The 72,089-nt window shown below is 34.3% G+C and overlaps 2 protein-coding genes across 2 annotated transcripts; one reads left to right on the top strand and one right to left on the bottom strand.

Moving 5' to 3' along the window:
* Positions 1-24,881: 24,881 nt before the first annotated feature.
* LOC127869171 (acetylcholine receptor subunit gamma-like) lies at positions 24,882-29,223 on the top strand. Its single transcript, XM_052411506.1, has 4 exons — positions 24,882-25,072; positions 25,275-25,399; positions 27,267-27,395; positions 28,910-29,223. Exons 1-4 carry the CDS (start codon positions 24,895-24,897, stop codon positions 29,096-29,098), a joined length of 621 nt encoding a protein of 206 aa, XP_052267466.1. The 5' UTR covers positions 24,882-24,894; the 3' UTR covers positions 29,099-29,223.
* A 3,923-nt stretch (positions 29,224-33,146) lies between these two features.
* On the bottom strand, positions 33,147-39,049 carry LOC127869168 (uncharacterized). Its single transcript, XM_052411481.1, has 4 exons — positions 38,910-39,049; positions 36,057-37,884; positions 34,784-34,951; positions 33,147-34,497 (listed from the first exon to the last, which is right to left on the bottom strand). The coding sequence occupies exons 2-4, from the start codon at positions 37,882-37,884 to the stop codon at positions 34,400-34,402; spliced, it is 2,094 nt and encodes a 697-aa protein (XP_052267441.1). The 5' UTR covers positions 38,910-39,049; the 3' UTR covers positions 33,147-34,399.
* Positions 39,050-72,089: the final 33,040 nt, after the last annotated feature.

The following is a 72,089-nucleotide window of genomic DNA, read 5'->3' as shown; positions in this document are numbered from 1 at the left end:
AAATCTACCAAAATATTACCAAATGTACACAAAAACTACACAAATCTACACAAAACATATACAAATAATTATTTTACATCATGTTTGTGTGATGGTCAGAATTGTTTTTTTAATTCTTCATCATGATAATATGTTATTTACCAGTAAAATATTTTTCATTGTTATAATAAAATACATTTTTTTTACACACAATTCATTGTTACATTAGTTGATATTAATTATGTTGTTGTTTATAGTCCAAATCACAGTGCCAGATGATGTTATTAAGTCCAGATATTGTTTAACTGTGATGAATGTACAGCGTTTTAATTATTTTAACTTTTTCCAGTTTTCTTTTTACCATTACCATTCACCTTAAGGCATCTTTCCACTTTTCATAAGTTTCAGAGGACACAAATTTCCTTAATATTGTTTATGACAACCCGTATTCCTGTCCTCGAAACATTAATTACAGCTGTGGTATGGCAGCTTTTTGTTGTACTGTCTCCAGAACTCCCCTGCCTGCCCATCCTTTAGCTTCCTCGTCCTGTAGTGCTTTGTAGAGTACGGTAGGTTAGGTTCCGCTGGGACTGAATTCGACGAAGTCAGTGCCAGGTCAGGGGCGGGAGCAATCACAAATCGCACCAATGGTGCTGGTGCAATGGGCACAGGCACTTCTGGCTTTAACTCGCCTGGTGGAAGAATTCGTCTACGCACATTTATGCGGTCGCCTTTTGTGCTGATCTTGATGGGGAACTCGTCCGTTCGTCCGTCTGTTCGTTCGTTCCTTCGTCCGTTCGCGCATCCGTTCTTTCGTCCGTCTGTTTGTCCATTCGTCTGTGCGCCCGTCCGATTCTTTGTTCGTCCGTCTTTCCGTGCGACCGTTCGTTAGTATGTCCGTTCCTTCTTCCGTCCGTCCCTTTTTTCGTGTGTCCGTCTATCTGTTCGTTCGTCCACCCTTTCGTCACTCCGTTCCTCGTTCGTTCGTTTGTTCGTCCGTTCGTTCGTCCGTTCGTTCATCCGTTCGTTCGGTCATAACATAAACAGTACAAAGCTTTATACGTACACATAGCATAACACACTTTTTACAGTCTGTCCGTCAATGTCAACGTCCACCCTTATCGTTACTCATAACATTTACGCGTTACTATAATTTAGGCAATACGGGACATGAATATTTAGAATTACTAAGCTGCCAAATGCAATTATATAAATGATAACATTAATTACCATCATATCACAATTATTATTAATACAATTTACACAATACAAGATGCGAGCATAGCCTTAAAACGTTCACGAACATTACATAACATAACATGAACTTTGTTCAGTCTGTGCGTCAATGTCAACTACCACCCTTATCGTTACTGTCTCTCATAACGCGTCACTGTAATGTGTTCTTATGTAAGATTTGTCTGTCAATGTCAACTGGAACAGTCAAATCTGTCGCGCTGTCCTTATATTTACGCGCCTTTTTTTACCTGTTTTTTGCCATTTTTAGCGGGAGCTAGGACTTGAGTCAGTCCGTCACTGGTCTTCACAAGTCGGTCATCATCCTGCGCAACAAACACACTCATTCGTCGGTAGTATCCATTCCTTTGATTGTCTGTCATCATCATCCATTCTGTCTTCTGAAAACGCGCATGGCTGTCAGCGAGTCTCAAGTCCCCTATTCCTACTATCGCACTCCGCAATTGTCGGTATTGTCCATTAACCAGCTCGTGGGTTAATTTCACGGATTCTGGAAGCGGTTTAGCTGTCAAGTTGACTGTTTGTTGAGGACTGGATTGATAATTTCACTGTTGTTGTTCGTCCATTCTTTTTAGTGACTTTCTCGCGAACTGGATCGCACACCTTCTTCTTTTAAATTGGCCTCAGTCTGGTTGTGAAGTAGTCCCTTAAAGTCGTAGATATTGCCCTTAATTTAATTTCGATCGTTGAACATTTGTCGTTGTAACATATGATGTCATCTGCGGAGATCAGACCATCTTGTCCAAAGATGTCGTTAATTATTTCGTCACGTTCCTGTTTTATCACTGCGTCGTTTTGAAGAATATGTCTGGCATTATCCTTTAAATGTTTTGCACATAGTACGTGCGAACATTCAGGCATGACACTTGGAATAGCATTGACCATCGCTTCCTATTACGAGACTTGTCATCGGAATACCCGACAACGCTATTTTCACATGATGGAAGAAGTGACTGAATGTGCTGAAATCACTACTATCGTGCACGAACATTGGGCCAAGAAATACGGGATCCTGACCAGTTCTGGGTCTGCCGACAATTGCATGAAGCAGGTTACAGTGACGTGCATTTTACATAAATTGGCTGTTTTATCTACCCCAAGCAAGGTCTATCCTGAACAACACATTGTTTTATGTCGCTTATTTGTTCATCGGTGTATAGTACGACGCACGGTGATCTCCCGTTTGTGTGAATGACTGCTCGGACACATGGGTCATTTTGTGCTACTAATGTTTCTACGTGACGTATTTGGACGGCATAATTGTCTCTGTGTCCATCAACAGAATGTTCTTTTTGCTCTGTCGATATGTCGTGGATCTGTTGAACTCCTCGCGGCAGCGATAATTCATCGTTAAGAGTTTGTTTAAAATTATATGTGGCGCTTATGTTTTCCAATCATCATTTTGATGTCCCCTAGCACTTGGTCTGATGTTCGGATGTATTCTGTCGCCGAATTTTAATTGCCATGGTTTGTCAATCCAGGAAACTTTCCGACGTATTCCACCAATGCAAGATGACACCGGAAGCCATCATCTCCAAGTCATGTTATGCGCTTCTTGAATGCCTTGTCTGCTTTCAAAGACGTGTAGTATCTGTGTACTACCAATAATTGGTTTGGCTCTGGCTGATTTACGACGGATATAAGATTAACACGTGCATGATGCACGTTTATTCATTTTGTTTTATTTAACTGCATGCAATTATATAAAATTGCCTAGTTTGAACAATAATTTTTACTATTAACGCCAAATATCTGTTAGAAAAATATTTATTGTTAAATCTATTATGAACTTACGTTTGTACTAAAGAAAATTTATTCACATCGGCTATAGCTAAGATGGATCAACATCGGAAACTCATCTCATAGATGTGTACATACCTCTTCTTGAGTGCAGCCTCGACTAAGTATGTTCCATTACGAAATCGACACATTTGACACACAAACTTGAGGTACGATGGAGACCTTGATTTTAGGTCTGTAGCCGACATGTCACACCACTGACGATGCGACCATTTTTTACAGAAATGACACTGAATAAATCCATCTGAACACTTTTCTGAACACACAGTACAAGGATATTCAAACATGTTTAATAAACAATATGAACCGTTGAAAGTCAAATTGTTTCGAAATATTATAGATTGTCTAACATACGCAGTACCGTACATAACGATACAGTAACTGTATTTTCCGGGTCTTATATAGATGGATCGACGTGTCACGTTTAACTCTCTAATATACGGGAATTTTCAGCTTAAGGCCGGTGTTTTCTTTACGGGAATAACACTGGTTACACGGCTGGTGCCATACCCGGTAAAATCTGACACGAGTTGAGTCAGGATGACGGACCCCAATATCTGTGATTCGAATAGCATGTATGAATATCACAATTGTAGTCTTTCGAATAAACAGAGAATATGCAAGTTGCTCTAATTTAGCGAAATTGTCCGTGTCAACATATGGCGTTTGCGTGTGTGTGTTAAAAATTGAACTGTTTACATTATCATTCGTGTCCATGAGACACGTTTGAAATATTTTACCTAAACAATATTAGTTGGATTAGCTATATAATGTCTATAAGAATGTCTACAGTCACGTTTTTACATGTTTGAATTATATGTGTTTGTGATGAATATACTATTGTGGTTCAGCTTATTGAAATTCAAACTCGTTATCTTGATTTATAAGTTTTCTTTAATATCATTTCTGGCCACATTGAACCATATCGTCGATGTAAAGGGGTAAATTTCAAATACAATAAATATAATGTTTCTACAATGTTTTTGCCGTCCTCCGCTTATTGTTTTATTAGTCCATGGACATTCTGTCAGTTCATCGGTGGCAAAACAATTCATTAAGTGAACGCATATTTTCGTCGTATCGAGTATGAGTTTTAAACATATATCTTTAAGAAAACTAAATGAAGTTGTAAATGCGATTGCAAATAACCCACAGTCGGTATATTGCTTTTTGTATAGTCTCAGGTACTTCGATACAAATGTGTTTCTTATGCCGTCGATAATACATGATAACTGATTTTTTAACCGTCCGCAATAAAAATAGCGCCTTCAAGCGTTCCATACATAAACTGTGAATGAAACACATTTTATGTTGAATAAAATGGTCGAAAACCAATCATCACTGAGTTTTTATGGATTTGTCACGTAGATTCTCAATAGGGACAGTGGTAACGCAGTAGTAAAGAACTGTCTCCAAGTGATGCTTATTAAGAATTTTATTATTTTCTAAATCGTATTATCTTGTTCGTTAAACTCGAGATGTATTTTTTTCCTGAAAATCACCTCAGTGCCGTATTCAGTTAAATCGTGAACGGCGCTATTTTCAGACCGTATACTTTATTTATATTTGAAAATTGTAATCCATATTATACAAAGTTTATTCGCAACATGCTTATACATATGTCTCATATTGAGTTTCCATTGAGATTTAATATCACATCAAACCTTATCACATTTCCGATTCAAACTTTGAAAATTCTGTCGGCCTTTTCTTTTATTTCAGATTTCAATGTTATAAACATGGCAAGTGTCTCATTCAATGCATGTGAATGGTTGACTTATTGTTCATAAAAGAGTGACAGCAAATAAAATAACACACGTATAATAAATTTATTCATTTCATAACAGCAATACTCTTTTCATAACTAAACAATCACTACTTTTAGGGTTGCAACATGTTTTAAAACAATTAATTGATTAAATAATTGTGTCACCCGTTGATAAATATTTAACTGAAAGACTGCAACAAAGCTAGCTATTCGATGTACTGCTATGAAGTCGGATGGTTGTAGTGCATCGGTAACAGGCAGAACTTTTCTTTTCACCTGAAACACAAAGACATGCAAATAAAAAAAGTTTTTAAAGAAAAAATAAATTAAATACAAATAATGTTCCATCATATTAATCCATTACGGAGGATAACAAGTATTGCAATCTCAAACACTTCTAAGTGTACTTTTTTGAACGTACAGTAGTGCGCAACTGTAAAATAATTTGATCAATAATGATGAGTAATGACTATAATGACTTAACGACTGTTGGTTTCTAATCAAATTTGTTTAAACATTCGCTCTTAATTAAAACTCGCTTAAACAGTTGTGTTGGAATTGTTGATGACTTTAATTACTTAGACTATAAGACTTATAATATTAAATTCCGATTGAGCAATACGACGTAAACTGATAACAATTTCAACAAAAGTGATAATCTTGATACAATTTATATTTCTATACACTCGTTTACACGGGCAATCAGCTGTAGGTTGGTTAACAAAGCATCAAATAATCAGACCAAAGACTAAATCGATTGCCTTTACATGGTTTTAATAAACGTGCAATTTACGTCTACGCTAAAGGCCCCGCCCCGACCCCATGTTAATTTGTTTGCGAGTAAACCATAAGAATGGAACCGATTATCGAAACTTAACACTCTTAGTAATAACAAACGTACTCGTTCCTTGATTTATTAATGTGTTTATTGTCTCGCAATTGATTCCCGTCAGCATTGTGGCATGCTGTTTTAGTGAGCGTTAATTGACATAATGTAGCGCGCTTAAGATCGAATTTGTACGATAAAGTCCATGAAAAATGCATCAATAAACACGTTTTCGGTTATTCCTTAATTTAAAATTTAACTGGTCAACTGATTATTTTGATAATTTACATTTTACAGTGCGCTTTCGGTACTGACAGTGCGCTTTCGGTACTTAAATTGTGCTTGGTGACGTTTGCGCAGGTTGGTATTGGAGCCGATCGGAACGGGTGAAAAAGCGGAAATAAACACATAACAATAAACCAAACAGGTATCTCTTCCCGAAATGTCAAATACAACATTCAACATTCGACTTGTCCAAGAAACATAAGATGTAAACCTTAATAAAACCATACCAAGTTCGTTGAAATATAAATCAAAATTTAAAACCAGTACACACGGTATTCTAACATTATTCAATACATCAAATAATTAAACTCCAGCGAGTCTATCAAGTGAGAAATTATTATACTCATCAACAACTTTTATAACATAACACTAACAATAAGCATACAATAATTAAAGCTGGGCTCAACGCTTTGGAAAAGTCAAAGCGATGTGATCGCTCGAAAAATCGTACATTTACCCAAGAATTCTTCACACCCAAACGTGCTTTTAAAACAATAAAAATCAAATGTACCTATTCAGACAGAAAATGAAAACATGAATGCCAAAACGTGACGCGTGGGTATTACAAACATGATTCAATTGTGCTAGTGTCGTAAGTATCACACATCTGTTTAAACTACCGGGGGTATTAGGGGTTACGTTTTAATGTGATTATTATATGGCCCATCTATAGATTAATATTTAACTATCAAGTAAGCTATGTACCTATATCGAATTGTCAAACGAACTATTTGTAAGAAAGATCTCAAATAGATGTATGGTAATTGCACATAAGAAAAATGGTCTATATAGCTTACAGCCACTGAAGAATGAAATATGACAGCATTTATAGCTTGGGGATTTAGGCTCATTTATCAGCAAAATCGTGCAAACTTGTAAGCAAGCACCACATTTTCCATGAATGTACCTTAACAAGTGCTCTTTAAAAAAAAAACAACGTTAGCCACAAAAAAATAACATGGCGGCCTTTTTTTTCCAAAATGGCGGCCGCATAATTGTGTATACATTTGTTATTGAAAAACCAAGGTATTTGCACTCGGAGACTAATGCAAACAAAATTATTCAGGTTGCTTTGTTGTTAAGAATGTTTAAATAAACAATTTATTCTTCTTTGACATTTAGATGTGAAATATTGTACATTTGTATTGAAATTGTCGCAACTTGCACAGTAAATGTGAACCACATATGTACGTATATATCACAATAAAGTTATAATTTAAAGACAATACACACACAAGTATGGCACACATAAACATCTGTGTTAAAACATGTTGAATAAAAAAGTATATATAGCATTTAAAAAGAAAACTATTTTATACCCAGGGGTGCGCTTATTATGGATTTATTTGTATCAACTGTTGGACAGTACCTTCCAAAAAATAAAAATAACACAATATAAACCACAATCATCACCTTTGTCATAAAGACTAGTTTGAACTTGATTATTAATAACAGTTGATTGTAAATCTAGAGGTACAACATCATTACTTGAATACTTATATTTATTGACTTTAAGTAATGTGTGATCAAGCTTGTTTACTGACTTAATTGAGTTTGAAATACTAGCAGAGTTATTCAGAACTTCTCTCCTTATAATGTATATGAACTTTCTTTATTCAAATATATTGTTTAAGGATCGTTGGGTGTTTTACTATGGTATGATTAAACGTATGATCTTTTTAAGACATTTACTGGCACTTTATTGTAATTGGTACTGTTTACATACGCCCTACAATCAATGCATAGTATGAAAACTCAAAGTCCGAAGATTGCTTTATATTGAATATGTAACATGGCTGATAAAATGGCAATCTATATTGCAACTATCTTAGTTTGAGATAAATAAATGATTTAAACACACGTCAATAGACTGTATCAAGATAAATACGGATAAAACCCCAAACAGGTTTTGTTGACGTCCAAGCATTTAACCTGTATATGCATATCAGGTGATTTACAAACATGCGATCATTCATGTGACAAGGTGACCTAAACATAAGATAATTCAAATAGTATCTGTTTTTGAGATATTCAATTTATAGAACGCGGGATGATAAAATCAATGTGTCATTTTCTATAACATGTTATATTGAGATAAAGGTTGCAAGCTATTAGCCAAGTCAGCATTTAATGTCGTGCATTGATATTCAATCTTTTCATTGATTTGCAGTATACAAATGACACGCTGACCCCAAAATATAAAACCTAGTGAAAAAGTTTAAAATAACGTTACGACTCAATTTTCATGAACTCGCAGTAGGGGTTGTTACGTTACTTTTCAGTCAAGGTCTAGTATCGTGCTATTTGCGAAAACAAAACCATATTTTTCAAAACTAAACATATTTTAATCAATCGATGCAAACAAGAGTTTATTTAAATTTATTGACCTATGATGAAGTGTCCTCAAATGTGTCAATCGCATCTTGTGAGTGATAGGTGACACGCGTGATTCAATCATCACTGGATACTTCTAGGTAGCAATTAGCTGCTGATTATATCAGCTTGATATACAGAAAACATACCTATGATAGTAGATTCGTGTATTTCAATACATTTAAATAAAAAAAGTTTTGTAACGTTTAGTTGTGTCTTAATAGACTGAAAAGATGTATGATTCTTGAACTTCCGTAAAAATACTCTACATCAGTATAATATGTTTGTGATTTTGTAATATCTTCAATACCGTTTACGTAGTTGTTCACAAACAAATGGAAACAATAACTACAAATGAAAACGTATACGTACTGAGGCACCAGTAAACCTATTGTAAATACTTGTAAAATAAAGCAATTGAAGAGGTGTGATCACAAAGAAGTCACAGGGGGCCAAAGTACGTTGATATACTCTGGAAAAACGACATGCATAACTTAGTGACAAATCTTTAAAAACAGACACACGCACTTAGTATTGCTAGTGGGACTTTTCAACACAAAATATGTATACAAACCGTATTTTAGTTCTTATACTTCTCATATTAAGGATACATATGTAACAGTATTCATTGGGTTGAATTCCTAGATGTGTACTATTTTGTTTTCGATCCCTGTGCGAATTGCTATCAATCTTTCACATATTCTCAATGACTTACTTTCACAATATTATTATACGGAACACTTGCAATAATCAAACTCTCACCTATATGACACACATGGTCGTTAAACGAATGTACTCATAAAAGCTCCAATCATTCAAGAAGAACAAGGCAGAGTTAACAGGTATTTCAGAAAGAACTCCGCGGAAATCATCATTATCAGCATCAATCCCTTGACCGGTTTGGAAATTTGGGGGGCGGGGAGTGAGAGAAGCCGATAAAGAAATTCTCATCGAGTCAGGTCTGCTGTGTGCTGCTGAAAGTTATTTATCCATCAGAAGGGATGTCCATCTGTTTCTTCTGACGGCCTCGACGTTGACCTCCCTCTAGCATGCCCTGGCGAACCGGCTTGCGCAGAGAGTCGTGTCTGGTGACGTGTCCAAACCAAGCCAGCTTTTGTCGTATGAAGGTCGCCAGTAATGCCTCCTGTGGACCAACAAGTGTTGCAGTCATGTTCATGAACGTACTAGTTGGTCTTGTGCTCCCTGAAGGAGATGCGGAGCAGTCTTTGGAGATATTTATGTTCACATGCCATTATACTGCGTTCTGTATCCGCGTGAAGGGTCCAGGTGTCGCAGCCGTAGAGTAGGATGAAGGCTACGAAGAAATTGTAGAGCCTATACTTGGTGTTGAAGCTGATCTGATTTTCAACAACCTGCTCATTCTTACAATCGCTGCGGTCGCCATGGCAATTCTTTTTCGGACTTCAGTGGTACTGGTACCATCCTTGGACAGGGTTGCGCCCAAGTACTTGAAGTTGGCCACTTCTTCTCGCTTCTGGCCGTTCGTGGTGATGTCTGCACTGGTGTTCGTCGTGCTCTTAACCATGATCTTCGACTTCTCCATGCTGACCTCTATCCCGTATGCTCCTGCTCTGCCATAGAGTATGTGGGTGAGATCTTGACGTTCACTGCTGGTGCCACTCATGGGGTCAATGTCATCAGCGAATCTCGAGTTGAAGATGGATCTTCCAACGGTGCAGATATAGGTATGGTGGTAATAGAGAGTCCCCAGCATTATCTTATCTTCTGAATGTAAAGGTTGAGCAGGACGGGAGAGAGCAGACAACCCTGACGAACGCCCACTGATGTCCTGAAGAAGTTCCTATTCTGTCCGTTGAGTAGCACTACGGTGCTGGCGTTTCCCTAGACTTCTTGAATGGCTTGCACCAGACCTTCGTTAATGTAGAATGCTCTCATAACATGCCATAGCTCATCACGTCACACGCGGTAGAAAGCTTTCTTTAAGTCAATGAAGTTGTGAAAATGGTCGCGTTAATGCTGCAGGTGTTTCTCAATGATTATGCTGAAAATAAAGATCTGTTCCAAAGTGCTCCACCCGCTCTTAATACGACCTGCTTTTGGCTAGCAGTTCCTCGGCCTTACGTTTCAATCGATTAAGGATAATGCAAAGCATGGGATGGCTGATGCGGCTGCTGGTGCGGTTATTCTTAGAACAACTTGAGGTTGCCCTTTTTCAGTAGGGGTTCGACCGGTGACGGGGTCCCCTCCTTGGCCCACTGCTTTCCTACCAGATATTTTGGCGTAGTACCGTCATTGCTGCTGTCGTTGCATCTCCTGCGTGCTTAATCAGCTCGAAAGGGACGTTGTCCACTACAGGGGATTTTCCTGGCTTAAGACTACTTCCTCCTCAGACTACGCACTGCCTGGAAATCAGCGGATCCGCAAAACATCGCAACCATGGCATGTTCTGATTAAAAATCTGTGTATGCAGCGTCGTAAGGCAGCTTAGGCACGACGATGCTACTGCCTCGACGGAAATGTGAAGATTATATAAATCATATGCCAAAATACCGCAAGTTGTCCCACAATTAATGAAACTAAGGCAATCGAAGGCGAATAACTGCATGTAACAATATATCATATTTGTCATTTGCAAACATGCACTCATCTTCTTCTGAATGCATATGACAGCAAAACAAGAAACCGTTTCATCTATCATAACCGCATACTTTGCAAGCTCATTGCTCAGTTTGAATTCGTATCAACACCGACATTCGCAAAGTTTTATTAGAATTTCTTAACAAATGAATTCGCGTTGGATATGCTATTGCTTTTATATAACGGGTTCAGCGTTGCAAATTGCAATTCAGTACAATCGGGCATCTGCGCTTTATCAATAGTGTAAAAAGCGTTACATTAAAAACTTCTTCAATCATGAATATCGTTTAAAGAAATTCTCTGCATCGCCCTATATTTTTTGCAAAACAAACATCCGTTGATAAATATGTTCACACATGCACGCATGCAATTAATAATGTGACCTGCACGCATGCAATTAATAATGTGAACTTCATTTAACTTCACTTCAAAGACGAACATGTCCTTCTGAGACTGAAACAATGAGTGTGTAATGGGAAAATGCCAATAATCATCAGTGTGTTTATTAACAAGTATGACCAACCTAGATAAATCTTGTCTGTGTTCTGTATCAGTGTTGATTCCTAAAATTGAATGTCATAAACGAAGTCAAAAAATAAAATCGTTCATAATCCGATTTTAAATCCAATCGGTTCATGCTAATCCTAACATGGTGAGCTCATTGTTTGGATTCAACTCTAGTTTTAGTTTGTTGTTAATGGAACTTTCGTTGATATTTGCATTTACAATCGCTAGAAATAATAAAATATACAAAAATGCATTAAAGTTGATACCAGTGTCAGTAAGGTTTTTAATTTCAAAATAATATACGAAATTGTATTGTTTCATGTAACTAAGCTTTAATTTCTTTAATTTTAGAAAATGTTTAGAGGAATCAAAGTTCATAGTTCTAAAGTCTGAAGTCATTTTTGTCACACAAACTGAGGCTGGCTGTTGCAATATATATATATATATATATATATATATATATATATATATATATATATATATATATATATATATATATATATATATATATATATATAAGCACTGGAAGCAGCGGTCTCAGTGCCTCTAGAAGACTGAAAAGTTTTATCGAAATTCCCCAGTATTTTATAACTGAAACGAAAAAGCGCACATCTAAGCTGTATAAGAGTTTTTTTTCTTGTTTTTTTAGTGCGAATACGCGTTTTCTCGCTCATGCAGATCAACGGTTCATTCGTCAACTTTCAACTTCGGTACACCATTATTGACCGTGGGATCTTAAAAACGACAATGGTCTTGATGGTAAACAATCCCTTCGCCATTGTTAGCGTAACAGTTCTGTATTCGCACCGAATGTTAATATGTCGGACAGCGTTGTCATCAGTGCGACGTCACAATAAAGCGAGACTGAACCGGAAGCAGCGGCCATGGTGCCTCTATTATAATGGAAAGTTTCATCGAAATGCCTCTGTATTTCGTTGTTGTTGTGATTTTTTCAATTAAAAACCAAAACTTACATAGCTATGATTGAGTTCTTTTATTTCAAGAGATTTTCTATCTCCGAAAGCGCGTTTTCTCGCTCTAGGATGCATACGTTAGGCGACCTTCAACATTTGCGCACGATTAAAAGTCGTGGGAACTGACACAATGGCGCTGTTCTCGGTTGTTATCAGTCATAATTTAGATAGTGAAACCGGTTACGTCGACCTTATTCAGCCGCGAGAAAGGCACTGTGTTATCATTACAAAAGAGAACTTATACTGCAATAAATATTTTTTTTATTCCCAACCTACATTTACAGGGATTTTCCTTGATTTATGCGTCTCTTTATTCATATTTATTTATTTTATAAGTAAGAAAATACCAGTTCCTTATTCGATTTGAACCAGTTCCGTTTTCCTGATTCAAACCGAATAAGGAACTATGCTATCATTAAATACAACAAAGTAGAAATGTACTGAAATTAATATTTTTTATACCCGTCACACTTAAACAATAATTTTCGTTGATTTTATTCGTCACGTTGGTTAATTTTGATTTATGATTTATAGAAAGAACATTCGAGATTCTTATTCAATTTGAATAAGGAATAAGGAACCAGTTCCTTATTCCTTATTCAAACTCAATAAGGAATCGGATTTTCATTACTTTAACCTAAGTAGAAATGTATTGCAAAAAGTATTTTCAATATACAACCTTTATATAATGATGTTCATTTATATGTGGTTAACTTTGGCTTATTTGCATTGATGTTTAAGTAAGAAAATGCCAGTTCCTTATACGGCTTGAATAAGGAATAAGGAACTGGTTCCTTGTACCTTATTCAGCCGCGGAAAAGGAACTGGATTGTAAATAAACGCAAACATGTTGAAAAGTACAAGACTGCATTTTTATATCACATACATGTTGTCCCGTAATCGTTCATAATTCATAGACGACACATAGTTACTAACAATGTTCATTACTCTAAAATTACCGGTATGTAGCCTATCATTCGATATCTCGTCATGCGCGAATTGCCAAGATGACGAGATTTGTATTAACTACCATTTTCTCGTGTCACGCATGAGACAAGTCGGTCCCTCTCTATTATATCGGTTTCTCTGCATAATATAGGATAAAATATTCAACAACACCATGTATCAGTTTCTAGTCCAATTTAATGTCTAACATACTTAATATTTTCGGTTATACAAATACAGTCTGATAGCTACATGATCGTATCTTTCTCGATCCGTACACCTCCAAGTCTAAACGCTAACTGTCTTGTTTCCCTCTAACATCTGCCCCGTGAAACTCAGTTATCTATCCCATTGGTCAGTGTTCTATGTGTATTTATTTCTAATTGGCTGAATTACAATCTGGAGAAGTCACTATTCAAGTATGCACAGGTTAATGAGCGTTGTGGTACAAATAATAAATAATGCAAATACAGCCTAAGGCTTGTGTCAACAGCATTGTAACCCCTTTGTTGTTAATGCATACTCGCTACTGATATACTTGTCAATATTTCGTACAAAAAGAAAACCCAGATATTTCACCCAATTTCTCATCATTATTTGACACAACTTATCCTCTCAATTTGATTTTTATGTATTTTAGGATACAGAAAAATCTTTAAGAATGTAAGTATGGAAGTAAACGAAAACATATTAATACATACGATGTAGAAAATCAAACACGCAAACATGAAAACATAAGTGACTAAAACATATATATGATGAAAATCTGCATATTATTAATGAAATTTTTATAGAATGTTTCTGCTGAAATAATAAAACGTCGGAATATTTAAATAGTCAATGTCAATCACAATGACGTGGAATGCGTCACTGATTTGGGAAATCCGATACGAATAGTGTCCATTTTTGACATCTTTGCTGGAGGCGATGTGGCGTCTAGGTGAAGAGATGAGACGTCCGGTATGTGACATCTGGTTGTAGATGGTAACATGCAGTCGATTGAAGACGTCGGCTTCCGAATGAAGACGAGTATGGTCGGTCGGAGAAGCTGTTGGTCCTCGGCTGTTGCACGATTTAGAATACTTCAAACGTTTATTATAAAGAGTTCTGCAGAATGACTGCGCTCATGACTGTAGTATTATACTAATTGTTTATGTACACGTAATTAAGGTAGCACACATATATATATATAAGTTCATAGACGATATAATTTTCACTTAATATATGTACAACGTACGCGCGATTTTCATCATCAAGTCCATTCATATCATCGTATCTTTAAAAATCATTTTCGACGACGCGTGAAATGTCCATTAACAGTCCACTCGTTGTATGGTACTGATGCTGGTTCACAATTTGGATCCATGTCGACAATGTTGGATCCTAATTGAAGTCGTCTGTTACGTCATCTGATTCTCGACGGATACATCGTCGTCGAAGATATCGGTATGTCGATGACATATTCTTCTTCTTTGTCGGGGCGTTAAGATCTGATCACGATCTCAAATGCGTTATGAACGCATGTTGCTGCAGGCAAACCACGCCAACGATGTCAGGAGCGCTGCTTTTCTCCTTAACTTGTATCGCATTGGCAAATCTTATAGGGTTAATTACATGAAATGATAAACGGGCCTTTTATTTACATATTAATGGAATTTGCTATATAAGCACTCAGATTACTATTCACACCTATGATAAGATATACCCAAATAAAATTAAGGTGCTAAAGGAACGCGATTCTCATGACGCAAATTTATGATGTGTTATTTAAACTATACGCGTTTGTCTATTCAATGAAATGCATTGTGCTTTATTATGTTTTATTTACTTGAGAACAAAAATTTACAAACAAAATCCCTTGTCTTAATGTAGGTATTCTTATAAAGAAACGAAAAGAATAAACTACATATTCGATCAGTATCAAATTTGTAATGAATCATAGCAATATAGTTGTATCTTTTACATTATACTAATAAAAGGTACACTGCTTTGCTTTTAAGGATATTTACAAACTGTATTAAAATGTTATGTATGCCTAAAATGTTGTTTACCTGAGCGCTGTAGGGCATAAGCTAGCGTTGGTTAATGTCGTTGTCAAGTGCGTTGTCATAAGTTGTCATGTAATCGAACGTACTTAGTGAGTCCGCCTATTTTGAGGGTTATTTATACCAATTTCGTTACGTACTCGTCTAATTCGTGACCCACGCCTGTCATCAAGTAATGGGCGTCAAACGTGTGTATCTTGTCGTTGATAGACAGATGACAGACCATCCCTACGGATTGTACGCCTTTTGTATTCGCGGGTCTCCATTTAATTTGACAAGCCAATTTGTATTCACGCCTGGAAAACGTATCGGAATGTCGCTCTTTCTCACTTAATGTACCTACTTATTGTTTATGTGCATTTTGCGAGTCACGATTCTTATATTTTCTGTTTGTTACATATTACTGAAATATATCTATTATATATCTATATATCACCCGTAGACTTAAATATGACATTTTCATTTCATTCTAAACCCGTAAATCAATGCTAATGACGATACATTATCAAAATCGGACGATACCGTCCTCTATAATCCTGTTTTTACATATTTACTATATATACATTCAAAACATATTTCTCTATATACAAAATTTTTGGGGTCTTTAAGTCTCGACATCTATCTCGCTTTATTTTGTAGTCCATTCATTTACATGTGTTCAGCCATTGTCTGAAGGCACGTGAAAATTGCCTTCTTCATTGCGTTATTTGAACGTGAAGTCTTTTTTGTCAATTTTCGTTTTTTGTGTTTTAACGCTACCGCGTCAATTTGCATCTGATCGTCTGAAGAATCATTTTCAAACCTACGTACAGGTGAGTTTTGTGAATTACCGTTATTGTAATGCATCGTATCTGATTCACTGGAGCTTGACTGTATATCCGCGAATTGTTTGTTTCTCAAATGTTTTTGCAGTTCCGCAAGTGGAATATTTTCCTCGTTGTCCGTATTATCTCTAATCTGTCGGGTCTGTTGCGTAATTACAGGTAACCCATGTACTGAGTTATTTGAATCGCTATCAGAAGATAATGTGTCGTCCGCAAAGGCTAAATTTGCTTTTCTAATCGGGCGCGTTAACGGTTGATTTATCACTGGCCATTCATCGATATTTGCGTGTCTTATTTGATCAGCGTGAACTTTAATAGTTGAGTTGTCTAACTGATTCTTTATTACGTATGTTAACGGCGACTTTTGTTCGATTATACGATAATATGGCCTCCATTTACTGTCTAATTTATTTGTACGTTGAAAGTTTTTGTAGTAAACGGGGTCATTGATTTCGAATTTAATATCTTTCGTATTTTTATTCGCATAATCAGCGTGTCTACGTTTCGATTTTTGAATTTGGGCACATACCTTTTTAAATGATTTGTGTTGTTCTTCTAATATTATTTTATGATAATCTTCACCGTGATATTTACGTCTAGGCTTTAACAAGTTGTCTATTGGAAGAATAGGGTCTCTATTAAAAAGTAAGAAGAACGGTGTGTGCTTCGAAGTCTCGGATGTACAAAATCTCATTGCCGCTAAAGACATGTTTAAATGTACGTCCCATTGTTGTACATTTTCTTGAACCCGTTTTGATAGTATATTGTTCATAGTCCCATGTGAACGCTCGTTCATGCCATTAGACGCGGGATGATATATTGTCGTCTTTACGTGGTCAATGTTCATTGATTTTAATGTTTCAGTGAAAGCTGTGCTTGTGAATTCTTTTCCGTTATCAGTTATAATTCTTATAGGACAACTATGACGGCAATAAATCTCGTTCATTAACAGGTGTATTACGCTATCAGAAGACTTATCAGGCGATGCGAAAGCTTCTATGTATCCTGTGAATTGATCTACGAAACATATTATATATCTATTTCCGGAAAGCGTTTTCGGATATGGACCGCATATATCTATGGAAACAACTGAAAACGGAAACGGCGGTATTGAGGTATCCGACGATATGGGAGCTTTGATTGCTTTTAAGTTTCTACTTTGACATATAATGCACTTAGATACATAATCATTCAATTCTTTGAACATTTTAGGCCAGTAATATTTCTCTTTTAGTGTCTGAAAAAGCCTTTGAGACCCAGGATGTCCGTTTTCATCATGGTATTGCTTGACAACTGAATCAGTCAGGTGTTTAGGTACAAACAGCCTGAGAGTAGGTTCCTCATCTACGTTTGATATGTAGTACAGTATGTCATCAACCGTTAAATATCTATCATCTTCACTCTTGTTCTGTTTCCCTAATCTTAATCTCGCTTTAATCTCAGATATATGAGGGTCTTTTCCTTGTTCTATTTGCATATTAAGCCCTGATATGTTATCATTCGACGCTGTGTCGTCGACTGGAAGTGGCCGCAGGGTAATAATATTATCAATTATTTGCCTGTGATCGATATGCGTAGAGTCAATTACATTAATTTCGCGCGTCTGGTTTTGTCTATTTATTTCCGAACTAATCGTCAAATGTTTATCGTTAATATCTAATTCTAGTTCTGTTTGATCGCATTGATTATTCTTTATTTTGGTTTTTGGAGGTCGGCTTAGAAAGTCAGCAATAATATTCTTTTTTCCCGGTATATATTCAATTTTGCAGTTGTAACCCGCTATACTTAAGGCCCATAATTGTATTTTCTTGTTTTGCATCGGACTTTCCAATAAATACTTAAGCGGCTTGTGATCACTCTTTATAACAAATTCAGCATTGTGTAAATAATGGTGCAATTTACTTAGACTGTAAAATATGCTGTAACATTCTTTTTCAATGGTATTATATTTGCATTGTGTGGGGCTTAATCTGTGCGATATGAAAAATATCGGCTTTTCGCCCACATAATCCCCGGTCTCGTTACTGTCGCATTTTTGAGTCAAACAGGCACCGACGCATTTATCAGATGCATCCGTATACAGAATATAACCTTTTTTCGGATCAGGGTATGAAAGATAAGGGATTTGCGTAAATGAGTCTTTTAATTGTAGGAAACTATCTTCGCATTGTTTTGACCATTTAAATGGGACATTCTTTCTCGTGAGATTAATGAGTGGCTCGACTACTTCTGAATACGACGGACAGAATCTCCTATAAAATCCTGCAGCACCTAAGATGGATCGTACATCGCGCACGCACTTTGGCCTAGGGAATTGTCGGATCGCTTCCACTTTTAACGGATCCGGCCTTATACCATTTTGATCTATGATGAAGCCTAGGTATCTAGTCTCTCTTTGTAAGAATTGACATTTTGATAGTTTTAGCTTTAGGTTATGTTTACTGAGACTCTGTAGTACTGTATCTACGTGTGATAAATGAGATTGCAAGTCAGGTGAAAATATTAGAATATCGTCTAGATACGCCACAGCGAAGCTCTCACAACCTTTGAGTACTTTATTAGCCAATTCTTGAAATATAGCACCGGCGGAGGAGGCACCGAAGGGCATAACATTAAATTGAAATAGACCTCTGAATCCCGAAGCGAAAGCCGTTTTTTTCTCTGTCCTCTTCCTTTATAGGTATTTGCCAATATCCCGATATCAAATCTAAACTGGTGAAATATTTACTTTTACCTAATAACGCCAATATATCATCTATTAATGGTAATGGATAGGCAATTGGTTTTGTAATTTTGTTTAATTGTCTAAAATCAACACAAAACCTTTTCTCGTCTTTATTATCTTTGTTTGAGTCATGGTTATTTTTCTTTTTATCTACTAAAACAATAGGGAAGCTCCACGGACTTCTTGATGGACTTATTATGTTTGCGTCTAGCATTTCGTCGATGGCTTTATCTATGAATACCTTATTGTTTAATGGTGTTCGATACGGCCTTAATTTAATGGGCGGATGATCCCCTGTATCTATGGTAAATTCTATCGCTGAAGTTTGTGTTAATTCTAAATTATTTCTTGCGAAGAGAGTTCTGTGTTTTAAGAGTATCGGTAGAATATTTTCTTTTTGATTTTCATCTACACGTAAATCTGATAAGATTTCATCTTTAGATAAACCTGATTTCGGCTGATTATTTTTAATAACTTCTTGTACTGAGCATATTTCATTATCATTTACCGATTTTATTCGCCCTATGGCACAGTGTCGTCTAAGCCTTATTGTTTTGTGCGTATTGTTTATAATTAAAATGGGAAATTGTCTATCACGCGTTGTCTTGACGACTGAATTAACAATTGTTAAACCGGGTTCATTATCAAAGAAAGAATTGCTTATTCCATTGAATTCATAATTCGTATTTGAACGTATGCAGTTTCTTTTAGCTTGAGCAAAGAGTCTATAGGCAGTTTGTGGTTTTAACACAGTATGCCTAGTTAATCTCGCTATCGTTGAAAGATGTACATCTTCTTCTAGAGGTACATAACAGTTATCAATCCTCAAACATCCTAAATCAAAGTATAAACGGACACCATTATCTTGTAAAAAGTCTCTTCCTAAAATAACATTTCTATTAACGTTACTTACTACAAAAAACATGTGCTCTTTATATATACTCCCTATTTTGAATCTCAATTTTACACATCCGTGGACATATAATGAATTTCCGTTTACCGACTTTAGATTTACTTTTTGAAATATCAGTGCGGGTTTTTGTTTTAACATATCATAAGTACGTTTACTCACGATGCTGACTTGAGCGCCCGAGTCTACCAAGCTCCTAAATTGATAACCACCTGTTGAAATAACACAAGAATTTGGACTACCACACAAAGCGATATTATATGTCTCGACTTTTTCATTCTTACCATAGACCCCTTTTTGGTAAGAATTTCCTAGTTTTTTCGATTAATGTACGTTTTTCTTTGAGTACATTCTCTACTAAAGTGTCCTAATTTACCACAATTCCAACAATCAATTTTATCTTTCCAATTTTTGTCATATTCGTTCTTGCGCCTGTTATCGTTTTGATTTATCGTATGACCGTTCCGCCCTACCGTATATGCACTTATCTCGCGTTGCCTGCGGCGACAGATTTCAATACAATGACCGTGTTTCTTGCAATATGTGCAAACAATAGATGACCTAATATAATCGATATCTGTCTGAATATTATCGGTCGTAATGTTATCAAGTCCATTTATTTGTAATCGTAACTCAAACCTAGCTCTGACACTTTGCTCAGGTATAGCGCTTTTTAAAGCATTTGATAACGTTGCATGATTTTCGCGCATTAATTTAAGTCTCAAATAATCGTGCGATAATCCGTCAATAAAAATTTCTACTTACTGTTTTTCTTTATAGTCTAAATTTCCTTCAATATTTTCGTATGCGTCAGTCGCAAGAGATAAAAGTCGCTCAGCGTATATTTGAACATTTTCGTCGGTCTTTTGTTTAGTCGTCTTTAATAATGAGAAAGCGTATTGTGGGTCTTGAATTTCTGCAAATCTTAATTCAAGCTGTTCCTTTAAATCAGTCCATGTCCCTGTCGGATCATCAGTCAAAAAACGATGTATGTAATCACTAACAAGCCCTTTACTAGATTGGTAAGCAACAAATTTTAATTTATTCTCATCTAAATTGGTAAGTGTTCCATATTTTTCTACATTTTTAATCCAATTTTTAAATTCTTTCGAATTTCCATCAAATGATTGTACAACCTGTGAAATAGTCTGAGTGCTTATGGCGGTTTTAACATCTTTAATTTGTTCATTTAAATTTTGAAATAATTCAGGGATTATTTGATTTGCCATTTTGATACAAGCGTTAGGAAATAAAACAGTCACTCACCGGAAGTTGCAGAATATGTGCGGTCTGATGTCGTTGTTCCCGGCTCACGGTTGTTGTTACTGGTTACAGAAGTTGCCGAAACGGAGTTTCTTCGCGTTGTTTTCCATGGCTTCGTAATTGTAAGTGGTAGTATTTCTTTGTTCGAATCCTTGGTTCACGAGCACCATTTAACGTCCTGTGTCCCGTAATCGTTCATAATTCATAGACGACACATAGTTACTAACAATGTTCATTACTCTAAAATTACCGGTATGTAGCCTATCATTCGATATCTCGTCATGCGCGAATTGCCAAGATGACGAGATTTGTATTAACTACCATTTTCTCGTGTCACGCATGAGACAAGTCGGTCCCTCTCTATTATATCGGTTTCTCTGCATAATATAGGATAAAATATTCAACAACACCATGTATCAGTTTCTAGTCCAATTTAATGTCTAACATACTTAATATTTTCGGTTATACAAATACAGTCTGATAGCTACATGATCGTATCTTTCTCGATCCGTACACCTCCAAGTCTAAACGCTAACTGTCTTGTTTCCCTCTAACATCTGCCCCGTGAAACTCAGTTATCTATCCCATTGGTCAGTGTTCTATGTGTATTTATTTCTAATTGGCTGAATTACAATCTGGAGAAGTCACTATTCAAGTATGCACAGGTTAATGAGCGTTGTGGTACAAATAATAAATAATGCAAATACAGCCTAAGGCTTGTGTCAACAGCATTGTAACCCCTTTGTTGTCAATGCATACTCGCTACTGATATACTTGTCAATATTTCGTACAAAAAGAAAACCCAGATATTTCACCCAATTTCTCATCATTATTTGACAATGTAAAATAATGTTATATGCTTTAGTTTTTTGTTGATGCGAAGTAAGTATTCGTATTAGAAAATATCGGTTTGGTTTAAACAAGAAATCCTATGCAAGCGCGAAGAAGAAACATTAATATGTAACGTAATACATAAAGTAAATGCATTCGAGGTATTTTGTTTTAATTTGCTTAAGAAATATATGCGTTATTTTCTTTAAAACCCTGTATCAAATATGTTAAGCTTGAATAACGAATAACGAACTTATCCTTATTCCTTATTCAAAAACGGAAAAAGGAACCAACTTATTCTCCATGAATTATTCGCTGATTTTAAAATTTAAAAATTTAAAAATGAAAGGTTCTAGAACACATGCTACGAAATACAATTTATATTTTAAAACATTTTATTCTCTCAAATTCACGGATAACTTTTGCCCCTTTACAAAAAGGAGACATCCAGCAGTGCAGATGTCTTTTTGTAAGTCCGTATGTACTGAACGTCATGATCATGCGTATTTCCTTCACGACGCCACACATGATCGCTGTGTGTAAAGACAGCGTGTCAAGATATAAGCATGCGCCCTTAGCTCAAATCTCAATGACATCGTACTTCATTTATGTTATCATTTTAATAGAGTTATCTTGAAATGTCATACCTAAGATTATTGAAGTTGCACATTTACCTCAAGCATTTATAGTAAAGATAAAGGTGTCTCCATAAGATGTCTGCACAGATCGAGCTGTGCATGCCACACGTACCATACCATTAAAAGACCAGTAAAAGATTTAATCTGGTTTTTTAAACGACATATTCAGTAGCCTCACTTTTATTTGTAAGATCAACAAATATAGCAACAAGGTCACATATATGTATAATTATTAACAGAAGCAAAACATCGTTGTACATTACTTCTGCAAAATTGATTAACAAAACTTGTTTGATGCTCTTAATTTATATTAATCTTGATAAATTGAGTTATTCGCAAATAATGTACAGTAAACCAAACCAAAAATATTAAAAATATGACATTAGAAATATTTTCATACGAATATTCATATCTTCTGGAAAAACAAGATTACAGCTTTTAAATGACTCTTAATACATAGTGTTGATTATGTCATGGCGTAAACAAGAATATTTAAGTTGTAGGAACTGCAGTGAAATCAACTGAAATACCTTTACTTTCTATCGAGTATACAGGTCAAGATCCTATACAAATTGTGGTACAAATAATAAATAATGCAAATACAGCCTAAGGCTTGTGTCAACAGCATTGTAACCCCTTTGTTGTCAATGCATACTCGCTACTGATATACTTGTCAATATTTCGTACAAAAAGAAAACCCAGATATTTCACCCAATTTCTCATCATTATTTGACAATGTAAAATAATGTTATATGCTTTAGTTTTTTGTTGATGCGAAGTAAGTATTCGTATTAGAAAATATCGGTTTGGTTTAAACAAGAAATCCTATGCAAGCGCGAAGAAGAAACATTAATATGTAACGTAATACATAAAGTAAATGCATTCGAGGTATTTTGTTTTAATTTGCTTAAGAAATATATGCGTTATTTTCTTTAAAACCCTGTATCAAATATGTTAAGCTTGAATAACGAATAACGAACTTATCCTTATTCCTTATTCAAAAACGGAAAAAGGAACCAACTTATTCTCCATGAATTATTCGCTGATTTTAAAATTTAAAAATTTAAAAATAAAAGGTTCTAGAACACATGCTACGAAATACAATTTATATTTTAAAACATTTTATTCTCTCAAATTCACGGATAACTTTTGCCCCTTTACAAAAAGGAGACATCCAGCAGTGCAGATGTCTTTTTGTAAGTCCGTATGTACTGAACGTCATGATCATGCGTATTTCCTTCACGACGCCACACATGATCGCTGTGTGTAAAGACAGCGTGTCAAGATATAAGCATGCGCCCTTAGCTCAAATCTCAATGACATCGTACTTCATTTATGTTATCATTTTAATAGAGTTATCTTGAAATGTCATACCTAAGATTATTGAAGTTGCACATTTACCTCAAGCATTTATAGTAAAGATAAAGGTGTCTCCATAAGATGTCTGCACAGATCGAGCTGTGCATGCCACACGTACCATACCATTAAAAGACCAGTAAAAGATTTAATCTGGTTTTTTAAACGACATATTCAGTAGCCTCACTTTTATTTGTAAGATCAACAAATATAGCAACAAGGTCACATATATGTATAATTATTAACAGAAGCAAAACATCGTTGTACATTACTTCTGCAAAATTGATTAACAAAACTTGTTTGATGCTCTTAATTTATATTAATCTTGATAAATTGAGTTATTCGCAAATAATGTACAGTAAACCAAACCAAAAATATTAAAAATATGACATTAGAAATATTTTCATACGAATATTCATATCTTCTGGAAAAACAAGATTACAGCTTTTAAATGACTCTTAATACATAGTGTTGATTATGTCATGGCGTAAACAAGAATATTTAAGTTGTAGGAACTGCAGTGAAATCAACTGAAATACCTTTACTTTCTATCGAGTATACAGGTCAAGATCCTATACATGTTGTTGGACATATAGAGGGAACATACGATTGAGCATTTCGCATGATTAATAATGTACATAAAAAGGTTTACTTAAACTATATACTGACTTTGGTAAGAATGATGCAATCATTGTAAATGTTAATCTTTAAAAGGAGTTTGGAAGTAAACGGTTGAAATACAGCTAGGATGCGCCGGTATTTTGTATTGTCAAGATCAGTAAATTACTATGAAGGCAATAGAATAGCCCAATTACTCTTCAAAATCACTAGGATAAAATAAGATATATCAACAAGATTCGCAATTTAACTATCAAGCACATTGCACCATAAGTATAATTTGCTTGGCCTCAATGATAATAAAACTGGCGTAGATATCATGTAGCGTTAGTGTTGATCTTTCTACTGCAAGAGATGAGACTTACTCTTTTGGTTTTGTGTGTATACTTTGTGGTCCCCATGGGCACCTCAACAGTAGACGATGTTAACAGACTGCTTGCCAGAGCAAATTCTACTAATTATAACAAAAGGATCCGACCATTGAAGAATCAAACAAACGCTATAGAAGTAAAACTTGGTTTAATTCTGTATAGTAAGTATGTTTTATATGTGTAATGTTCACTGTATACACATGTTACTATTACTCGTATAACTCATATTTGCGATTTATAATGGATGAGGTACTATGCATAATAAGCTATTGGTATTAGCTGAAGATTTCTGCAAAATATAACGAAAAGAGGTCATCCCATTTGGATGTTTATGTTAGCTGACAATTGTCGTCGATTATTCAGGTATACAAGATTTCGATCAACCGAAGGAGGCATTATCCACTTCCGTTCAACTACTGGTTCATTGGCAAGACGAGTTACTTGCTTGGGAAAAAGACGAATACGGCGGCATAGAGGAAATGCTTTTTGTAAGTACCACATCCTATTAAGGAAGGTGTTTGACATTGTACTAATTATATACGACTTACACTCGACCCATAAATCAACACAAAACCGCCAGACCAAATGCAAAATATAGTCTACCAAGCAAGACTTGGTTCTTTTCTCGTTAGACGTTTAATGTACCCAGACCGCTAGTAATTTGTGATGTATATAGAGATATGTTCATTTTGTATATAGCATTTTTATAAATCTTTAAACCAAAAATCATTACACAATAATTCAATTTGGTTTCGAACAGACATTTCTGAGGTTATTTTCAGAATATTAATTGTTTGTTTTGGCTACCCCGCAACGAAACATAAATCATTCCATGTGGAGCCTTCAATTGTCATACATGTGGTTATTATGTGTTATCAATAATGTAAAATACATCAATTATTTTATGTTAAGTTTTTAGTAAAAACTACAACTAGATAGTGAATTATTTGCATATTTGATTTGTATTGATATGTATTGTTTCAATTGTAATAAAAAATAAGGGTAGTTCTTCTTCACGAGTTGTAAAAATTAAACAAAGCTAGTCGTTTCTTTTAATTTAACTACAAACAAAACAGGTTTCATTTTCCCCTGTATAAATTCATGAGTTATCATTATGTAGATACATGCATCATTTGCCTAATTTCATTTGGAGAGCGTGTATACTTTGACATATTCACTGCATTCTATTGGTACGTATATCGGTCTAATATTGGCAACTATATCTGCCGAACATCCCCAAACGATATCGTTATGATACAGTTAAAGGGGCCGTCCAACAGTTTTTGGCATGTATTGAAGCTTGTCATTAAATGCTTTATATTGATAAATTTAAACATTTGAACTAAAAATCTCCAGTAAACAAAACAAGAATACAATTTAAAAAAGGGAAAAAAGGTAACCCTCAACAGGGCTGGAACCACTGACCCCTGGAGTCCTGGAGTAAAAAGTCTTCCGCCTAGACCACTCGACCATCGATGCTCATGCTTGGAGCGGATGTATTTTTACCTATATAAGCAATCCTCGTAGTATCCCAAAATAAAACGACAACAACAGAACTTTCCAAATTATTCAATCGTTTCGCGTCGCACGACGCCTTTAATTTTCATGTTTTCAAATCATCAAAAGATGCGTATAATAGATATTTAAGAGCATGGTAAACGGTCAGTATTACTATTTTCTCAAAAATATCATAACTAAAACAAAAATTTGCGAATCTGAAACAACTTTTTTTAATTTTGACAATTTACCAAAACGTTGGACGGCCCCTTTAATGCAAACAATACCGGACCTATGTCAAACTTAGAACTATGTCAGCACGATATAGTTTCACCTTGCAAAAACTTATTCGCTTTTTAAATACAATATCGTTTTGAGATATTCGGCCGATAAATTGACCGTTATTTGACCGCTTTTGGCCGTTTATAGCATACTTGGGTATGCCTTTATATATGTATGGCAAGGACATGTTGGGATTGATGCGCTAATGTGTTAAAGCCTTAGTTTTCCAAAAGTTGTTCTTAATTGTTGACACATTTAAATCATGTTATCCTGTTATGAAATACACACTGTATGCTTGTTTAACGGCGTTTTTTATAGTTCGGTAGTTTTGGAACACGGATGCACGGTCTATTATCATGACACAAGACATAAAGTACACTTCTTTAAGCAAATATTCTAAAATAATTGTCCATGTACACACAAGTAAGGTTAAAAAACTTCAAGTGAGCGTTAAATAAATTTGAAGTTAATCTTGCTATTACAGCGTTTCCTTAAACGTTTCTAAAGAGTCTAGTAAATATGACTAAATGTTTAATAATTATCTTTTGAATGGACGTAAACAGAGGTTTTTTTCAGCCACAAGATGATATTTGGAAGCCAGATCTACGTCTGAATAACTCGTACAAATCCTTCACGGGATTTGGATCTGCCGACCTATCTCTATGGGTGTCGAATGATGGCAACGTCAGCTGGTTCCCCATTCAAGTATATATATGCTTACTATTCGTAATTAACCATGCAGTGCAATGTGTGACGAAACGAAACAGATACTTTCTCACTGTTTGGTCTTTTTATATATTTTTATTTGCGTTATCGTTAATGGTATTTGAAAGTATGTCCCTTATTAAAATTCTTAACTTGCGGTCACTTATAAATATGGTCACCCCTCAAAAAGTCTTATATGACCATTTCTCCGCCAATCATCATTTAGGAAAAGTTTATTAACACATTACCATCATGGTCATTAATAGGCCTGCGCCTTTATGTGTAACATTTGTTTGTATTAAAACCTGAATTTGCGAAGTTCTCATTTTCTTGAAACTACATAAAGAAGACTTGGAAAACCACAATCCGCCAAATGCACTATTTCGTAAAGCACTTACATGAAACGCTGTATAGTTAATACAAAGATTAAAGTATTTTGAAAAGATTATCTGTTTTCCTGTCAATATTTCCAAACACGTACGAGCCGATATGCACTATTGATGTATAATTACAATAATGTGTCATTGTTGTTTTTTAGGTAAGTCTTTTTCATGTGACATATTTAGCAATTGTAACATCTAAACAAAGTACAAATCTTTCATTTTAGAGCGGAGGAAGAAGTTTGTAAATCAATGTGTTCTTTTTACTATAAAACTTGATTTGCTTCTAGAAATAAATGTGTTTATTAAATGTGTGTATTCATGTATGCTGACATGATTTCAATTTATAGATATGTTTAAACTTTAATGATCCATTAACACTCAAAATCATGAATACTTCGTAAAATCAAGTTAACCCAAACAAAATCCGTGTTCCTTAGAGCAATTGCCAAACTTTCAGCTAGATTTTGTCTGGCAACATTAATTAAACGAGATAAAAATGCTCGTTTTTATTTTTTTGTTGGACAATATATTCCATTTAAATTTACGAGCGGACGCGAGATTGACTTCGGACAGCTTCGGCGGTATGATGTAGTTCTCATGAATAATCTTTACGTTATAAATTAGCGGAGCTCAAGCAAGGACGTCCTGTTTTTAGCGATTCATCATGAAAGAAAAGGAAAGAGAGTGTGCACAAATGAAAGAGTATGTGGTGCAATACATAATTGAATGGAAATGCGTCAAGGAAAGAATGGGGTTTTCGCATGATTTTGAAATTGCCCGTTATCTATTATAAAAGTGCGCCGACCAAAAGCACAGGCAAGTGCGCTCCAAATTATGCAAATTAACGAATGAATAAACCGAATGAATCCGATCTTGACTCGAGATCATCCGTAAAACGACACAAGATGACATTGTGAATTAATTTTTATATGCTTAAAGTTGCAGAATGTTAGTATTTTACGTTTGTACACCAATTTTACTCGTTTTAGGGTCTTCTTATTGTAAGCAACCTTCGTATGGCACTGTCTGTTGTTAGAAGTTTTTCTATAGCATAATAGTATCGGGCAGTGTGTATGGATCTTTAAATACATGTTATTGTATACATAATCGCTTTCCATATTTTATTTGTAGGCACTGGACTCACAGTGTTCCGTAAACACCTACAAATTCCCACACGATACGCAGACCTGTAGTCTGTTCTTTGAGTCGGCGTGTTATCCCGAATCGCAATTGAAGTTATTGAGAAGTGAAGATGGCGTAGAGCTTACGTATTATCAACATAACAGCGCATGGCATTTAAAATCCAGTTCTACAGTGTAAGTATTTTTCGTTTAAGGTTCTTACTAAGCTCGAAAATGCAGAACGTATGTGACATCAATAATACACTTAGAAGTGTAGTATTTGCTTTAAGAATTGACCGTATAATCACTTCACAAACACTGCTGGTTCAGAGATAAAAAAATACGTTAAATATTGTTTTCTATTTTACGGTATTTAGTGAGCACGAACCTGGTGCGGTTGAATTCAAGCTTGTACTCGAACGTAGACTAAGCTACTACATGATCCACATTTTCGGTCCGATAATCGTCGTCTCGATCCTGGGTCCCTTTACCTTCCTGCTACCCGCGGACAAAGGCGACCGAATCAGCTTTGCCAGTACGTTATTTTTAACATTTGGCGTGTGCCTTACCAGGGTCGCATCCGAAATTCTCAAAAATTCAGAAGACACACCTCGCGCGTCTAAATGCCTTTTTGCTCTTTCGATTTACCACGGTATGATTGTCTTCATAAGCCTTGTGCAACACCGTGTGATGTTGGAAAACAAAAACGAGTCTGAGAACAAAAACGAGTCTGCGAACAAAAACGAGTCTGAGAACAAAATCAAGTCTGAGAACAAAAACGAGTCTGAGAACAAAAACAAGTCTGAGAACAAAAACGAGTCTGAGAACAAAAACGAGTTCGAGAACAAAAAAAAGTCTGAGAACAAAAGTCGTTTAATGTGTGATATCTTGCTGATTGTTTTGTCCGCAATTTTTGTTTTTGTGTGTATTATGATTGCCAACGTTTTTTAACCATAATTTTTTAGATAATTGCATTTGCAGTTCACTAATCCCATTTGAACCACAAGTTTGACGTCGACCACCACATGATGGAAAACGTACTACAATGTAGTTTATTTAATGGAGAACTCACTTATAATTTAACATATTTTGGACACGCAATTCGATCATTGTATACCGGTAGTCACTGTAAACAAATAACAATCAAAAGACATTAGCTGCGTAGATTTAATTTATTCATAAATTATGATCGAAATACATAAATTAGTTGTAGCGTGCTAGTGGAAAAAAACTACAACATATACCGCAAAAACAAAGAAACGAATACATTAACAAAATAATAAAATCATCTATTTTTTTAGCTCGTTTTATTACTAGTTTTAGAACACATATCTTACTTTATCATTTTTGATAAGCCGCTGTCACCATGGAAGGTTTGCCTTCAGACATTTTCAACCAAAGTAAGTACAGTTCAGGTTACATAATACAACTTGACCATTTTAAATACTGATTTATAGAAAATAACACCACATTTCAAGAACTTCCGACACTTTTTTCGTTATTAATTGGACAGCGAGCGTTTTATGTTCAAAGATGGTATCACAAAGGAATAACATTTGGCAATGGCATCATGGCATACAATGAACCATTTGTAAATTAAACGGAATTCAAACACAAATTTATCGCATGTGAACACTTTCGACGATTTAAAGGAGTTGTACATGCTATATAATAACACTTTATCCGCTTAAACTGAAGAACATAGCACAAATTAATGATGAATGGTGTGGTCATATCTTTTCGGTATATATTAAGCCTTTAAGTTTGCACATAACTATAAACTTTGCATGCATCGGATTAAAAACCACAAAATGTTCATACAGTCCATGAGTCCTAGTAGGACTTACTCAGAATATACTAGAAACAAATAATTTGGCAAACACAATGATATGCGACTCAGACAAATGCACGTTCTGTCAGACAGAAACATGACCACCTGTTTTGGAACTGTAATGCCATACAAGTTTCATTACATGATATCACTTCTGATATAAAACATTTATAGTGAATTTCGTCATTTTGTAATTGTCTTGAAATAAAAAACTTTATTCATCTGTGTAGACAAAAAAAACATTTACGTCGTAGTCTACTAAGCAACTGCATGCTAGCATTTGCGCAGTTATTAAATAAATCATTTTTCAAGCACGTGTTATGTGGGAATATAGTGGATTATTTTGTTCTATTGACTAACCTCCCTAACTATTTGTGCTTGTCTATTGTCATAATTGTTATAAACTTGTCTTGCATGATCGTTACATGATTGCTTGTACTGTATTTAAGGTTTATTTAATTGATGCTTTATTTTTAATGTTTTGCATATTGGCGAATAAATGTTATTTACCGCCCCCCCCCAAAAAAAAAAACTACGTATGAAGCGAATATATGACTCAAAGCAATCGAAATTCATGTACATGTAATATCTACGTTTCTTTTGTAAAGTATTTTCAATGTTATTTACCGGTAATGTTTTTTTTTTCATTTTGCTTATCTTCGTTTTCTTCACATGTTGGTATTGATTGCGTAGTTCTTTATTTTATATTTTATGTATCATGTTAAAAGTGATAATATTTTGATAAAATTGCACTTGTTGATGTAATAAACATGTGTTTAGCAGTTGTGGTTAATTTGTTTGAACTTTAAAAGTATCCTGTCGACGATCTTTTCATTCCAAATAAAAATTCTAAGTTAATTATAATCTTTGAGAAAAAGTGTTATTAATATATGCATGTATGTTTAATTTATATTGACCGTTGTATTCAGCTATAAAACAACATTAATAGCTTGATAGCGTATTCCGTATACTACTATTACTGTCTGAAACCCAATAATAAGGATGCATTCTATTTGAATAATAAATAAGGACTTTTTATTGACTGTATAATAATATATTGCATTGCAAAAAGTATGTTATTATAAATTTACACAATTTTGAACATATGTCATTTACATACATGCTAGCTGGATACTATAGTATGCTTTTGAAAAAAAATCAAAAGAAAAAAACGAATACACTTAAGTGTCCAATAACAAAAAATGAATAAGAAAAGAGTGAATCTCTTACTTTCATATTCAGGACAAAAATTTAGCGCTTCTCGCAGTTTTCACTTTTTTCCTTCCTTGGCAATGTGTAGATAGCCTCGGCAAATGCACTTAAAAAACGTTCATATTACTTTCTAATTGCATTTCTGATTATGCCCAAATTTCTCAAAAATGCTTAAATATGTTGATTTTGTAAAACAATACCAAATGTTATGCGAAATAACCCATACTTTAAACGAGATATACATTCAAATTACTATTGATGAAATATTTGAAGTTAAAATTTAAGAGCGTTTTATTAACTATTAATCTCACGCGTTAAATCGTCTGTTAATTTTAATTTCGCTGGTTATACGATTGCTGTCGATGAATGCGTAGAGAAGCTTATATGACGCGCATTGGTAAACATTATATGCCTACAGAAATATTTCCGGATATAATCATCGTTAAAACTGGGCGATTCAAATATAACTGAAAGATCTGTTTAAGGTATTAACATATACCAAATGTTAGTATGGTTTGCCTTCCGTAAGAATCATGATAAATGAATGCAAAAATATGTGCATGTATCCTCAATAAGGAAGCAATTTTATGTTCATTATATGATAATTACCATTACAAAAAACTACAGATCGAGTAATATCCGCTGTGAATTTAACATATACAAGAATGCCAGACATCCTATCAATAACAGAATTTCAGTTTTCATGGAATGTAATTGAAGAGATAATTAATGCAAGATTTTTTAACTACAAACTTTTGTAATCCTTTACGCAGATCCAATATTATATGAACTAAGGCATGTGGACCAGCGATGAATAAAACAAATTAACAAATTCATCATTCCTAAGCTCAACTTTTGCGTAAGTAATGCAATTTAAGAGTTAACATAAGGAAAAACACACAGGTTGCTCAATTTGTAGTATACTGGATTATCAATCAGGGGCTTTAGAGTTCGAACCCCATCCATCTTACATAAAATGACCATGCTATTATTTTTCTGGCCATCCTGCCCCTTTATCTGATTCATGTAGGGCAGATGTCATTTACGAGCATAATTATTCAGAAAATACTTTCAACCACTCAGCTGCTTGACTTGCTAATGAAAAGTATGCATCGGTTAACTGGCCACCATAACATGACTCACCATAACATGACATACTGTCCAAAACGGCAAAATTACAGACAGAACAAATCTGAAAAACACGTTTTATTGAGGCAAGATACATTTTATACATAGAGATAATATTATGATACTAAGATTACAATCATATCTGTTAAGGATTGTCTCTTATTGCGTATACACGTTATTGTATATAAATCATATGTATATAATTTTGTTAAGTAATCATGTTAAAATACTTAAATTCAAAGTGTAATACAAGTTTACATTTTAACTACCCGTACACGTTATCCGTATTAATTTATTTGATAAAGTTGTATTGGCCAAATGTCATGCTGCTCTTTACTGTTTGTGCGGTTTGAGTAGTGTCAAGACCTTAATCTTTGAAGTGAAAATAAAATGGAGTAATTGCAACTAAAAGCACAAGTGGTAATTTGTTTGTCAGTCCGACTCTTTCAACGGGTGCATTTTACCGACCATAAACGAGCAATAAAAAGTTTCCTTCAAATTCAGTATTCATTATGTTCTATTACCATTATGTATATTCACAACATGTCTATCAATAAAAAAACCTAACAATTAACAACTGAAAAATAACCCCTTAATCTCAATTTGCTGGTCCAAAAAAGAAATTAACAGTGCAATTTACAGCAAGTAGCAAATTGTAATTATAATTTATTGCTTGTTAAACTACCCTTATATTCAAATTTTACACTCTAAACACTTTATATTGATTCTGAGCTTTAATCCAGGGTTATCATTAAGACCACACATTTTACACCCATGTTAGATATTAAAAAGGCATTCACTATGGTTATAAAAACGAGTGTACACGCCTTAGTTTAATCGCTTATTATTTACCGTCCGTTTTACTTAAGTAAGTATAAGCTACGTTTGTCGAAGTTAAATCTGGTATAAGATTACGTAGAATTCATACTAAATGTTTAAATTACAAGTATTATAAACTAATCGAACTTTTGAAAATGATTGTACTGTTTACACACACGTGCGCATGTGTCATGTAACAAATTTAGCATTATGATTGATTAGCAAAGTGTCTGCAGGGCACGAGACAAACACAGTCACAAGATTTATATTTTCTACTAAAAACACAAATATATAAGGAGTTATAATTGAAAATAATCAGACCCTATATTACAAATCGCTTTAGTTCGTTCCTCCTTGTATGACCGAATACCGAATATAACACAAAGGCATAATAATTAACATAATCACACATAAATATTCGCGTGCATATAGACGTATCTCTGCAGTTACTTAATATGCTTTTATTAAATAGTGAAATATAAAATATTTGCACATGTTATGAATGTCATCTTAAAACTGCATAGTGAACCAAATAGAAACTAGGCCAAGTGCAATGATGTTTTCGGCCCCAAATCTGAACCTAGTTGCCATGCTAGTAGTTGGAAGTGCTGCAATACAGAAAAGAACCTTTTATCCTAACAAATACTTTCATAACAAGGGATTGTGAGATAGGTACAGCCTTTGACATTACAGAAACGAGTTAGAAATTTTGTTTAAAAATTCGTAATACTAGAGATTATCTTACCATAATACAGCCACCCATTACAACATGCAACTTATTATGATTATATAATCTTTCAAAATGTAATTTCACAGACTTGAACATTTGTCAAAATGGAATAGCATAACTGCAAAGGAGATCAACTGATGTTACTTTTTCTTTTAACAATCTACCTTTAAATTCGAAGTTGCGACAAACAGGAAACCCTATTGGTGTAGTTGGCTTTGTATAACCTTCGTCTATCACCATCCCCATGCCGTTGGTGTTGTGCAGGTCGATGTGACAATGTAGGAACCACATACCGGGGTTGTCGGAGATAAACCGCACCACCACGTAGCCTCCTGTATACAACAAAACTATTTAGCCTTACTCTGGGAAAACGGGTCTTAATGCATGTGTTTTAAGGGTCATCACAGATGACAATTAGGGACAATACTTTCTGCTTTCATGAATGTTTGTATTATATTGTAGTCTCTACTTGAAGAAAATCAAAGTGTCATTTCTGATTAGACTGCGCGCACTGCTTACAAGGACAAACGTTACGCACATGCATTTTCCCAGAGCGTGGCTCTATTTTTTGGCATACATGTCTGACTAGCATTAGCCTAACGACGATTTAATATAAACTCGTTCAAAAGAATGTTGAATTTTTTGTTTCGATATCATTAAACAAATAATTATATGACACTCATATGAATGCTTTCCTTTCTGATGTAGTTTTTTAGATAAACAGTTGCATAAGCATAGGTCCTGTCCTTAGTGTCTTCACAATCATTTAAGACGAAATGTACTTGGATGTAAAATATTGAATGTTGAAAAAAACAGCGACATTAAACTCGCCCTATAAAGATTGCATGAGTATAATGCATGTATAATCTCAAGTCGTTCCTTTTTAGATAATGCTTTGCCAATTAGTTATGCGGCAAAATGTGCGTTTTCAGCCTTGCCAAAATTGGATTTTTTACGTTTCAGCTTGTATGATATTGGATTCCTCACTGCCCAGACATAACTGATCCCTACACACTTTCAAATTACGTGTATTCGATTAAATGATTAGTCAAGGCAGAAAGAGAGTCACAGTCACCGTCATACATAAAAATCATGGTAGATTCAAGTGTGTTACTATCTGGGTATATTTTTGGCACTGCGTGGAACGATTTTATAATTTGTTTCAATACATGCTTGACTTAATACAAAAGTGAGTTGTAGGTCATTAGCTAAGTTTTTATTGTTTAGTTGTTTTAAGAGTAAGACAATCTCTTACAGACCTAAATCGATATCTTGTAATATTATGTAAACAACGTGAAATCAACATACTATACACTAGGCCCGCATGCGCTCTACTGTAACATTATTCTCGCTTTAATGATGTCCTTTTTAAATGATTGTTTTCGGTAAAACGCAAATATATCGGACAAACTACAAAAATAATGTAAATAAACCAACCAGTTGGAACCACGATTGTGTCTTTTTGTGGCGGATCCTCGTTCATTCCAGTGACATTTCCGTAATCCCAGGACGAATCTCTCCATCTCATTGTGCTGCAGAACTCCCTGCCGTCGGTGCAAATAATGTCTTGATTTTGGGCAATTAGGTCACCTTTATCAGGGTTGTACGTTCCTAGTCCCATCTTCATGACATAGAACGAGTGGCCGTGCAGATGAATAGGGTGTGACCATCCCGCTCCGTTTCCAATGTTAGTGAAAACCATCTGGATAAGTTTGTCCGAAGGAATCTTCTGTGTGTACGTACATGCGCACATCCATTCACGACGGCATTGTTCTTCATCGCAAAGTGTGCTTATTTCGTCTGACTGCGTGAGCATTGGGACGGAAGGAAATATAAATTCTCTAGCATTTACTGAGCCAGGAGTATTACCATTTTGACCAGGAAATCCGAAGTTAAAGAAGTACTCGTTATCGACTTTGTTTCCGATAATCTTATCCGTTTCCCGAATCGGGTCGTTATTCAAAAGGTCGTTGAATGTTAGACATGTGGTTTTGCTATTTATTGGATAGAACTGGTACGGACAGTTGAGTACAGTGCAGTTTATTATATTGCAATTTGGAGGAGCCGCCTTCGAAGGGTTCAAATTGACCGGGCCAGTAACGTCCACCATCTCAAGAATGGCCTCAGCCGCGTGATATTTATTGTTGTTGAGACTTTCTGGTGTCTCTATGGTCTCTGCAACCAACATATACTGCTTTTGGGAAGTATTGGAAGGTCCTTGCCAAATGAAATCATATCTCTCACCGGGGTGTATAACTAACGACTGCACCATTGTTCTTTCGATGTCGAACGCGTCCGATCCTCTTATCTTAAATGTTTGTCCTTCGATTGACACTCTCATCGGATAAAGGGTCATGGCGCCAATGATTCGGAAACGATAAGTTACCCCGGAGCTAATTTGAAATCGCGGAAGTGGGCTTCCATTGTTTGTAGATGCATCAACCCAGTGTCTCCCTTGTCCGTTGATTAATCCCGATTGAAATTCGAATCTCGAGAATTTAGCCCTGTCTACTGAATAAGTGGTGTTAATAACTTTTCCAGTATTAAAATCAAATTGTTGAGTCAGCATTCTGTTATACGCCGTTTCTGGGTCCATCAAGTGATTCCAGTCCTGTAATAGTATAACTATCTGGTTGAGGCCGATTACTTCAGGTGTTTTCCTAGGATAAACAATAAATGCTCCGTAGAGGCCCATACTTCTTTGGTCACCAATATGGGCGTGATACATGTTGGTACCTGGTGGAAAAGCTTCAAACACCTGATTGAAGGTCTGTCCGGGTAAAACGGGACATTGGGTGATGTATGCAACCCCGTCCATCCACGGAGTTCCCTTCTGATGTATACCATGCAAATGCACTGTGATGCTATCTGTATGAAGCTTGTTGACGATTGTCATGTTGATGGTTTGGTCTACGTATGCCTCAATCCTTGGGCCTGGGAACTGGCCATTTATTGCAATAACCAATATCGACCTGTAACCATCAGCCGTGATCACACGTTTCTCTTGCTCCAGGGTCAGATACGTCGATGTATTCGTGCTGGCGGTTAAGCGTCCGTTTTGGGGGTAAATTAAAGCCTGTTCCTTTTCAAGTATCATAGTCAATTTATGCTCAACAACAAGTCGGACGGAACATACAGTGTCAGATTCCTTGCAGACAGTATCGGCAGATGTGGCTGGAGGCTGAACCGACATTCGCGCCATCAGAGCAAAGACCGTGGGTACTGAGATAACCGACAACAAACATGTTGCAAACATTAGGGTCATCTGCAAGACCAATGTTCTTTTTATCAACAAAATCAAAGTTTAATATTTCACATTTTCTGCAAATTTGGCACAGATTACGCAAATTATAAAGCGTTGACATCAAGGTTAAAGGAGCTTATTTTCCCCTAAATGCAAGTATGTAATCAACATAAAACATTTCCTCTTTAAAAGCAGATAATTATTAGAAAAAATGTTGTATTGAAGAAAACGTAATTTGATCGATTTTACGCCTACTAAAACACCCTACTTCAACGAGAGTTTGTTTACACTGAAGTCCAGATATGGTGTGTTGTGTTGTTGTTTTTTTAACGAGTGCACCGGGATTTTCTCCCATATGGCCATCGCCCCCATAAAGACGTGTTAGTTGGTTACGGAGGATAGTGCAAGATACAGGAGACACCCCGTTCCAGAGGTGACCCTGGGTCTTTTAGTGCCCCGTGTATAGCACCTAGTACACTTCACCTCGGTTTAACGTCTCATGCGAAAGACGAGTTAGTAGGTTAGGTGCAGCGGGGGATCGAACCAGCGATCTCTGGATTGTGAAGCCAGTGTGTTACCACTTGACCACGGATCCGCTTCTCCAGATATGGGTTAAGCCAATTATTATAGATATGCTCTACATTTCACGCGACCGCTAAAAGTTTATCCGGTGTAGTCTCTTTTTATTCGGGAAACAATTATAAGCGTGTACTTAATACATGAGAAATTGTGGACATACTGATTCATATTACTGAATAAAAAAACTGATTTAGATTACTGATAAAACGTAAACATTTAAGATTTTTTTAAATAATTTTTTTAAAATAAATTATATATATATATATATATATATATATATATATATAAATGCGTAATTGGACACACAAAAAAAGGAAAATGAAGCATTATATTTTATACTTGAACACTTTGCATTGAAACTCTTGATTTGATTGCAAAGTTTTCAAAGAAAAAAAATGAAAATAGCGTACATTCTCGCCCCATTCATATTATGTAAAAAAAATAAAAAAAAGCAATACGTAGCTTACCTTTCACATTAACATAAGATCCCCCAATGAATATTTGAATTGCAACTGCGCCGATATCCTTAAATTCACGGTTTTATTAAATCATATCTGCATTTGATTTCCATGAAGATTTGTATCGCCTATTACAAAACAAGCCAGTCACGCGATGTGGTCTTTATCTCTTGTTATCAATGTGGACTAAAGTTTGTGGACATTATGCGTTTATTTATTGTACGTTAAAGTCTAATATGCACAAGTGTACGTGCGACATATGTGTTGCAATTTCGGATTGCGTTTACAAATTATGAACATCTTAACCTTGTTGCAAAGTTTCTCTATCTGACCAAACCTTCAGTTGTTTGATTTCTTTTGCGGGAGGATTGCGGAGAGAATAAGTCATGTTTTCAATTTTTGAAAATTGTTTTAATTTTTATTTTAAATACTTGGGTATTTTTCCAGTAAACATAGATCTATGTGTATTTAAAATACTTTCAAGTTTGTCTTTGAACACTTTGCAACCAAATCAAAAGTTTCAATGCAAAGTGTTCAAGAATACAATATAATGCAAAGTGTTCAAGTATACAATATAATGCAGATATACGGGTCATTTTTCTTTTTTGTGAGTCTAATTGCGCGTGTATATATATATATATATATATATATATATATATATATACATTGCCAACACTGTATGCAAGGAGTCTGACACTGTATGTTCCGCCCGACTTGTTGCTGAGTATAACTTGACTATGATACATGAAAAGAAAAAGGCTTTAATTAACCCCCAAAACGGACGCTCAACCACCAGCACGGATACATCGACGTATTTGACCCGGGAGAAAGAAGAACGTGTCATCACGGCTGATGGTAATAGGTTGATACTGGTTATTGCAATCAATGGCCAGTTTCCAAGCACAAGGATTGAGGCATACGTTGGCCAAACCATCAACATGACAATCGTTTACAAGCTGCACACAGATAGCATTAAAGTGCATTTGCATGGTATACACCAGAAGGGCATTCCGTTGATGGGCGGGGTTGCATTCATCACCCAATGTCACGTTGTACCCGGAAAGACCTTCAATCAGGCGTTTGAAACTTTTCCACCAGGTGCTAAAAAGGATCACGCCCAAATTGGTGACCAAAGAAGTATGGGCCTCTACGGAGCATTTATTGTTTATCCTGGAAAGACACCTGAAGTAATCGAACTTAACCAGATATTTATACTATTACAGGACTGGAATCACTTGATGGACCCAGAAACGGCTTATAATAAAACGTTGACTTAACAATTTGATTTTCATGCTGGAAAAGTAATCAACATCACTTATTCAAAAGACACGGCTAAGTTCTGCATATTCGAATTTCAATCGGGATTAATCAACAGAAAAGGGACACACTGGGTTGATGCATTTACAAACAGGCCCACTTCCGCGATTTCAAATTAGATGCAGGATAACTTAACGGTTCCAAACGATTGGCGCTATGACCCTTTACACGATGAGTGTCAATCGAAAGACAAACATTCACTGTTAGAGGATCGGACGCAATAGACATCGAACGAACAACGGTGCAGTCGTTAGTTATACACCACGGTGAGAGATTTCGTTTGGCAAGGACCTTCCAATACCTCCCAAAAGCAGTATGTGTTGGTTGCAGAGACCATAGAGACACCAGAAAGTCTCAACAACAATAAATATCACTCGGCTGAGGCCATTCTTGAGATGGTGGACGTTACTGGCCCGGTCAATTTGAACCCTTCGAAGGCGGCTCCTCCAAATTGCAATATAATATACTCCACTGTACTCAACTGCCCTTATCAGTTCTATCCAAGAGATAGCAAAACTTCATGCCTAACATTCAATGATCTTTTGAAAAACAACCCGATTTGAGAAACAGAAAAGATTATCGGAAACAAAGTCGATAACGAGTACTTCTTTAACTTCGGATTTCCAGGCCAAAACGGGGGTACAATTGGTTCGGTAAATGCTCGAGATTTGTATTTCCTACCGTTCCAATGCTCACACAGCTGGACGAAATAAACACACTTTGCGATGAAGCACAATGCCGTCGTGATGGGATGTGCGCATGTACGTTCACACAGAAGATTCCTTCGGACAAACTTATCCAGATGGTTTTCACTAACATTGGAAACGGATCGGGATGGTCACATCCTATTCATCTACACGGCCACACGTTTAACGTGATTAAAATGGGACTCGGAAGTTACACACCTGATACAGGCATATTGGTTGCCCCAAATCAAGACATTATTTGCACCGACGGCAGGAAATTCTGCAGCACAATGCGATGGAAAGATTCGTCCCGGAATAACGGAAATGTCACTGGAATGAATGAGGATCCGCCACAAAAGGACACAATCGTGTTGCCAACTGGTTTGTTTATTTACATCCTTCTTGCATTTTGTCCGATACATTTGCGTTTACCGAAAACAGTGAATTAAAAAGGACATCATAATAGAGAAAATAATATTACAGTTCAGCTTGTGCGTGCCCAGTGTATAGAATGTTCATTTCACGTTGTTTATACATAATATTCCAAGAGATAGTTTTAGGTCTGTAAGATATTCCAGTATTTATGTCTTAATCTTAAAAAAACTAAATAATAAAAACTTAAGAAATGACTAGCTACTCAATGTTGTATTAAGTCAAGCATGTATTGCAACAAATTATAAAATCGATCCACACAGTGAAAACAAATACACCCAGATAGTAACAAACCTGAATCGACCTTGTTTTTTAAGTATGGCTGTGGCTGTAACTCTCTTTCTGCATTGACGCCTCATTTAAGCGAATACACGTAATTTCAAACCAGTAATGTATAACTAAAGTCTGGGCATTGAAGAATTCAATATCCGTCAATCTGTAAAGTCAAGAATCCAATATTGGCCAGGCTTAACAGTCACATTTGGTTGCATAATTAATTGGCAAAGAATTATCTAGAATGGAACGACTTGACATTATACATTATTCTCACATGCATTATGCTCATGCAATCTTTAAAGGGAGAGTGTAATGTCGCTGTAATTTAAACCATTAAATGCAACTGTGTACCTTAAATATAAATATTAGATTCTCTGTCATATGAACTATATCTAGACGTATTGCCAAGTTGTTAAAGGTTCTTTGTCACTAGAATAAGATTATCTGCACAATCTTTAAGAGTTCAAACTGGTAGATTCGATAGAAATAGAATACCAAGAAATGAGCATACTGTCAATGTTGTAATTCCGTTGATATCGAAGACGAGTACCATTTCACTCTTTTTTGTCCTTGTTTTAGCAATATACGTAAGATATATATTAAGAAACATTATAATGTACGACCATCAATGTTCAAATTAATTGAGCTATTGAAAACTGAAAAACAAATATGTATTGATTAAATTTTCAAAATATATTAAAGAACGCTTGGAAATAAGAAACGAAATTACAAATGTTAACGAAAACTGATCATCCTCTTTACATGCTGTCTTATGTTATATTGAAATGTCGATTAATTCGTGTTTATATATATTATACTGATATGCGTGATGTTATAAATTGTCATATAATAATATGTGTATATGATGATATACAATGTACAAATCAAATAAAATATCTGTTATGTTCTATAAATATTAGCATCAGAAAGGAAGGCATTTATATGCGTGTCAGAGATTTTATAATTTGTTTAATGATATCGAAACAATACATTCAACATTCTTTTAAACGAGTTTATATTAAATCGTCGTTAGGCTAACGCCAGTCAGACATGTATGCCAAATAATAGAGCCACGCTCTGGGAAAATGCATTAGCGTAAAGTTTGTCCTTGATAAACGTATGCAGTGCGCTCAGGCTAATCAGAAATGACTCTTTTCGCCTTGAACTAATTTTCTTTAAGTAGAGATTACCATATAACACAAACATTCATGGAAACGGAAAGTATTGTCCTTGATTGTTATCGGTGACGGCACTTAAAGCATATGTATTTAGACCCTTTTACCAGACTCAGATAGACTCAAATAGTTATATTGTATACAGGCGGCTACGTGGTGGTGCGGTTCATCTCCGACTACCCCGGTATGTGGTTCCTCCATTGTCACATCGACCTGCACAACACCAACGGCATGGTGATGGTGATAGACGAAGGAGATTCAAAGCCAACTTCACCGATTGGCTTTCCTGTTTACCGCAACTTCGAATTTAAAGGAAGTGTGTTAAAAGAAAAAAATGAACATCGTTGAACTCTGCTGCAGGTAAGTTAATTCCATTTCGATAAAGTTCAAATTTGTGAATTTATTATTTAAAAAATAATAGAAACATAATCAATTGATTATTGTATTGTGTGGCTGTATTCTGATATCATTATCTCTAGTAATATTAAAACATAATTTCTAGCTCGCTTCTGTAGTGTTAAAGGCTGTACCTATCTCATAATGAAAGTATATATTGGAATACAATATTTTTTTCTGCATTGTAGGACTTCCAACTAGCATCGAAGCTAGGTTCAGATTTGGGGTCGAAAACATCCTTCTACTTGGCCTTGTGTCTTGTTGGGGCACAATGTTTTAAGAAGCACTCAGAACATGCGGAAATATTTAATATTTCACTTTTGGATAAAATCATTTATTTTTGCATCACAATGCGCAGTTTAAGGAATTAGTTTTCAGTTTTTAATTGATTGATTATGATCTATAATGTTGTTGTTACTTTACTTAATGGTAATCAAGAATCACGACTTAAAGTTAAACATGACGGAAATACTTGTTTGTTCGTTCCTGTACGACAAATAGCACACACTTAACGAGTCGATGAATACAATCTATCTTGTGTGTTTAGTTGCACGTACTCAAAGGAACTTTCACATTTAAAATTTTGTTCGTGAACCTACTAAAACAGCAAACACCGTAAAGAACAGTTTGAACGCTTGCCAAACACAACTTACAAAATCAATAAGGATTGCGTGTACGAGTAGTTAAACATGTAAACTTCATTATACGTTGAATTAAATTATGCTAACACCTGATCTAAAATAAAATTAATTTACTTATGATTCATATACAATAATTTATATAGAATAAGAGACAATCTTTAAAGCGACCTTTTTCACGTTTTGGCAAATTGACAAAATTAATAAAAAAGTTTCAGATTCGCAAATGTTCGTTGTAGTTATGATATTGGCGAGGAAACAGAAATACTGAACATTTACTATTATCTAAAATATCCATTATATGTATCTTTTGACGATATAAAAACCTGAAAAGTATAAAGCGTTGCGACGCGAAAAGATTGAATTATTTGGAGAGTTCTGTTGTTGTCGTTATATTTTGTCACACTACGAGGTTTGCCTATATAAAGTATAAAATACCTCATTGATTGTATGAAGACGGATGGCCGATTGGTTTAAGCTTTAGACTTTTACTCCAGGAGTCAGTGGTTCGAGTCAAGTTTAGAGTTTCTTTTTTTCTTTCTTGTATTTTATTCTTGTCTTTTTACTGGAGCTTTTTAGATACAATGTTCGGATTTATCAATTTAATGCATTTAATGACAAACTTCAATACATGCCAAAATCTGTAAAAAGGTCCTTTTATATGGAATGATTAGTATCTTAGTAGCACAATTTTATCTCCATGTATCAAATGTTCTTTTGCTTCATTAAAATGTGTTTGTTCGGATTGTTCGTGTTTGTAATTTTGCCGTTATGAACAGCGTTTAAGTTATATAATGGTGGCTACTTATTAAAATGCTGCAAAGTCAACATTGCCAATAATGGCTTCGTTATTACGTATTATTCATCGCTGCTACACATGACCTAGTTCATACAATATTGGATCTTCTTCAAGGATCAACATAGTGTGTAATAAATAAAAACGAATATGCCTTCATGAAACTTTCAATAACATTCGATGCAATTTGGATCAATGTGAGGGGGGTTTCCGACATTATTTTGTATGTTTAATTTATTGCGAATATTACATTATATGTAATTTGTTTTCTTAAATAAAAGGTAATAAGCATACGCTGAGGTATCATAAATATGCTTTCTTATTGAGATGTTAAACTCTAATGGTCTGCATTAGTTTTAATGATTCTTACGCAGACACACACACACTAACATTTCGTATTTGTTATCATCACCGCAGCTCTAATTACTATAAATTAAAAATATACGAACGAACTGGCTTTGAATGATTTTGATGAAATAATAAGATTTGTAAGACGTTGCCAATCTTAATCTAAAACAAATTAAAAACAAAACGCTATTCGATTGATAAAGTGCAAATAATTGATAAGAGCTAAGTTTATCATGTCAATCCAGTGCACTGGTATTGAATACCTCAACAATATGCATGTAAAGATTACAACAAGAATTTAAACCTTCATTTATGCGTTTATAGTAAAACTAGCGCACAAGGTACAATATCAGCGCATCTTACGTTGATCAATCGGGCCTATTGCATAACTGTTGTGCTTCGTAGCTTTGAAAAAGTGTGAAGCATCAATATGTCGTTTGTTTCTTAAATGAAATCGAGAGTCGCACATGTCGTGTACAAGGGAAATTAAAAAAAGTCAAGTCACTTTTAATTTGAATTATCAAATAAATCAGTTGTAAAACATAGTACTTGCATTATCATTATATAAATGGAATGGACTAAACTGAAATTACAATGTGGCTTTGCCTTGCATATTACGAGTTATGTTTGCAGGTAAAAATCGTGTTAATTCAGGAAAATATAGTTAATATTGTAGCAACATAAGATTAAACACAAAGTTTGCACCTTATTGCGTACGTTTCTCTAGAATTATGACGTGCATTCTTAGTTTCTGTTGATAAAACAGACTGCAAAAACAAATTATGCATGCGGTTATTGTTTTTATATTTAGAAAACACTTATAACTTTCATTACATTCAACTTTCAAGTGGTGTGCTCAAACAATGCCCGTTATGTTTAATCTGACTTTCGTATTATTTAATACTACTATTAACTAAATGTCATGTAACAGCTTATAACATATCGTTTATTCTTATGAGTTTATTTTTATGATGGAAACTAATAAGGATAATATGTATATTTCAATAATATGTATATGCAATGTTAAGATAAAGTTTGAGAATTTAATAATACATCTTGGGAGGTATTTACATAAACTAAGACCTGATTTAAGATTTATTTCAAGTAAGAACGCAAATACGTTTACACCCAGGGTGGGGTATAATTGGAATCAATAAAATGGAAAGTCAGACCTGATTTAAGATTAAATCCAAATCAGAACACAAATACGTTTACACCCAGGATGGGATAATTGGGATTAATAAATTGGAAAGTCAATCAGACAAAAGAATCAAAGGTGATATACTAACAATGAGTCCAGAGTCAGCATATAGATACGAGATAATAAGTAACACGCATGGTCAACAAACAGCACAGATGAAAGGGTCACCAATTGTCTGGGATACAAAAGTTATGGTACTGACGAATGTAACGGAATTACTCTATACCAATATAAATTGATTAGTACCAATATAAATTGATTAGATTTTAGTATATTCGCCAAGCAAGTAAATACATGAATAGATTGTTCCTTCTAGAACATTCTAATAAGTCAACCAATCCGTAATAAGCTCGGACCTTGGTGACCAATAGAAATTACAAGTAGATTTTATGTGCATTAACCTGGGGATAAAATGCAGTGTTTTAGTTAGTAGAAAGAAGAATCTGCGGTTAGATTTGAAAAGAACTTGGAGAGTTGTCACGTCTTCTTGACGTGGCAGCCATGTTGGCTGCCGCGCTGTAAAATTGTATTTCGTGTACATTAGCAAGCGTTGTGTTAAAAGAAATATTCGACAGAAATACATCTCGATGAAATCAGAAATGAACTTTGGTGGTTACTGTGTGTTATCAACGAACAACGTGTAATTACGTGACACAGTACATTTTATGGTGCGCGGTGCCAGGATCAATCTGAAGTGCCACTTTTTTTCACGGGCCAACGGAAAAAAGGCAGATGGAAAATACGGTCAGTGTTTTCATAAATTATGCGAACAGGGGTTTATTTCAAATTTTATCAAGTAAGAAATAAAAAGTTAAAGGCGTCATGACAACGAAATGTTTAAGAATTGCTTTAAAGAATTTTACGTAGTTAGGTGTGAAAGAAATAATTTATCATGTACGGAGAAATTGTGCAAGTATCAAAATCAATACAGTTTTTCATTGATCAGTATTTTTTCTAAAAATATCGGTAAATTGAGAATAAAATAAATGAATAAGAAAGTATTTGAAATTTACATAATTTTATGAGTTATAGAAATACTGAAATTAGATTCGCACAAATAATTGAGAGAATTTAAAGAATTTTCTATATTTTTTGTATCATTAGAATATATAATTATGTACGGACACATTTTGCATAATATAAATACATTTGTAATTGATGGTATTTTTTTGATTGTTGATATTTTTGCAAGTTTACATGAAATTAGAACGTATGAGGAAATGAGAATATTTGAAGAATGTTTCATTAATTTGACATTATAGGAATACGGATATATGAGGCGTATACATTTTTATAAATAAGGATTTTTGAAGGCAGTTTAATATTTTGATATTATATTAAAGGAACTTATAAGGTAGGAATAAACATTAGAGAGTATCCGATTGTGACGTCATTTTATATAAGATATGAAATATAAACCTGCACATAAATGGGAATTTAGAGACGTACAAAAAAAAATCAGTATACTTGACTAATCGTATATGGTTTTATGCATTAAAATAATAAAGAAATAAGGAGGGTAAGCACAGTAAGAAAAAAAATTGTTGATTGCGAATATGAATAGGGCAGACACACAAAAAAAATATGTAAATATGTATATACGTAATTGCGTTCATTGCAAATGTATGTAGAGTATCGGTAATAGTGAAGGTCTTGAGTAATTTTGAGTAAACATTTAATGTGTTCTGTCACGAATACTGTGCAGTTAAAATATACTGATATATGCGCATTACATGTCTGTTAGAGAATAAACTCTATAAGGTACATAGAGGTTTATGAGAGCCTATCATTTTCGAAATGATGGAAGCCTACCATTTACTCATGGTGGAGGAATACTTATTGTATTAGATTTATGGGATTAGTTCATTAGGAGAACAAGACTTGAAATTTGAAGTATACCGATACATTGTCTAGTATTATGAATGCATATTTATAAAAAAAAGTCTGCCCTTTTTCATCAAAAATTTCACAATTGTTTAGAGCGACCCGAGTATTTAAGAGCGCCCAGGTACATACAAAAGGATCGATAGAAAAGGTCATAAAGTACATACTGATACACAGGAGATTTGTGATTTTTAAGATACGACCGCGATGCGTCTGTTTAAAGTGCAATACCCTAGGTAAATAAAGAAGCGCATACCTGTCACAAATTTACTGATAGCACGTACGTAAATTATCGAGCTGTTATGTTATGTTTAAAGGAGTGTTTGGATAGTAATTAGGGTTATAAAGGTCGTATTTACTAAGACCTTCTATTAAGTTGTCATGACGGTATTTAAGAATAAATTAAGGGGATGTTTATGAATGTTTGCCATGATTTTGAACAACTGATACTTATATCACCACCACGCAGATGGAAAATTGAGATTTGAAGACCACACCAAAGAAGAATGACATCGCGAAACAACGTCTTTCACAACGAATTAAATAACAAACAACGTGAAACGCATGGGACATCACGGTGTTTACTCCCAAAGTGAATACCTGGTTATATTGCTAAAAGAAGACCCAACGCCAGAAGTTTTCGAAGGACAACAAGTGACGCAACACTGGACACAATACTTGTGACGTTAAACACTATATAGTAGATGAAGCCGTTCAACTGTTGGACGTGCGTAGATAACGCATTTGGAATGATACTTCCGAGGCCTAATACATCAAGGAGAACACTGCTATAGTTAATACCTCGTGAGCATTATGGCCAATAGAAGATCTTAATGTCACGAGAGAAATGAAGACGCTGGGACCATCAACAAACGTGCAAACGAAAACAACAACAACGATGAATACAACGGAAACGACAATCGACGACGAAAGTTAAACATCGGAAAGCAGAGCTGAATCAGCAAACGCAGTCCAATCGCCACGGACGAACCTACAATCGGCTTATCTTCAGGACGGCGGCAATGACATTAAATAAACATCGTAAACGCCACGCGACGACTTCAATACTACATGGACGACACCAGATTGAAAGCCAACGACCAACAGATGATGTGCTCCGCTACATACCGATTGACATTTATATTGTATAACAATAACTACTGTTATCTATTTCAGCAGAGACGCTTGTAAAATAATAATGATAATAATAATAATAAATTTTTTTATATCATAAAATATTAAAAAATTAAAATAAGGGGAAAGTTGTGTCATGTAACAGCTTATAACATATCGTTTATTCTTATATATATATATATATATATATATATATATGGGTTTTGCAGGTGATGTTTTGAGACTGTGTACAGTAAAAGCTATTGAAAAGTCCTAGGCTCGCATGTAATATTGAGTACCAAAATGAAGCAAATTATTCATTGCTCAAGGTCCCTTTTATATTTTCTACAACAACCTTGTATTGCTATGCTGGCGAAAGATAAGAACAAATAGTTCGCGTTTCTTTGATAATTTATCACATCACTTTAAGCATTCAGTTAATAAGTTTGCTTGCAAAATGAGGATAGAAATTATTTTATGGATGTGTTCAGTTCGCTTTAATGAAATCTGCACAGAAGAAACTAGGTGATGACGGCCCATGAAAAAGGTATTATAATATCCATTCTTTCTGTTCCTAAACAGTCTTATTATTGTATCGAAAACAATTCAGTTTGTCGTTATTATGATATATTCTTTATTGTATATATATATATATATATATATATATATATATATATATATATATATATATATATATATATATATATATATATATATATATATATATATATATCTATATATATATATATATATATATATATATATATATATATATATATATATATATATATATATATTTACTCATTCGTAACTTTTCAGCTGACGAACGAATTAATAGACTCGAAAAACTCGTAAGCAATCTTTCGGTAAAATTCAAGTACATAATGCCACTTATATAGTATATATACGCAGACATACACACAATGAACACACTGTACGTTCGTCGTGACAAATAATTTTGGCATGACTTCGCGTGGTTTTAGTCGCCACAAATATATACAATGCGACAAACCGTTGCCACCAACGAAGCTTCTACTTTCAATATCTACACACTTTAATGAACCTTTAGCTCTTCGTTAGCCCATGTCCCTGGGTGAAGCGTCCGCCACTTAGTACAACTTCCGTAGACTCCATCCCTCTGAAGAACCTCCTCTAAACTCTCAACAGGACCTCAACAGCCCGGGCAGCACCGTTTGAAGTCAACCTTATTACCCAAATGCTCCAGAGTACTGTTCATTAGAGTAATGTACCTTTTCTTCAGATGTTGTCCCGTTCGCATCCGAAGGAAAGGTGACCACTCATGAAACTGCAATCGTTTATATACAGGAAAACCGAGCGCCATCTAGCCAACTGGAAGGTAAATTTTGGAAGCTACTAACGTTACAGAATTTCCTTCGCATTTGACCGAATGCCCTACGTACTCTACGGAGTTTTTCGATCATAATTTCTGACTCACTGCAACATAAACGAACCTCATATATATGCAGGATTGTACTTATCACATTCCAAAAATATCAAATGTTTTAATAACGCTAAAAATCATTACATACGAGACAATAACTAACTTTGTGAATTACAAGTTACAATACCATATTGTTTACTTGGTAACTGTATAACTAAAGGATGTAATAATACTGTAACAGTCAAGAAACGCTAATCACCTAATTTGACCCTGACACCTTTCGTCATAAATGTTTGTCTGGATATTTCATATATTTTAATGTGTGTGTTTTAGAGGGTAGTCGGGGGAGAATTTTATTCACTCCAATGGAAAAGTTTATCGTCGTAATTAGCACGAATCAACACGACAGTCAAGAAGCGATACAATTATCGTGATGTTCTAATTTTAAATGAGAATAAGACGAGCTGCTTTGCGGATCTTTCCGGGATCTACCTTAAAAGAAAGCGCATACTACGGTTCATGGTGTTGATTTTGCCTTATCAACTATCGACAGCTTGCTGACATCGTTTCAATTCCAAAATGTGTATTATGGTGGCGCATCTTAAACTATACAATGCTGATAAAGTTCTATTATATGTTGATGTACTATCAAAATACTGTAACAGTTAAATATATGATCACGATAAAGTAACAGCATCAACTGCTTAATGTTTCGTTATTTTGATATTTTTAAGAGTACATAACTTACTGACGATTATTTCATGCTGACTGAACTAATAATTAAAAGAATGGTAATTATGTGTTAATTCAAAAATAAATCAAACGTCCTCGTCCTTAAATAACTTGCATTGCACATCCAAATTAAAACTGCAAAACAAAAACAATTTTTGGTTGAAAGCGGGGACGCTTTTTTAAGTCGTCATTGTACGAAACAGCAGATGATTGAGCGATCGGATTATGTTTAGTTTCTAATTGTGGCGAAGGTAGCCTGGAGAAAGCTATTCGTTTTATACTATAAATCTGGGATTGGCCTTCCGAGGGCTTCGGAAGTCACATCGTGTTTGTGAGGTCGGCCACACGCTCGGCTGCGGTCTAAGGAAGTCGGCAGTCGCGCTACACATGTGTTGATCACATTTCATGAACATTCAATAAAAGATTTAACGAAATGTATATGTTAACTGTACTGTATTTTGATTGAAATTTATAGTCTTTGATTTGCTGAGAAAATTTACCAGAATTGTATAATACAACAAGTACATTTTGTATGATATAGTGTGTTGATTACAGTAAAAAGTGCTTTGGCTGCTCATCTTTCTACATAGTTATATTGGTCAGCGTTTTAAATATTAAATAAATATTATAAGACGTCAAAAAATCAGTAAAAACTACAATAAAACGCATTTCGATCCCTTTCAAAGTCATGAAGAACGAAACTTTTAGCTTGTTGAAAAAAACACTTTAAGTTGACATTTATATCATGAATTTGATTTTGCCGACTTTGGCGATTAAGCTGTTCTTAAGTAATACATTTTAGCATAACGAAGCCATCGTATGCAGACGTGTAGTTTTGTTATGGTTGCCAAAGAGGCAAAATAAATATGTATCAATCAAGTCTATAGCTTTGAATACATTCAAATGCACATTAAACATAAACATGACTACATTGAGGTCATGAATAGGAACGGTTAATGCAAAGTCATTTTATCTCATATACTTCTTAAAATTTCGACATGATGCGTTACAGCCGATTACACGTTAAGTGTTCTGAGAAAAGGACAAATATCCGTAATGATCACTTCCAGAAATGCAGTACCGTTATGTATAACTGTTTTTACACAAATGATGTACTAAGCGACCATTTGAAAATAATGTATACACAATACCTATTTTACATTTTATCTCAAGCTATTTTCACGACTCAGTAAAAAAAATCGTTGACTCTAAAACGAGGCTCCCGATGAAGAAACAGTGGTTAAATTTAAAGATTTGGAATATAAATATAATAAATAATCACTTAGTTGACCTGTCGACAACCATGATAATGTATGCATATATTATACTATTTGATAAAAGGTATTCGAATGGTGAACTGTTGGTAGCCACGTACCTTGATGTTTTTGTTAAGGGAGGGAACTCCTGCAGATTTTGTTAAGGGAGGGAACTCCTCATACTGTCTCTTTCACTTGAAGTTTAAGGAATGCATTACTCTCTTAAGTAAAATCTAATCAGCACTGAAAGGATTTCTTGTTTGTAGAAAATCAAAGTAAGACTGTGTTATAAATCGTAAACGGTCAATTGTCGGTAGATTATTATGACTTTTTAGGACGATTTTTAGACAGCTGTACTTTGATATCCAGCGAGATGATTTGATTTACGTTGGAACAAAGAGCATACTTTTGTGCTGAACTGTTGGCTTGAGCAAATTTCAATTATTTATAGTGATTGAACTTCAATATAAACTGTATGAAATGACATTGTGTATGTATAAAAGGGCATTGAAGAAAAAACGAATAGCAACGACAACCTAATATAAATTGTTTAAGATTGTATTCGTTTCCTGTTCGACAAAATAGTGTTCCGGTGATTGTTATAATCAATGCGTACATTACCATAAAATGTATTCACAAACCATGATAAATTGTTTCATATTAATAATGTTCCGTGGTTAATAAAGCAAACTTGATGATATAGAAGTGGTAACCTTTTTAAAAGTTGGTTAACTAAGTGTGACTGTGTTTCATAATTCTTCGAAAATGAGTTACAGATTCATGCGTTTTTTATTGCAATATATATATATATATATATATATATATATATATATATATATATATATATATATATATATATATATATATATATATATATATATATATTATCATACAATTCATTTAAACCTGGTAAAGTACATAGATAATAAAAAGGATAAATGCTTCATTTACACAACTTTTTCCAAAGAAGTCGACTAAGACATATTTCATAAGTGTACTGAAAAGGATACTTAATGCTTCGCAATATTTGCACAATTGATAAGGTATGCGTAGCACGACCCCCTTTAAGTGTTCCGTTTAAAGAAAGTCCTTATCAGCAACTTGTTGGATGTTTGTGGTCTTGATTTGTGTGTTATTTTCTAATATGTATACATTAATGTATCATATATGTACGTGTAGCGGTGTTTTTTTTCGATAAATGTATCGACATTTAAACTTTGCACAATATAATAGCGCACAGACTAGTATGTTCTTTAACAGTATTTGTTCATCCGTCTCATGTATTTATTGTGTTACAAAATCAACTGACATACCATGTTTACATTTAACCAATATCGTCCTCACATCTAAAGAGCTTATAATACTGCGTATTGTGATAGATGGTACTGTTCATAGTGCAAGCATTGTTAGAGTCATACAAACCATGCTATATTGAATACCAAACCAAACAAATGTGAATGACAAATATGGCTTATACTTTTCCACCAAACACATACGTGACATTTTGCCATGTATGACCATGCATACTTAAGATAAGAACAAACGTCAAGTGTCTATCTGATTATACATGTATTTCATATCTCTGAAAGCGTTCGGTGAGATAGTTTGCTTGCGAAATGAGGATAGAAATACTTATAGTGTGCGCCATTTGCTTTAATGGAATTCGGATGGAAGAAGATTTTAACTCACAGTTACAAACATTACACCATGTATTCATGACGGTTCTTGAAAAAGGTATTATTGTATTCATTCTTTTTGTATTTAATACAATACGTTAAACTCAGTATTATCGTTTCGAACTAAACGCAGATTGCCTTTTAATACATTAACTTTTATGAATATATATTTTTATTTAAATACGTTCCGAAAGACTATATATCACGTCATATATGATTCAAGACCTAATTACGAATGCGTAACCTATTCAGATAACCAGCGAATAAATAGACTCGAGGAAATCATGACGAATCAGCAGAAACTGGTGTCTGATCAGGAGACAACAATAACCAAGCAGAAGCAAGGTATAGCTGAGCAGAATGAAAAGTACAAAGCACTAGATAATTTGTACAACGCACTGGTGGACAAAGTTAAACGGTATGAAGATATTCTTAGCACACAATTGGCTTCAATACAATCATTAAATAATCAACTTGATAGGCATTCAAAAACAGTAGATATTCATACACCTACAACTATAACGGATGACTTCAGAAGCGTGCTCGATGGATCCGGCAGTGGAAAAGCATCCGGTATACCAAGGCTAAATAGGGACAATGAGATGCATTCAGGTGTTTTTTAAATAAATATTATAATAATTCGGATCTGCCCTTTTCTTCACACACGACATTACTGATTAATGTAGTTATACAAATGTGACTATAAACGCATTCAAGCATTAACTTCTAATACATGTTAATCTAAATGTTCTAAGACCATCCACTCCAACATTTACCACGCACACTGTGATTAGAATGATGCATAGCTTTCATATAATAAATAAAAACTATGTTATGATTTCAAAATACGTTTGTGTGTTACAGGTGACACTGGTTTCAATATGTTTAACGAAAAAATAATTCGTCGTGCCCAAGGTACCGTTGCGTTTACAGCCGTCAAATGGTACGACTAAACACATATTGGAATCGGCCAAAACATTCTCTTCGATAACGTCATTCTAAATGAAGGAGGGGGTTTCCATGTACAACATGGAATATTTATAGCACCAGTTAGTGGTTTCTACCTGTTCGCAACATCCATTTTGCGTTATCCCATGAATCAGAACTGCCATGCTGCTTTAATGCACAATGGGAAAACGATTGCAACCGCTTACTCCGGCACCAATATTTATGATCAGGGAAGCCAAACTGTTGTACTTTAGGTAGTAGCCGGAGATGAGATTTGAATAAGCAACATCGACATAGGTGACCAATATATTGTAGGTTCTACCCACTCTTCTTTTCCAGGAGTTCTTATGTTTATAATCTAAACAATCAGTTGTAAATGACCATTGCCTATCGAAACTTTTTTGGAGAGGGGGGGGGGGGGGACAAACAAACGACATCGTTGATAAAATATTACAAGAATGAGTAATTATTTGAAGCAACTAATTAGTACCAGTATGATGTCATATTATCGCTGGTTTATTATATATTTTTGCGTATCGGTTAGATGTCATATAATATCAATACGAGCATCGCCGTTTTAAAAGCAAAATGATAGATTATCAAAGTAGCAGCCTACTGCTTATCATTTTGTTTGTTATATTAACTTGATATTTCAATCATAAAATTCATATATGTACCAGCTTATATTCTTATTCACTGGAATAAATTAATAAATGAAGTGACGGTTTTGCTTTGGTGTATTTAATATCTTACTAAGCAAACCGTATATCACCATCATCAATGAATAAAGTGCTTGCATTTCTTAGCGTTATCAAGACAACCAATATTTGCTAATTAAATACAACTTTGAAAGATCGTATCGTAAAACATGCATTTGTTCGAGAGACTATAAACGCATATTTAATTTGGTTAAATACTTGGACAATTTAAATTACTCCTGCGACTTATGGCACTGCGTAAATATAGTACAACAAATAAATGTGAAATATTACAGTGGTAGTCGTTAAGAGTACACTGTTATATAGGCTGTTTTAACAAGGCATAAATGTATGTTCACATATTTAAATTATTCTTGGATGGGTATATTGAAATTTAACATGGGGAACTCGAGTATAATAAAACTGACAATCTGATGGCAATATTAATGATTGTCCGGATGATATCGTTAGATCTAATTGTTCACTGCCTCCTATAAAACTTGCCTTATAAAACCGCTACCTTTAACTTAACGTACACGTGGATCAACCAACCAACTTTCCTCCCAGCGGACCTGTTAATGAAAATCATGTGGGATCTGAACATGAATTCATCACGCACAAATGTATGGAGCCGATACTTACTTTCTTAAATGATTGTATAATACAGGGTAGAAGAATGTGGAATGTAAAATTTAACGTTCTGTTTCCAGTCAATATATCTATATATTCACGACATTATTAAGGCGATTACAGTATTCTGACTCAACATACGTTTGGCACATTGATATCTGAACGAACAATAATATTAAAAAAACACATTTACTTTCACATGTTTAGATGAGAAACCTCAATCTAACTAATTTTCAAAAACATTCTTCTCAATGAATGTGACAGGAATATTCTGTTTATCATCTATACATATTTATTCAATTAATACTTAACTTTACTTTTAAGCAAAGACAAAAGGTACTTTTGTAACGCAAATTTTGTCAATGTTGTAAAACATTACAGATTGTACAGCACCGACTTGAGACATTAAAGTGATATTATGGGCAATTTTCAATGTTGAATGGAGCTGAAAATGATTAACAGGTCACAAGAGTTAGTTAAAATGTGGTTACTGACCAATTAACTGCAACTCATCTTGCTACCAGTTGTTTATAAAAATATATTTTATATTTGATATTTTACATGACTCGCCCAGTCCTGTAAGCCGAAATGATCCGTAAAACAAAATTGTGTCTTTCATATCGTACATGCATGATCAGTTGTCAAACGAAAGTACGGTTGATATTCAAATGCATTATTTTTCTCTTTCCGGGATATTGTTTTAGTACGTTGATGCTGCATTAACAAATATAAGTGTATATGAAGTGAAAACACCAAAAATAAACAACGGTTGCGATAGACAACTATAAACTGTTAGACGCCCATGATATCACTTTAAGAACAATGTATAATGATTTATACTCTAAGTAATTTAGTTATTTATTTCAGTACATTATTATTTTTTAAGGAATGCCCGTTTATAAATATAATGTTACCATTTATTGCCGACTATCGAATGGACGCATTACGGTTTGATCGACACCGGCCAACTTAATTAGTGCTGTGCCATTGTCTGTAAAAGAACGCGTTAAAAGGCAAACTAAATCAACATTTTCCGAGAAAAACCACCATAATTGTCCGCAATATACATCAACCATATGTTCAAAGGGAGCAATATAGAGTTTCATTATAACTTAATTGGCTTACGATAATGCAGAAGTAAAACCAAACAAGCTATTTAAGATTAATAATATAATACAAGATATTTTGAAGTTCGTAGAAGATACATTTAAGGGGATTCAGACTATTCTGCAAAGTAATTAAATGAGCTTATGCAATCAAAACACCCAAGTTTCATATAACATTTATCTCGTAAATCTGATTTCGTCGATCTTGCATATTTAATTTTCATCAACAAACATATTTGAAACATGACAAAGCCACGAGTTGACAACTTGGGGTTTCGCGATGGTTGTCAAAGAGAAACGATTTTTTTTTCGATCATTTGTCCAGGTATCAATACATGCAACTTGACGTAAAACATAAATATGTTAACAGTTTGGACCACCCCATTGTTCGGTCAATACAAAGCTGATTGTCTCTTAGAAGATTCTTTTTCAGAGGTTGACATGTTATGTCCGTTAAGGTTGGAGTGGACGGTCTCAGGACATTCGTTTTATTCCGTACTGATCACAGTCAGAAAGTCAGTAGCGTTATGTTGAATTGCATATAAATAAATCAGTTACTAATTCAACTGTGGATATGTATGTTTTTTACATATACAATCCCAGTTTAATGTTACGCTATTATCATCGATTATTGAAAACGAGGCTTGCAAGTAAGTAACAGTGGTGACAACATGTTTCACATGTGTAATTCTAGACATGATATTAAATATTTATACATAATCGCTAAATTTACTTTCCGAAATTATATGCACATTATAATAATTGTAAGCCATTTCAGTGATACACTGGTGTTACCCAAATTCCTTATACATCCGCAGTACAATGAAACCCGCATAAGTCAACTGCATTTGATCATCAACGTTAACTTGAACGAATGTAGCCTAACTACAGTTTTTTTACACATAAACCAAATAAGAAAGACTTTCAAATCGAAAGAAACGTTTAGCAAATCATAGTATCAAAACAAAAATAGTTGTAATCGTTGGAATAAATGTTGCATTAAAAACAAATATGCGCAAATATTTTAAATATAACATAAACAGTAAATGTGTGAAGCAATTACCAAATCAACATGAATGCATATTATTGAACATTTCATTCTATTGACATATCATTATACAGTTTCTAACGGCAACCGCAGCGAATTGTTCCATCCGTTACGACTTAAGTTATATTGTTAACGAGGAATTGGGTTACGCTGTTCGGCCAATTTGATGATTTATCGTTTACAACAATTGTTACGGGGATATCTAATAGATGACTTGGCTATCACTAGGCGAATAAGCATTATTTTGAATAATATCAATCATCATGAATGAAGAACGGGCCTTCCATATCCAGCACGGCTTATAATTAGCACCAGTTGCTGAGTAGTACCTGTTCTCAACGTCCACATTGTACAATGAAATTAACCAAAATTTCCATAAAGTTATAATTTAAAATGGCAATCTTATCGTCCGTACCCAGGCACATACACAGCAAACTATGATCAGGTAACTCAAATAGTTGTTCTTAAAGTTACAGCCGGAGATGAGATGTCGATAAGCAACAGGTACGTTGAACATGCGCCTGTTTCGAAGCACAGTTTTCGTCATTAACTGGTGTTCTTCTTTTCCAAAGTTGAAATTATAATACATGTTTGGCATCTGTTTAACCGTTTCTGAACTGTGTTGCTTGATATGTCGAAATTAATATATAAGTGGAAGTTTACATTAAATATAGTTGCGATCAGCAGAGAATCATTCAGTGATGATATTCAGGTGTCGATTTTGAGAGCTCTAAAAGAAAGCATCATATAGTCTGATGAAAACGCTACTGTATATGTCCTGTGAGTGTCATTATGCTACCACATAAGTACATAAATAATATATTTTCCAATTTACACAGAACAAGGAAATAGACGGATTTTAATACACAGAATTTTGAAAATAAAACTATCAATTAATTGTCAACATTAATGGAGTAAAACTTAATGTATACTACATCGTGAATGCTGTTTTTGTATGCGGTGCCTTATTTTCAGAATGCATTAATATAAGACGCACATTCAACAAATTTGATTCAAGTTAAGCAAAACTTAACCAGGAAATACATGTTAACACGATATAATCGATGTTATATTGTGTGTAGTATTCATACCATTTTAGAATCAAGATAGTAAGAAAAAAAAGAACGACGACTTTCATCGATAGCCCATACATAGATTTGAAATAGAACCATATATCAATGTGTTTTAAACTGGCCAAAATGACAAAATATATTCAAATAGATGAGCATCCAAACAGTTATTAACATATATAGTTTCCCATTACATAGACTTTTGACGTTTACGTGTAACTTTGACTCATTAGCATTAGACATAATGACGCATTTATTACATAATTATCTGATGTGAATTTTCAAAACCGATATGGCATTCAGAAAAAAAGTTCATAAAAACATAAATACATAAATACAAAGCAACTCTAAATTTTGACTTAAAAGTATTACTTTAATGTTTAATGTCAGGTTAATCAATCAGGTTCTTGGGCTCAGCGCCTTACTTGATATGGCTTAGATCACGTTCCGAGTTATTTCGAATTTTAACTACATGTCGTATTTTAGAAATTAATTTGTTCGTGTTCGATGACCTGACAGTATAATTGTTAACTTTCCACGAAGACAATCATCATATAATTTTATAAAGCCACCTAACATTGCTGTTGAGTTGTTTACGTAACCATCACTTATTGTTTAAGTTAGAGATTGGACAGGGCAAAGTAGGTATACAAGTAAATACATTTTGTTAATCTGAAGTTGCATAATTGCCTTCGTATTAGTTGCAGTCTTTGGTGTTTTGTGCAATACCAGGTCACGTATCTGTAACAATGTGTGGCACTTAGTTTCAAATCAGTCAATGCATGAGAAGTGTCAACCCGGGGAGAACCCAAAAAATAATCTGCTCTAATTTGACTTTCGATCTTAAAGTATGACTTTATTTAACTAGTTAGCCACCTTAACAGTTCAGTATGACATTGACCTTACATAAATGTATCAGCTTTTTGTCAGAAACACACCAGATATAAAAGTACATGCATACTAAGCCCAAGATATGTTTATACAAATAAAGCTTGAACAAGTATTGCTTTTATATTCGAATGCTATCTTACCTTTTGCCTTGTAGTCAAACTTTAAGAATACTGTCTGGATTTTGTTTGTAACGCATTAAATGATATAAGGTAACATTTGCGAAAAGTTACTTTAAAATGATTTTATAAATGAGGACAAAGTTGCTTTAATTGGGTAAGGGCTTATCTCTATCTGATAACATACTGTGTCTGAAATTATCAACTTGAGATTTATTTACTGATAAGGCGCATTTCAACACCCAAACGGCCATAAATAACATAACACAAATGGTAGTTCTGTATGGAATAATACAGATCATGTCAAATTGACATCTTTCTTGGATGGTTTCCATGGATATTTAGGAAAGTTAGAGAAGTAAGACAGGATTCCTTCCTACATGTGACCTTTATTTGAATAAAAATAATTATCTCTGTTTTGTGGAAAACCATAATGGCAAAACTGTGAGAAACAAATATTAAATTAAAACTTGCATAATTTCATTATGTATAGTAATATCACAATGAAAATATGGGCATTCACAAAATTTAATCTGCACTTTAAAATAACACCTTTAATGATATGATCCATAGTGCATGTTTTCAGTTTTAGTCACTTCAACCATGTACTTGAGTTTCTTATCATCATTAGTCTAGGAGTAGAATTTGTGCCTGTTAAATAAATACATTTCCTCAAACCAAGCCTTCCTTTTAGCAACATGAAACTGCCACAAAATACGTCCAAAATTGACCAAATCTATCCATAAATAGCAAAGAAACAGAAAAAGGCGTCCAAGCTGTTTTTACAGTCTTTACTTTTCAACATTTAACTGTCCGAAGTATATGAATTACATGAAGAGATATTCAAGTGTGTACTAAATATAGTGTTTAGTCTACGCCTGTAGCAATATAAAAATGAAACAATATGAGTCCAAAATTAACCAAATCTATCAAAGAGATACTCATGTCTGTACTAAATAAAGTGCTATGAGTTTAGTCTACCCCATGTAGCAATATGAAAATGAAACAAAAATAAGTCCAAAATTAACCAAATCTATCCATTAACAGCAAAGTTAAAGAAAAAGACGTCAAATCTATTTTTGAAGTATTCGCATGCAAAACTGCAATTGCAAAAACCTTCAATACATCGATATAGCAACCAAATTATCTGCAAAGTTAATTCATAATTGTATAAATTATTGCCGTTTCCACTTATTGATACAATACAGCGATGGGTGGTTAATTGATATCCGATAATACTACGCCGAAAGTCAATAAAGACAGGTGCAAAAACGATAACGATGATGACAATTATTTTATACAATTTCGCTTTAAAATGCCGTCTGCTCGATTGATGTCTAGTTATATAGATCTTGGTTCCACTTCTTGAATTTCCAAAACTTTCTATTTGTTTAAACAAATGTTTCCAATCTTGGTTTAATAATAGGTCTTTAAATTGAGTTGGATTGCTTTAAAAAAAATAATAATGAAAACCCAAAGGTGAAATCAACTTGCACGATTATAAAGTTGAAACAAATAATTAAGCGATTGCAATTACTAAATGTTTTCTATTCTGAAGGCCTTCCATGTCAAATTCTACAACTTTGTAATATTCTTAATTTAATATATACACACCTTTGTCAGTGATAATGGACGTGTAGAACTTGGCTTCAACTGAAGCAGTTGATGTAGAGCCATCTTCAAACGTCAAGTAGAGGGATTTCCATCCGCATGAAAACACAGCTGAATCAGATCTAGATTAAACAAATGTAAATCTTATTAGAGCTACACTTTTGCAAAGCAAGACATTTTTAAAGCCATTAATTTTGAGATTGCTTTATCAATTACCCACCAAAAAATATAGCTTTTTGTAATTCAGTATTCATGAAAACGAAGCAAATTACAATTCTTCCAGGATTTGTTTCGGAAAATAATTATTTAAATATTTCTTCCAACTTTGCCGCCCGCCATTGTCACGTCTATGAAAACGGCACAAGTTTTTCGACAAATATTACCTAAAACGCTCATGTTTTATCAACTCTTGTGGTACATAACAGTTACCCAAGTACTTAGCCAACACAAAACACTATGTTTATAATTCAATTAATTTTATATACTACAAAAAATGAAAAAATATCGAAGTTACACTGAACAACAACTTACTTGTCCGCCATCTTGGTTTCGCTAGCGTACTACCTCCCGAGACGGGTCGCTTCGGTTCGCTTCGGTTCGCTGCGAATCGAGCGTTCAGTAGCGAACGTTCGCGAAAGTTCGCGAACTATTGCGAACGTTCGCTGTAACTGAACGCACTTATGGTCTTTAACTGTTGGTATTTTCCAGCACTTTTATTACCAATTTAATTGAACATGAAAAAACTAGTGCTCATGTTAACAAACTGATTTAGAATTAATTTCAATATGATTGTGAATTTACCTTTAATGGTGATCCATTGTTGTTTGTCAAGCAATAATAAATTTCCAGTGTCAAACAGTGTGAAACTGCGTCAGCAAATGCCAACTCTGACTATGACTCATAACTGTCAACAATGTAAATTTAGACAAAAACAAAAACAAATTGTAATTATTGTTCTTCTTGTGTATATTTAAATGTTTACACAACCATTATGTGTATGTAAATTGGAATGTTATGTGAAATGTGTGATTGGATCAATCAATGCAAATTACATATATAGTACAGTCTCAGCCGGTCCGGCCATGACCAGTAAAATTGTGTAAGGTCCGGCCTGTCGGTCAAATTTACAGGCGCGATTGTCCATTAAAAAAAAATGAAAACGAATTCGTTGATTTGTATAGGTTTGTTAATTAACGGCTCTGAAAGTTTTCTGAGGTGCAATAATAGCGATAGCGTGTTTATACACGTTTCCGTACCAACGCTCTTTCTGCTGACAAAATTTTCCGAGGGCACCTAATTGGTCCATTTTTATGCATCTTACGAATGCGTGTCAGGACGGTCCAAATCCATGACGGCCTAGTCGCTAACAAGATAATCATAAATCTGATTATTACAATTTAAATGAAACATATATCAATTTGTGTGGTTATAATAGCAATAGTAATGTTTAATAACAGGGTTCGCACAGACCTTGAAAAGTGCTTGAATTTCAATGTTCTCCTTGAAAAGTGCTTATAAAGGCTGTGGAGTGCTTAAAAAGTGCTTATTTGCATATAAACACTTAAAATGCTTGAAAAGTGCTAATTTTTGGGCTTCAAAAGTGCTTGAAAAAAGTACCAAGGGTAAATATATATAATTTCATATCTTTTCCATGAGTCCGAAGTCGTTTTTTCACAATTTTATATGACAGTTCTGATCTGTTTATACTGGAAGGTACTGGATCGGTACGGGCTGGTACGGGTTTTAGAACATAAGATAGAAAACTACTAATAATCTTTCGCTAATCGGTCTATTTCGGGTTTTTGTACGCATTATGTCATTTATAATACAGTGCTGAAAAGTTGAAATATGCCAGCGAATAAGATCATTTTTCAGAAAGGGTGGCTTTTGTAGTACGCTTGGGTTGTTGACAACGCCGATTCTAAAGTCAAAGCATCTTCTAAAGTATGCAGAACAGATATAGAGATCGCTAGTATGGGGGAATCGGCGTTGCAAAGCCACATAAGAGTGCATTTAGAACATTTAGCATACATATTCAATACAAATAACGGGTTTTGTTTTGGTATGTGTAATGCCTTTGGTCCAATACTATATCATAATGAAATATCTTACTGTTGATTAAACAGTGTTACTGTAGCAGGGTAGTGAAGACTGTTGTAAGTCACATAGAATGTCAAGCAAGAAGATACCAATTTAACGAAAATGTTGTCAGTATTGGACACAGAATAATATAAAGTTTTCAGTAGGTCGAACTAAAAAAGTGCTTGAATTTGGATTTGTTTCCCTTGAAAAGTGCTTAAAAAGTGCTTAAAAAGTGCTTGAAATTCATTGGAGAAAAATCTGTATGAACCCTGAATAATGATTATTGTCATTCGAACCGTTATTATCCTGGCTGTCAATGCCCATGCGTGAAAAAGGCTGGTCGTCATTTAATGAGGCTGTCGTCGGTTTAGGCCGTAATGACCAGACTCATATCTGACATGCACGCTAAGCGTAGCTTAGGTAAACAAGTATCAGCTTTGGATTTGAAAAATGTTCTTAAGATATTACAATTGAGCGATTCCCGTTTATATTTACTGTTAACATGCGTTCAACATTGAAACAAAAATGTTTTAACTTAACAAGAATAGTACCATATATGTCGTGTATTATTATTTAACGTTAGATACAAATGTGTGACCTTGAAATAAATAGCTATTTAATCATTTATCATTTTATATCATAAAAACCTTGATCCCAGAAATGACACCAAGCTATTTTACTATTATATTCTGTCGCCAGAAGGTCCTGTAAAAAAAGAGGAGGTCCTGTATTTTTTCACATTTAACAGGACCTACTGTCCTGTAAACATTTGCCTAGTTTGGATTCGACTGATACAAACATGCATATAATGTACATTTTGTGTATTTTGTGAAATACGGACATTTACCTGTTTATTACTTTTCACAAAACGGACAAATAACCAGCCAGAAAAAGGGCATACAATTACCCGTTTATTAACAGTTGGGGGCGGACATTTACCCAGCTGTTAGTAAGGCGGAATGGAAATGCGGGTATTTTTGTAGTTAATTCATGCATGGCTTATCGCGAACATAAACAAACTGTGGGTACTGTTTTATATATAAGTTTAATCATGTCGTTTGACTAATTTTGTTATCACACAAATAACATAAAATTATAAGATAGCTAAGGCAGAGCAGATAAGATTTATCCATTTAGATGTCAAAAACCAAAATGTCGTGACTACTTATTAAAACTCAACATGTGCTTTTTAAATCCGACTCCTGTCTATAGCTCAATAAGTAGAGAAAAGAAATTATATATTTTTTTAATAGTAAGCATGAATAAGACATCTGTCTATAGCATACTGAAAACAATAAACAGGATATGTACACGTATTAAAAAGCAGCTGGGTAAATGTCTGCACAGAACTATCTATCAAAATAACTGTCCCTGTAAGCGTTATAGTGCGTTGCACATCAAGCTAAATTCTGTCCAAACTGATTTTATATGATCGATAGTGTTCTAAACATATTAATTCCCACTCATTTACATTCATAAATGTCAGATTTTAATTTTAAGCCTCAGCCCAACCAGCAAAAGGCAATACATTTAAATACTTCTCAAACCTTACAATGTACATACATGTACCTCTTACGTCACTTAAAATTTACTCGTTTGTATAAAATAAATTAAATAATGATTATATTTAACTGTTCCATCATTTGTAAGTATCAACAATTAGGAATGGGGAGGAACAATTTGAATACTTAATGTTGAATAATTGTCTAGTCCAAGATAAAGCATGTAAAATTGGTGTGCGGTTTGTGTATATGTGTTGATATTAATATTGTGCGAACTCCAACTCGATTCCCAAACTAATCAGCCCAAGGCTGGGACTTGGGAAACTATCGCCTTATGATTCTGAGTTTGTTTTATAGAGTTGTGTTCATACTTATAATAAATATGCACTTGCCTATATGAACCGAATTGCTTTTTTATGGACGATTGGTAAGGAAAGCTTATTTTTTTCTTTGACAAAACAAAAAAAAGAGCACATAATAAAGATTCTTATATATTTATGGGCTTTATTAAGCTACGAAGCTTCTGCACGTACATTTTCGTATAAGCCCATGAGAAATTAACTTGAATCTGCATAACACGGACAGATGATATGCATCAAACTTTTCAAACTGAAGGACTAGACTTACACCATTTGCAATACAAGTGTTAAAATGGACTAGTTGTTGACTGGGCATTAATACTTTAAATAAACTTTACTAAGCGCTTTAGGGCTTATTTGGTCATGAAATTACTGTATTCACAGTCCTCAGGAAACAATTTTTATTTCATTTTTATCTGTACATTATTTTTACACATAATATTCACAAAATATATTATTGAGCACAGTGATGCAAGTGTAGGAATGTGTTCTGGGCAAAATTGCATAACATTATTCACATTTGTTTATAATCATATTGTGGTTAGGAACATCATGAATGGAATTTCCTGTGATTTAAAATAACTTACTGAGGAAACAAAATCACATTAATGTTTATCCATTGTAAAAGGTGTATACAAAGTTGTTTAAAAGTGCCATGGCTAGTTCTTATGAAAATTTTATGTCATTGTGCATTATTGCATGTATGCTTAAAGAAACACACTATGTTGAAAGCTGTATATAATAAAATATATATAAGATGCATTTTTATAGATGAATTACAGTGTGAACAACGGAAATCTAATAGTGAATTGCACTGTTGAAACTTCAGTTTAATAATACTTCATACACAGAAGAATAAAATATTAATGTTACATAAAATATATTTGACATTGAATAAAGTTTACTGCAATGCTTAGATTTTAAGTAATTGCCACATTAGTAATTGCATAAATGGGTACCCATCAATAATTAGGCTCCAGGAAATGGTCTTAACCAAGAGGTGTGAAAGGACCCTTCTCACTGTTTAGGATACTGTTAAAACAACATGTCACATTGAGAAGATAGTCCCAGTTTCCTTTCTTATTGTTTGAACATCTGTTTAATACTTCACTGTGTATTTGTCAATTAAATATGTGTCAGATGAGACTATTTAAACCCAGTTTAAATTATTTGCCTTCATTGCAATTCTGCAAACAAGCGCACACACCATCAGGAGATACACTTGAACATATTGTCATTCTTGTTTTGTTGTGAGATTGTGATATTCATTTGGATAAAAGGAGTTGATAGCAGGGTAGTGTTCCTTCTCAATTATTCTTACATAAACACATCTTGACAATGAAAACATACTACTTTAAGGTTTTATATATTTATATTATTTGCAGTGGTATTCATTCATTAGGCTAGAATGAAGTAAGACATTATTATACAGTGATGTTTAAGGCTTATTTGGGTCTAAAATTTAGCCATATTCACCTTCTCAAAAGATATATTTTCCATATAGTTAATTTCTTAATATAATTATAGTGAAGGTAAGAAAAAAACTTGGATAAATAATTGTATAAGTTTGTATGAAAACAATAACCATTCTCAAATGGAAGGACTGTCTCCTTCCCCCTAGTGGTGACATTGTTATAAAGGTTTCAGATTCAACGTTATACAACATGATAAAAAGGCAATGTGTATCTGCACCATACAGTGCCATACAGTGCATCGTCTTTGACTCGCCTATAAATTAATGAGTCATAAAACTCTCTTAATATAGGAAAGGGACATTATTTTATTTTATGAATGGAGTAATGCGTTACTTGTGTGTTTTAATGATTTATACAGTATATGCTATTTTAAACAATTCTATAGCAATGACATTTACGCTGTGTTATTATAGATATACATGTATTAATAAAACAACCTACAAACTTAGAAACAAATATAGGTTTGGGATATTGTTAAAGTTATTGAAATTGCTTCAACGCAGATTCGAATCCTGACGAAAACGCATACATGCGATTTCTTTTCCAACGTAATTTAATATACCATATAAGATATGTTTAATGTTAAATAAATAATAAGTTTTATTCACATTCTTCAATGTTTTAAATTAAAACTTCGTTATTGCTAAATTGAGTGATTTACTGCTGAAAATGCGAATCATGCAAGTTGTTGCATTTTTATTTATATTACAAAAAGCAAACAATACATCAGTCTATTTCTTGTATTTTTTGCTGTATATAGTGTATCTATAAAAAATATGTTCAAAATATTCATTAAATGATACTATTTTGAAATTAATTACACTTTACAAACCAAATTTTTACTTGGCTGAAACCACTTTCAATTGGTGCTCTTCCACAGATAAAAAGTAAATGTCTGTAAAAGAATAGTCATATTAAATGTTTAAACGTTAAACACCTTTACTGCATCTGTACACACCAAGTGCATGCCCATATTTGGAAATCTCGATGAATTATGGTTTTGAAAAAGTCATTTTTATAAAAATGGAGAGCCTTCCTTAAAATGTGCATGTAGCTCAGTAAAATAATGCTGATTAACTAAATAAAACATTAGATTATAATTTGATAGGTGCGCTACATTGTATGCTTTAAAGTAAAAGTAAAAATCCAGGGATTGCCCAACATTTTCAATCGGCCAAGATCCCCAGATATGAAATTAATGAAAAATGTTCATTTATTTTTCAAAAGAACATATATCTTCCATATATCAACCTTTGTTAATTAATCCTTTAACACTTAAACTTTGCTTGGTCCTGCCAAAATGCAGAATTCAAGATGTATCATCCGCAAATAATTCATGGGTGAAAGTGTTCTGTATTATAACTGACTTGTGTATTTTTTGGCTTCTCAGAGGTAGTTTCGTGAATCAAAAAAATCCAATGGGATTTTATGGGGAAAAATAGGCCATGTGTCCAGCAATGCCAACAGACAAAATACGATCGCTTCCATACATGATAAATTGGTTTCCCACTGTTCTGTATCTAACTAATTATAGAATAAATGATCTAGGTTACAATGAAACATAGGCTTTTCTTCGAAAGGGGGCATACAAAAGTAAATATACTGTAGAAAGGGAGTTATTTGATAGTATTTGCACAGTGGATAGAATAATAGGGTGTTTTTTTATTAAACATATCATATTATTTTCTCATTTATACATATATTTTATTCCATATAGTGCACCAGTTGCCACTGGGAACATTGATTTTGAGGTCACTAGGTCAAAGGTCAAGGTCACAGTGACCCGAAATAGTAAAATGGTTTCCGGATGATAACTCAAAAACGCTTATGCCTAGAATGATGAAACTTCATAGATAGATTAATCAGGACTGGCAGATGACCCCTAATGATTTTCAGATCACTAGGTCAAAGGTCAAGGTCACGGTGATCCGAAATAGTAACATGGTTTCCGGATGATAACTGAAGAACGCCTATGCATTGGATCATGAAACTTCACAGGTAGATTGATAATGACTGGCAGATGAGCCCTATTGATTTTCAGGTCACTATATCAAAGGTCAAGGTCACGTTGACCCGAAATAGTAAAATGGTTTCCGGATGATAACCCAAGAACGCTTATGGCTACGATCATAAAACTTTATAGGTACATTGATCATGACTCGCAGATGACCCCTATTGATATTGAGGTCACTAGGTAAAAAGGTCAAGGTCATGGTGACCCAAAATTGTAAAATGGTTTTCGGATGATTACTCAAGAACGCTTATGCCTAGGATCATGAAACTCCATAGGTACATTGATCATGATTCGCAAATGACCCCTTTTGATTTTCAGGTCACTAGGTCAAAGGTCAAGGTCACGGTGACCCGAAATAGTAACATGGTTTCCGGATGATAACTGAAAAACGCTTATGCATTGGATCATGAAACTTGATAGGTAGATTTGATCATGATTCGCAGATGACCCCTATTGATTTTCAGGTCACTAGGTCAAAGGACAAGGTCACGGTGACCCGAAAAAGTAAATGGTTTTCGGATGATAACTCAAGAACCTTTATGGCTATGATCATGAAATTTCATAGGAATATTGATCATGACTCGCAGATGACCCCTATTGATTACATCGTCTAGTGGAACTCTACAATGGTTGTTCAAATTGGGGACCTGTGGCCAAAATTAGTCTTGTCCTGCAGACAAATGTATTTTTCCTATGTAGTAAAAACTCTTAAACAATAAGCCACAAAGCTTAGATATTTGGCATGAAACATTGGGCCTCTACAAAGGTCTTTAAAATTACGTACCTGGGGGCCCAAATAACCTCGCCCTTGAGTTGAATGTGTTGTCCCAAAACGCATATAGTAGCAACTTCAACCATCTATTCTCTTACGGGATGTTGCGGAAGTTTTGCTGATTTTTAGCTCGGCTATTATATAATTATGAAATATTATGAAATATATAAAGTGGAGCTATCTGACTCACCCCAGAGTTGGTGTTAGGGTTGGTGTTAGCTTGCAAATGTTAAAGTTTGCGTACTAACCCAAATAATTCCTATGTCCTTTTACACATTGCTTTTATATATTGCATACTTCTTTACCAACATGCCCCCAATCTATAAACAAGACCAGACAACTGTATCAAGCATTTTGACAGAATTATGGCCCCTTGATAATAGAAGATTTTGCTTAAATTTTTCCTTATTTTAGAAAGATCATCAATTAAATGACCACAAACCCAAATTATACCCCCCACCTCTTCATGATGGCTTATGTAATACTGTCAAGCACTCAAAATAGTAATAGTCGAGCGCGCTGTCCTCTGACAGCTCTTGTTTTACTATTGTAACCATAAATGGAATTTTAAATTGTTCTGTCTGATAGAATTACGCAAAACTGTTACAATACCTTCATCTACGTATTGTCATCATTGAACAGAAAAAAAATGGGGTCACTGCACTTTTAACAGAGATTTTTTGTTTTTACTATCCCTACTGTCTGTGTCAAATTTCATAAAATACAGCAATTAGGCAAAACCCAAGTACCGGTACATAGATTATATAAAATATGCATTAACATTAGAAATTGTTTACAACCTTAGCTGGGATCACATTAGCTTACCAAAAGACATAAAAAACAATATTTAATCACAAACATAATACCATACAGTGTCAAATCCGACCTTAATCATTTATAACTTATATGTAATTGTTCACAGATTTCGGCATGTCTTGAAGTTTGTGATTAAATTGATAAATGTAAACAACAGGGCTTAAACAAGTATAAAACAAGAATTATGTTAAAGAAATAAAAAATATGTTAACCCCACCTGGTATCGAACTACTAAAAATGCAATTATGAACCAAATCGGTAATTTCTGATGATACTGGTAACACAAATATTGAGTTGTGATAATAGCAACATCAATGTTGCTATAAATATATTCTTGGTTAAATAAACTGCCGCAACACCCCTTAAACAATGTAGCAGATATTAGATATTTGGCATGAAACATTGTCTAGTGGGTCTCTACAAAGATTTTTTTTAAAGTACGGATGTTTCGCCAAAATTAGCCCTGTCGTGGGCCGAATGTGTGATCATTGTATGTGCAAATAGTAAAAACTTCAAAAATATTCTTTTCTTAAACAACAGGGCATAAAGCTTAGTTAATAGCATGAAACATCGTCAAGTGTGCCTCTACAAAGATTTACTAAATCATGGACAGGGGGCCAAAATTTGCCCCGCCCTGGGGCAGAATGTGTTTTCCCTATATGTATATAGAAAAAACTGCAAATCTTCTTTTCTTTAACCACAAGGCATAGGGCATTAATATTT

This window comes from Dreissena polymorpha, chromosome 2, assembly GCF_020536995.1.
Source record: "Dreissena polymorpha isolate Duluth1 chromosome 2, UMN_Dpol_1.0, whole genome shotgun sequence".
Lineage (NCBI taxonomy): Eukaryota > Metazoa > Mollusca > Bivalvia > Myida > Dreissenidae > Dreissena > Dreissena polymorpha.
This window is presented reverse-complemented; position numbering and strand designations above follow the sequence as displayed.

Excerpts from the sequence above, each read along its gene's own strand:
- LOC127869171 (XM_052411506.1), top strand. The coding sequence starts at position 24,895 with ATGAGACTTACTCTTTTGGTTTTGTGTGTATACTTTGTGGTCCCCATG. Across the intron at positions 25,073-25,274 it reads ACTTGGTTTAATTCTGTATA|GTATACAAGATTTCGATCAA; the intron begins GTAAGTATGTTT and ends TCGATTATTCAG. Across the intron at positions 25,400-27,266 it reads GCATAGAGGAAATGCTTTTT|CCACAAGATGATATTTGGAA; the intron begins GTAAGTACCACA and ends GGTTTTTTTCAG.
- LOC127869168 (XM_052411481.1), bottom strand. The coding sequence starts at position 37,884 with ATGACCCTAATGTTTGCAACATGTTTGTTGTCGGTTATCTCAGTACCC. Across the intron at positions 34,952-36,056 it reads CACAATCGTGGTTCCAACTG|GAGGCTACGTGGTGGTGCGG; the intron begins GTTGGTTTATTT and ends TGTTGTATACAG. Across the intron at positions 34,498-34,783 it reads TCGCAACTTCGAATTTAAAG|CACTTCCAACTACTAGCATG; the intron begins GTAGATTGTTAA and ends TCTGTATTGCAG.